The sequence below is a fragment of the Nuphar pumila genome, chromosome 3 (genome assembly GCF_984573655.1).
Source record: "Nuphar pumila chromosome 3, dmNupPumi1.hap1.1, whole genome shotgun sequence".
Classification (NCBI taxonomy): domain Eukaryota; kingdom Viridiplantae; phylum Streptophyta; class Magnoliopsida; order Nymphaeales; family Nymphaeaceae; genus Nuphar; species Nuphar pumila.
The window spans coordinates 115,142,795-115,214,883 of record NC_143251.1 but is presented as its reverse complement, the minus strand read 5'-3'; the positions used below and the strand labels follow the sequence as shown (position 1 = coordinate 115,214,883).

General features: G+C 38.8%; 1 protein-coding gene across 1 annotated transcript; it reads left to right on the top strand.

Moving 5' to 3' along the window:
* The first annotated feature begins 17,660 nt into the window (after nt 1-17,660).
* LOC149843384 (uncharacterized) lies at nt 17,661-65,689 on the top strand. The gene is made up of 5 exons (XM_090000901.1): nt 17,661-17,847; nt 48,779-48,948; nt 50,683-50,824; nt 51,037-51,122; nt 65,303-65,689. Exons 1-5 carry the CDS (start codon nt 17,661-17,663, stop codon nt 65,687-65,689), a joined length of 972 nt encoding a protein of 323 aa, XP_089857027.1.
* The last annotated feature ends 6,400 nt before the right edge of the window (nt 65,690-72,089 follow it).

The window sequence follows — 72,089 nt, the reverse complement described above, 5'->3', positions numbered from 1 at the left end:
CTTTCTAATTAGTGTAACTAATTATATAAATAATAATAATTAATAAATAGCAAGTTTTCTTGCCACTGATTAAGTAAATAATGATAGTTATCCAAGTTACTATGTAATAGTTAATTTTTAAAAAATTTATATTATTAAAAATTAATAAATAACTCAGGCCCATCAAACCAGCCCGAGCCTGCCCAATGTATATAACGGACTGGGTTTCGGCCCAGTACCTAACGGGTCCGGGCTTAAAATCATGGCCCAAACCCGGCCCATGATGGGCCGGGTCGGCTTGGCCCATCGGGCTGCCGAACCGATTGCCCACCCCTACTTAGGGGGTGATGGTCCCTACATACTGCCTTATTAATTGAAAGATTTGCCAACGTTGGTTTCATACATCCTCCAAGGGCACTCAATTCTTCGTTTAAGCTTCACTGTTTTTATGAGCTCTTTGTTAAGAGATAAAAACCCTCAAAATCTGGATCTAATTGTGAGGAGGTGGGGGCTGTTATGATCTGTGTATATTCTGAAGATTGAGTCCAAGGTTATGCCACCTACCCTTTGAAGCTTAACAATTCTTGGCAGGAGACCATAAAAACTGACTCCATTTCACACATGGGATAGGTAAGGAGACTTGAGAAAAAATATACAAATCATCCTTTCTCTCTTATCTTTTTTCTTTTTTAAATTTATTTTGGTTGTGTTGATTGAGACCTTTGCCATAGTCTAGAAGACTGTTAGGTCATCCTAAGCGCATTCACAGGGAGGGGTGGCCCTTTATCTGGTGAAGGCCATTTTCTTTATTTATTTTTTATGGTCACGAGTAGGTTAGCCCTTGTGCGGTTCCAACCAATGTTGTCGGTATGGTATCGGCCGAAACCGATACTCAAGTGAATCGTTTTGTATCGGCCAAAAAATAAAAAAAAAAACATTACATGTCAATCAAAACGTGGCACGTGTTAAAACCATTAAAAATATTTAAAAAATAATTTTAAATATTTTTTATATTTATTAAAAAATAGCGGATTCAAGGGTAACTGACAACATTGTTTTCAACATGAGACCTCTAGGTTATCATAGTGTGAACCAATCACCTAACCATCCAGCCACCCTTCCACCCCTACAAGAAAAAGGAGCTTGATAAGCGAACTTTTTACTTATTGGCAGCAACTTATTACTTAGGTTCTACAACACGGTACATGTAAAATGGAAGAAACATTGGGGATTGATGGAACTGGTTATAATTTAGGTGGTCAGAACTTTGGTAGGCTATGTCACATATACACGTCGACACAAGGATGCGTGTTGTGGGGTTCGACCTGCAAGTTCATTTTAATTTTAGATTTTTAATCAATACAAAACTAATTTTTGATATTTTAATATTAAAAATAAAACTTCAAAATATTGAAATATTATTCATACATATCAGTGTCTGTCGAAGTGTCTGTGCGTGTCCGATCGTGTCGTCAGAGACATGCCCTGTGACATCGTTGGTAGGCATTGGCATGTGCAAAAAAATGTACAATTTAAGTAATCAATGGAAACATTGTATTCATAAACTTTTTCTTGTGGGTAAGGCAAGTTGGGTTAGGCAGACTCCTACGGGATACAAACAAGTAAAATGCGTTTCCAAATTATTACAATCGCTGACATATGGGAACCATTTTAGTGGTTTGTCCTTCAAGATGCTCACTTGGTCGTGTTTGCACCACAATGACCACATCATAGGGACAAAGGTGACCTACATCATACTTTCATGAATTTAGTGCCAAAGGTGACATAAGTTACTAAAAATAAATTTAGTATCACATGACATCATCGATATTTTGAAAATATCATGATTTTATTGCGATATTTGTATAATTCCAGACACTGTCAAAAAAGCATGTCATTTTTACTCAAGAAAGACCATACTTTTTCGATATACCATGAAATTCTCCCTTGCTGATATTTTCCTGAGTAGGGATGGCAGTGGACTGGAGGAAAACCCGCCCCGGCCCAGCCTCACCCCGTTTGAACCGGGGATGGAGGACATGAAACAGGGATGAAGGCGAGGATGAAGGTTAAAATCAAAACCCGTGCAGAGATGGAGGAGGGGATGGACTTACACTTTTCCCTACCTTGCCCTGTACCCGTCTCCAATCCCCGCCTTGCCCTGCTTCACCCGTCTCTGATCCTTTTTTAGGGATGGCAGTGGACCGAGAGAAAATGGGGCCCCGACCTGCTCGCCCCATTTGGACTGGGGATGGAGGACATGAAATGTGGATGGAGGCGAGAATGGAGGTTAAAATCAAGACCCGTGTGGGGATGAAGGACAGGATGGCAGGGGTGGAGACCTTGTCCCCCGCCCCTGCCCCGGTCCACTACCATCCCTATTACTGAGACCAAGATTTCGAGTGGGCATGGAAAAAGCAATGAGCCAACGTTTGAATGGTTAACCACAAATGCTCTAGATGTGATAAAAAGTGTCATTGTTTTATGAGGGGGCTAAGATATACATTGATGTGGGCTACTGTCAACTTTTGCTGTTTGTGTGTAAAACTTGACTCTCAACTTGATTCACCAAGGCAGGGAGGGGCCTTTATGCAAAACCCATCTTGTCTAGATAGGTCCTAGAACACAATTTGGTTCCACTCATGCCCTATGTCATCTCTGTCGTCAATGCCCAATCTTGGGATTTCGTTGGTGCAAGTTGTTTTGATTAACCAACAGGGGCTCTGTCTGTTTGGTAGGATCAGTTTGTGCAGTCACCATGTGTTGTATAGCTACTTGGTTGTATATCCAACATTAGGCCTTGTCTACTGGAAAGGAGGGAGGCCCTTAATCCCCCCAGCTTGATCATAAAAAAAAGTTGTTTTGATCAAATCCAATCCTACAGATGTGACCCACAAGTAAGTTTTTTTGCAGGGTTAGACAGACCCCTATCAATTATACAACTATACCATTGGGTTTTGAACCTGCAACGTCCCAACACAAGGTGATGTGCACTAGCTTCTCTTACCAGACAAGCTGAGCTCTCATTGGTTACAAGTTTTTTTTTATGTTTTTGTGATAATCAAGTTTGGGTGGCCCTTGTGTGATTCGAACTCAAGATCCCCTCAGTTATGATAGTGCGACCTAACCATCCAGCCATCTCTTCCAACCCCTCTCTTCCAACCCTTGAAGAAAGGAGCCTTGCTGAGAAACTTTTTTTATTTACTGGCAGTTATTTGTTACTTAGGTTCTATAACATGCAAGATGGAAGAAGCTTTGGGTTAAATGATGGAAGTAGTCATAATTGGGGTAGTGAGAACTTTGTTAGACATTGCAATTCACAAAAAAAAAGATAAAATTTAAGCAATTAGAGGAAACGTTGCATTCATGAACTTCTTTTCTTGAGTAGACTGGGGTTAGGCAGAATCCTACCATGATTTTATTTTGAAAATATCATGATTTTATTGTGATATTTGTAGAATTCCAGATATTGGCAATGACCTGTTATTTTTTACTAAAAAAAGGACATATCTTTCAATATACCTTGAGATTTTTCTTCTTTTTTTTCGACAGAGAAAGTTGGGGTTAGGCAGACCCCTACCAGTTATACAACTATACCATTGGGATTCGAACTTGCAATGTCCCAACTCAAGGTGACGTGCTCTAACTGCTCCTGCCAGACAAGCTGAGGCCCATTGGTCCATGAGATTTACCCTTGATCATACTTTCTTGAGGCCAAGATTACTAATGGGTATGAGAAAAGCAATAATCTAATCTTTGACTGGTTATCACCAGGGGCGGCTCTCCAAATGAGGCCCTATTTTTTTTTCATTGTACATAAAAAAAATCTATTATTTATTAAAGAGGTTGCACTTTTTTTCTTAAATTCTTAATATCTTTCATATTTATTAATTGGGTTTATATATATATTCATCATACTACACCAAAACACATAAAATAATTTTAAAAATATTATCTAAAATCCACCTTTCTTGCTTTAGAGATTTTAAAATCTTCTTTGAAATTTGAGGCCCCAGGCAGTGGCCTCAAATCTCAAGGAGGCCCGCCGGCCCTGGTTATCACATGTTATGAAAAGTCTTACTGTTCTATGGAGGGGCTGAGACACCATTGCCCCCATGGGCTACTTTGTCAAAATTTGCTGTTTGCATTGAAAACTTGAAACCACGTTTGGTTCACCATGGCAGGGGCCTTTATGCAAACCCCATCTTGACCCAATAGGTCCCCTATGTCATCCCTATCATCATGCCCTATATCTGGATTTCATTGATGCAAGTTGTTTTGATCAAATTTGGAACCATAGATGTGATCTGAAAGATCTATTTAGTGAATACTGACATTTGAATAGCCTGAACGCACCTGTATGTAGGATTTTGTGGCAATTAAAAAATCAATGGCGGTGAAAATGCCAAAATTTGACCCACTGCGGGGTCGCCTGCATGGCCAGCAGAGTGGTTGTGAGGGTGCAGAGATGAAGGCATAGGATCAAACCCCACTGGTGCACTGGTGTATCTGTAGCTTTCTGAGGTGGGCTACGTAAGGCAGGGTGGTTGTGGGGCTCCACCCGCAGTTTTCCTTGCTTCGGTGAGGTTCCTTGTCATAAAAAAAAAAAATGCCAAAATTTGATGATTTAAAAATCATATTCTTTGTAAAAAAATAATAAAAGCAATCTAAGGGTTGATTCCTATCAAATTGACCATGCTTAATCCATTTAGGGTATCTGATTTGATCAAAACAACTTGAATCGATGAGATCTCAACTGGGGTATGACAATGGGGATGACATAGGGGATGACATAGGGGATGAGTGGAACCGAAACACCTGGAACAATAGGATGTAATTAATTATCCTTTGTGAGAGGTTCTATCCAAGCTTAGGGCAACTTCTTCTGCAGGTTTCCTATGTTGGGCAGTACCATAGCACATTGAATCCAACCTTATTGGGTCTAGCCTAATCAGAAATAGATTCGGATGGAGAAAAGGTAATCTCGAATAGGAATCCGGATAAATTTTATATGTAATAAGGCTGGATAATCTTCAGGATTCAGATTCCGATGCAAATCAGCAAACCAAATCCAAATCCAATTATTAATTGAAGCTGATTTTCTTTACCAAATCCAACAGATCGATTCAGTTGATCATGGATCTAAATCCGATCCCTTGACATCCCAAATTGCACATTGACAATGATCAGAAGAAAACAAGTTGCTATAAAAATGGTGTATAGAAAACCTTGGAGTTTCTTTGGCAACAAGAAATGTTTGAGAATCATTAGTTTGTGGGAATAAAAAAATCGACTTTAATAAGTTTTGGTTGTGTGGTGGGCGTTTCTTGTGCATATATATATATATATATATATATATATATATATATATATATATATATATATATATATATATATATATATATATATATATATATATATATATATATATTCCTTTCAAATAAAGCCTTAGGATTACAATCAAAAGGCAAAAGGGCAAAAAAATATTCATAAAGGCATGCTAATAGTAGGTGCTTTGAATGTAGCACAATCAATGGCCATGAGAGAGTTCCAAGGGGGAATATCCGGCATGCTTAGTTACCTAAGTTTTATCTAGGGGGATGTGGTTATATGACCACCATGCTTATGTGCATAGAATAAAGCCTATTATGTGAACTGTTCATCTTGGGAATCTAGTGGCCCAAATCAATGATGTCTCTTGAATACAAACTTAACGAAATTCTTGTGGCTTCACAGATCAAAGCTGTTGATTCTCAAGGCAAATTATCATGATGGATGTCCTGATTATGCACATTAGGATATCCCCAAACCTTGAGGGTAACCGTGCAGAGATGACAAATTGAAAATTTTCATATTTCTTGCATTTTTATAAGTAAAATATAAATAAATTAAAAACTAAAAGGTTATTTTTGTAAGAATATAAATAAAAATAGATTTACGCCTTTTCATAAAAATAGCCGATAAAAACATTAAGTATTGTGATAAAAGCATGATAATTACATTTAAATGAAAATATCATAGTATTTTGAAAATATCACTATAATTGTCTATGCTTGCCTGGTAGTTATGAATAAACAAATATATGATTTTTCATTAATGAAATCTAGCTGTTGATCCCATTGAATATTCCATTTTTGAGAGGCATTATAGAGCTTCAATGGCACAATTGTTGGTCATGTGAGAATATGCATCCAGCATTGCGACATAAATGATAAATGAAAAATAACTGTACTATACGGTAAAATGGATGTGTTTTTCGAAAAACCTTACAAATTTTGAATATCTGCCCGATTTTCAAAACCTCAAATGGCCGGCATTAAAATGACATTTTTAACCTTCACATAGTGAATTTCTTTCATATATACGAATTTCCTCTCAAATATATGCCCAAGTATTGCATCCAAGATTTATGGCAAATTTTCACTGATTTTTGACCCATAAAAATAAGAATTTTGAAAAAACACAAAAAAGAACAAAAAAACTAAATAGAAAAACCTTTTTCAAGACAATTGATTCATTGAAAAATGATAAATGGGCGCTGAGATACAATCCTTCTGACTGCGTTCTTAAAATTGGAGATGAACTGACACAACTACACCAATCTTGATTATTCTATGTTATTTTTTGGATACTTGTGCAAAAAGTTCAAAAAAACAATAAAAAGGGTAGAGACAAATCAACACGTTAGCTTCTGAACGTCACTAAGATCACTATTATCTAATGAGCAGTTGGATTGAAATACCCTCTAGAAAATAGTTTGTTTTATTGTTATAGTCTGTTGAATATGTTTTTATTTAGGTTTAGGAACTAAAAAACAAAAACGCTAGAGGGGTTTTAGATTCCGACTCAAAATAAAAAAATTATAAGCTTATATCTCAACTTTTCAACGACTATAAAAATATAGGTTTTTAATATCAAATCAGAAAGATACATATATGAGAATAGATATTATTTTGCATTAAACATGTGAATATGTGAATTTTCTCCAATATATATATATGATTTTTCTCTTAAACTTGCAATTTTCTCCTATATATGTGATTTTTCTCTCAAATATGAAAAATTTCTCCTAAATATGTGATTTTCTCATAAATATGCAATCGTTTTCTAAATATTTGAGAAAAACTGCATATTTAGGAGAAAATTCACATATTTGAGAGGAAAATCACATATTTAGAAGAAAATTGACATGTTTAGGAGGAAATCCGTATATATTTAAGAGAATTTTTGTATTTTAGAAAGAAAATCACATATTCAGGAGAAAACTTTCATATTTGAAAGAAAAATCACATATATAAGAGAAAATCCATATGTTTAGAAGGAAATTCATAAATATTTAAGAGAAAATTTGCATATTCGCATATTTTCTGTAGAACAATCTCTGTTATCAAATCTGTCTCTTAGATCCAACATAAAAAAATTTATATTTTTATAGTCGTTGGGAAGTTGAAACATAATCTTATAACTTTCCTATTTCGAGTCAGAACCGAAAACCCCTATATGATTCTCATTTTTTAGTTCTAAAATTAGAATAAAAATATACTCTAAAAATTGAAACAAACTAACAATCTATCTTCCAGAAGATATTTATCCCCAATCGTTTATCAAATCAAGGTGATGGCATTTAAAAGCTAATGTTATGATCTATCTCTTTCTTTTTTATTGTTTTTTTAGATTTTTGAGATTGGTGCAACTGTGTTTGTTCATCTTCTGTTTTAGAAACAATGTCAAAGTTGTATCTTAGTATTCATTTTATTTTTCACCCAATCAGTCTTATTGAAAATATATTTATGTAGGTTATTTTTGTTATTGTTTTATGTTTTTTCAAATCTTTCTTTTTTCTAGGTCAAAAATCAGTGACAATCTACACAGATCTTAAATGCAATACTTGGGCACAAACATATTTGAGAAAAAAATGGCATATTTGAAAAAAAAATCATTATATTTAAAGTGGCCATTTTAATATGAGACATTTGTGATTTTGATCATCAAGTGAATTTTCGAAAATTGTAGGTTTTTCAAGAACTACGTCATTCTTGTCGCACACTACAGTCATTTTCCGAAAAAAAACACCAAGACAATTCTCACAACTATAAATAAAATTCCTGACATCACATGCAATTGAATTATAAATAACCTGCAATTGGTTCAGAAATAAATATTTAATAATCTGCCATTTGTTTCTTTCTTGTTTTGTATAAAGACAAAACAACGCCATTATTCATTAATTATTACAATCCTTTGCATCTCTCTCTCTCTCTCCTTGGGTTCGTAGGTTTCTGAACGCTCTGCCTAAGACTCAATGGCTGGACAATTAGGTTTGCATATTGTAACATCTTTCCTTCGTGCACTTGTAATTTATGCCAAGAATGATTGTTATTTTTCACGGTTAGCTGGATCAGCTTAAAGAGTTCAAGTTGAAGAATGTTGCAAGTTCGATCGTTAGGATGTGCTTTTTTTGTTGAAAGGTTGAAGCTAATGGGAAACTATCTCTAATGAGCAGGAGGGGAAACAGGGTCATGGTCGATGTGATACTTCCCGTCCTGTGATAAAACAAACTTTTCCTTATTACCAGTGATTACTGTTTTCATGTTGGTTTTATTGCTATATCACAAATCAGACTCACTGTCAATTTTCATTAAAAAATAAAAAAAGAAAACCAATGTAAACCAGCCCAAAGGGGTTTGACGTAATAGCATGGGGGGGGGGGGGGGGGGGGTAAGCAGATATACGGGAAGCCTAGGTTCAAATCCCACAGGGTCACCCCTTGCATAATAAGAAGCAGGTGGCTCTCTGGGGTTGAAGGATGCGCCACGGTTTTACACCATCGGAGAACCGACTGTTACCACCGAGGGCGGTTTCTTAGACCTCCATGAAAAATAAAGAAAGCAATGTAAACAATGCAAAGTTGTAAGGACATAATCATGATCCCCAACTTTTGTGCCAAGACACCACCATAGAATACAAAAAGAAAGAAAGAAAAGGGATTGCTGACAAATATTGCAAACTCAATATGATTTATGGTAAGAATAAAGAGATCTCACATCAAAACAATTACCCAGAGAGAGAGAGAGAGAGTTGTGGGTGCCCTTCCCCCTAAAAAAAGAAAAAAAAAACATTAACTATTGAAGATTTCAATCAGACAACGGTATGAAGAATGATCTCGGACACCGGAAAATCCCAAGAGGCGGCAGCGTTGGTACGGCAGCTATCGGGCGGATTGGCGTCGGAGGGACGATGGTCCAGGGCGTTGTTGTGGTCGGTGATCGGTGGCTTGTAGTACATTCGAGCCGTCTGCGGGCAGTGAGAATGGAACCTTGCAGCGATCCTTACCCCCAAGTCCAATATCTCAACGTACTTCGCCATCTCTTCCTCTGTTCCTGTGTCTCTCCTTCTCCTTTCCTTTCCTTTCTTCTACCTTTTTTTCTTTCCTGAGTTTTGTTGTTCTATCCCTTCTTTTCTCCCCCTCCTCCCTCGTCCAAATATGAGAGAGAAAGAGGGAGAGATGTCAGAGACAAAGGCAGGCCTTATTATTTATAGGGAGAGTCTCCTCCCTCTCCCCCTCTCCCTTTGTCACCACCCACAATCTCTCTCTTACTTTCTCTCTCTACACACGCCTTCCTTCTCTCATCTTTCTTCCTATTTTTTAGATGGTTTCCGTTTAAAATGAGCAGCCTGTGCACGCGCTTCTCATTTGTTGGTTCATTACTATATTTATGGTCATTCTTATCCCCTTTCATTTGGCTATATTGACAGATTGATATTTAGCTGCATAGAGTCATTTGACTAAACTACCCCTGAACAGGGGCCTATTGACCTAACCTACCCCCTCCTGATACACGTATGGAACGATGATTATCATGCAAAGAAGAGATGCCAACGGGTCGGATGTAACCTGATATCTGACCTGAATTTGAATGCGATTAGATAGATTGGGTAGCCAAATCTGGATCTGATTAAAAATAGAATTCAGATTCGGCATTAATTTTTCATTGAAATTCAACTATGAATCAGACTAAAACCCGAATTCAACTAAGATTCGAATCCGATTAAGTTTAAATATCGGGGTTTTGGCTAGTCAGATCTGGATTTGGTTATTTATTTTTTCATATAACTAAATTTAAATCCAAATTTGAATCCCCATTAGGTTAGATTCTATTAAGTCAAATTTCAATAATGCCTAAATCCAACCCGAATCTGAGATAATAGTGCAAAACAGTGAATTAAAGATGACCTGCATATAACCAATCACCGCGGTGGTTACCCATATGGTCAGCGGGGTCTTGTGTCAAACCGAACGCCAAGAATCAAATCTCTCTAGCGCATGAGAGACGCTGTTTCTTTGTCATGGTTGAGGGCACATAAGACTGAAAGATTGTGTCCTCGATCACCAGTTTTACCTTGCAGAGAGGCGGACTCATTAAGTGACCCAGTTCTTAGTAAGTTTTTTTTTTCTTCATCTTAAAAAATAAAATAAAAAAAAGGCATGCATGCATGTGTATGCAGTGTCAAAACAGGCATGCAACCAATGCTATATTGCTAGTAAGAGCACATAAGAGTGAGTGAAATATCCCATAAGGACTTTGCTCATTTGGTAGGAATAATTTGCGAAGGTCACGAGTTCGAAATTCAGGTGGAAGCATTCTTCCTTGATGTAACTAGAGAAAACAACAACAACAACAATGAAATCATTTATTAGGTGGCAGTGCCACAGGCCAACGGGCTAATGGCCACGACTAAAAAGGCATATTTGGGGATCGTAACCCACTATGGGACCAATCCACTCTTTCAGGAGTCACCATCACAGTATGGTCCAATTAAAGCTCGATCTTGTTGGGTTATTCCTCTTTAATTAAAAAAGAAAAAAGAAAAAAGTAATGTCCTTCGCTAGGGTCGATAAGATACTGAAGAATGGCTACACTTAGCCAAATAAGTTGGGGAGCTTTAACTACAATAGCGTGGTTGGGCTAGGCCAACTTGACTTTTGAATACCTTGTCACCTTTGTTGCAGGCTATTTGCCAACTTAAAAGTATTAATGCTATCTTGCCCTCAATTCAGTTTTTTTCTTTTCTTTTTAAAATATATAAGAAGACTCTTTAAGGTGAGTTTGTGTTCACTCTTAAAGAACTTGAAAGTGATTTAGGGTTTTAAGTATTGAGAAACACTTGAGATTTTGTTTTTTGTTATGTAAAATATGGATCTTATGACTTGTTAGCTTAGTGTTGTTTATTATTTTACAAATTACATTTTTCTGATAAGATATGCATGTCATTCATATCATGGAGACATAAATGCTTCATATGTGATTTTATGGTTGTATTTTGTGCAATTCTATCATTGTTTCATGTAATATGATTTTTTTTCAAAATTTTTTTAGAAAACTTTTTATTTAAAATGTATGATATTTTATGCTATGATACTGTATTACTTTAGGCCCGACCATATGGATAACAATACGATACTTACAAGCTTGCTCTAGAATATTACATCTCTAACTAAAACTCATAGATGCAAATTTTATTTGACCAATTTGACAGCACAGATGCACTGAACATGATACATTTATTAGAGAAATTGATAGAATGATTTTATGTTTTTAATTAAACATATAAAAGTCATATAATATGCACACAAATGATCACAAGGAAAAAGTCAACCGAGTTGGGTTCATAGGCTGAATTTGGGGAAGGATTTCTCAGCACCAAGTTAAAACACGAGAGATATTTTGAGAAGGATTTGTCAGCACCAGCGTCCATCTCTTTCAACTTTATCTGGTAATTAAGATTCCCATCAGAATTTGCCGTCCGGATACATCGTGCACACCATTTGGTCTATCTTGATTCTAGAGGCTTCTATGAGACTTTGGATCTGGATCTCTCTAACAAAACAAACCATATAAATCATATCCATAGAGCTTGAGCCACAAAAAAATTAAGAAAAAATGTAACTGAAGGAGGTGTTTGTACTAGAGGTTAGGGTACAGTTGAAGGTTACCAATACTTTCCCTAGACTAACTTGCAGTAACTATGGCCTGTCCCATGCTTATTCACTCAAGGAGATCTTTCATCTTTTCTTTTTCTTGTTTTTAAAACTTTTGATTTAAACTCTTTTCCTATTAGACTTAACAATTAAATCCCAATGGTTCAAGAGTTCACAGATTGATGAGCCAACGTATATGTATCAACCATTGAAAACTACCACAGATATCCAGTGCATGCACAAACATGGCTACAAATCCAGGATCCATTTGGGTTCGTCATTTTGGTCAACCGGCCGTAGAAGCTTTTACTTGAGTGGTTGTTCTTAGTCGAGTGCGGTCCCTCTCAGTGGTCCTATACAATCGGCTTGGCTTGCGAGGAGGAGCTGTTTCTTGGTCTTTTTCTTTTCATTTTGTGCACCATCTGGAACATGTAAGGAATCCTCTGATCACTTGGAGTCATATTCAAACTATGAATCATAGGTGATGACTAGGTGCAGCCCTAGTCAAGTTGGTTCAACATTATAACTGGTCCAAGGGTCCCCCAACAAGTTAATTTGGATCACAAGTAGAAATGCCAATGGTTCAGATCTGAATCAGATATCTCACTGAATCCAAATCCATTGAATCAGATTCATCAAGGTAGTTTACATCACATCATTTCTTTTCTTTATATAAGAGAGTCACCTACTTGGAGTTTACGAATGCTTCCTAAACTTGGGGAACAATTTTTGCCATTTTCAGTTTTATCCCATTTTAATAATATGATAATATGGATAATTAATTATTAAGAATAGCAATTACCAGATAACTTAAACAAATCGATTATAATAAGAAAAATTCACAAGAACCCGCTTAACTTTTGACCTATTTACAAGGACACGCCTCACGTTTGAAAAATTAAGAATACCCGCTGGTTAAAAAACTAATTCTCAAATTACACACATCATAAAATTACCTCATTGCCCTTTCCATCTCTCTCTCTTAACCATCTCCCACTATTTCCAGGTTTGAACCAAGTCTCTCACTCCATCTCTCCATCCTTGCCTTCTTGCATATATATATATATATATATATATATATATATATATATATATATATATATATATATATATATATATATATATATATATATATATATATATATATATATATATATATATATATATATATCTATAGAGAGAGAGAGAGAGAGAGAGATGCATCAGTTGGGATTTTGGTGACCCAATCTGGTGGGGACGTTGAGCGCTTCGGTGATGGCAATCTAGTGACAGGAAGAGCTCCGGCGGCAGGGATTGTCGTTCGGTGGAGCGAAAAAAAGCCCTAGTTTTTATTTGGTAGAATGGTTAAAAGGGAGAGAATGGGGGGCAATATCGTAAGTTTCACATGACTAACCATGCTAACCCTCCTTGAGTTTAGGAAGAGGGTTTTTTAAAATGAATTTGCTAACTAGGCGGGTTTTCGTAATTTATGAAAAGGTAAGCGTGTTTTTGTAAACTTTTCTTATACTAATGTTGGTGGTGAATTAGTTGGTGGGCGGTTGCTTGAAAATGTGGATATGGAGAAGGGTGCTGGTCCAAGCAACAACTGGATCTGCATTGACCTGAAATTAGGCCAGGAGTTTGTCCAAGAGACCCACTTGACCCGATTTTGAGTTGGTTAATTTGCTTAAACATATTAGTTAAGCAACAGGATGTTAAGTTTAATGCATTAGTTAAGTGAGCTGAGCCCAATCACATATGGGTCACTAGTAGGGGTGTCAATGGATCAGGTTTGACCCAGACTCTACCTGTACCAAACCCTATAAGGTCAGGATTTGGTAATAACGGAAGAAGTTGGATTAGAAACTGGGTTGGACCCAAAGGGTCCAATTAGTATATGAAGCTAGGTATGATTTGTGAATTTCATATCAGACCTTGGTCCAGAATGAGTTCCGCTTAAAACCCGTGTTTTTTAATTAAAAAAATATTATTTTTACTGGGTATGAACCGAGTCTGGTTCATATAATCCTTATAGGACTCGGGTATGATTTTTCTTATGGTGGACCCGATCAGACCTGGGTCTGGACCCAGCACTGAACCTCAAAGTTGGATCCAGGCTGAGACTCGCCTAGGTCAGCCACTTGTGACCTATTCATAACCAAGTCACAGAGGGCAGGACAGGAGCAAGGACCCATTCAGACAGGGAGTCAAGACCCACTTAATAAGTCTTTTAGACTTTTCAACAAAGAGAAATAGCTTTAATGGGCCACTACAATTTGCTGCTTCATACACATATTTGTGGGCGAACCATATATGACATCAAGGAGATAACCACTATCAGTGTTTTTAAACTAAAGATTTGATTGAAATAAATTTTGTAGAATTGTTATTTTGACAAAGTAGGTTAACTTAATTAATCATAAATGGATCGGGTCAAATTTGATGGCCAGGTGTATGGAACGGCGCATGTAGAAATAACACCTAAGACTAATTCCGGATAGGCCAATATCCGTAACTCAGCCCGGGTCCAAGTAGTTTCAAATGATGCCAAATTAGGCACCACAGACTAAGCTGACCCACTAGGTCACTCTGTTTGGTAAATTATTTAGGTGGGCCAAGGTTGGCTAGGTGACCAAGCTTTTCTATTGTTTTTTTTTTATTTATTTATAACCCTAAAAAACCGGACACGGCACGAAGACCTGATCGTGATGGCTCAACCTGCCATACCTACGGTTGTCATTAGGGGTGGCAATCGGGTCGGGTTGGCAGGTCAGCATACCTCAACCCGACCCGTTTATTAAAGCTGTGGCAAACACTAACCCGACCCATTTAATAAACGGGTAACCCGACATGACCCGTCAACCTGTTTAATAATGGGTTGGGTCGGGAAAAGGGGTTGGCGGGTAGCGGGTTGGCAGACGGGTTGGTGGGTCGACGGGTCGGGTTGGCGGGTTGACCCACCCGCCTAACTCGTTTATTAAACGGATCAGTCAGGTTGGTGGGTTGTCATACCCCAACCCAAACCCGTCCCGTTTAATAAATGGGTTAGGTGAGTCAACCCGTTTATTAAACGGGTTGGCTTAAGCCCAACCCTAACCCGCCTAAGAGGCGGGTTGGCGGGTCGAGTTGGTGGGTCGGGTCAGGTTTTGCCACCCCTAGTTGTCATGCCAGGTGCATAAAACTCTGAGACTAGGACTCCATCCCCTGGGCCTATGCTATGCATTGGCTTGTGCAGACTGGTGACGCCCATGAAAATCGAATCTTGACTCAGGCAAGGCTCCGCCCCCACTACGCCTACCCCCCTTGAAGTTTTTCTGTCGTTGCTTTTACTTTTTTTGGTTGCCTGAAACATTCTTGGAAATTAACAATCAATGGTCGTACTGCTCATACTTTGTCAAAACTATACTGCCTTTTGATTATTTTTGACCGCCGACTAAGATTATAGCTTAAACAAAGTCATCCCAATCTCAAATTTCTTGGAAAATGATGGACATGTAGCATCACCCAGCATAGCAACCACACATATTTTTAAGAGGGACAACTAACGTGGGTTTTGGAGTTTTTTCCCTCTTTCCCGGTAACCTACCACCATCGTACAAGCGGCGGTTTCCGCAGTCGACAGAAACCGCTTTGGAGGTTTTATTTTCGTCGGCAACAGTCGATTACTCCGACACACCCGGTTTTCCGGTAACACCTATATATTCTGGCAATGCCCCAAAAAAACAAACAAATAAAAAACTGAATTTCCAGGTTATACGGGCAGCCTAGGTTCAAATCTCACAGGGTCACCCCTTGCTTAATCTGAAGCAGGTGGCTCTCTGGGGTTGAAGGATGCGCCACGGTTTTACACCATCGGAGAACCGACTGTTACCACCGATGACGGTTTCTTCGACCTCCATGAAAAATAAAGAAAGCAATGTAAACAATGCAAAGTTGTAAGGACATAATCATGATCCCCAACTTTTGTCCCAAATCACCACCATAGAATACAAAAAGAAAGAAAGAAAAGGGACAGCTGACAAATATTGCAAACAGATCTTGTTCAGAAAGAGAAGAATGTATGATTTATGGTAAGAATAAAGGGATCTCACATCATAACAATTACCCAGACGGAGAGAGAGAGGGAGAGTTGTGGGTGCCCTTCCCCCTCAAAAAAAAAAGAAAAGAAAAACATTAACTATTGAAGATTTCAATTAGACAACGGTATGAAGAATGATCTCGGACACCGGAAAATCCCAAGAGGCGACAGCGTTGGTCCGGCAGCTACCGGGCGGATTGGCGTCGGAGGGGCGACGGTCCAGGGCGTCGATGTGGTCGGTGGTCGGTGGCTTGTAGTACATTCGAGCCGTCTGCGGGCAGTGAGAATGGAACCTTGCAGCAATCCTTACCCCCAAGTCCAATATCTCAACGCACTTCGCCATCTCTTCCTCTCTCTCCTCCTTTCCTGAGTTTTGTTGTTCTGTCCTTTCTTTTCTCCCTCCTCCCTCGCCCAAATATGAGAGAGAAAGAGGGAGAGATGTCAGAGACAAAGGCAGGCCTTATTATTTATAGGGAGAGTCTCCTCCCTCTCCCCCCCCCCCTTTCCTTTGTCACCACCCACAATCTCTCTCTTACTTTCTCTCTCTACACACGCCTTCCTTCTCTCATATTTCCTATTTTTTAGATGGTTTCCGTTTAAAATGACCAGCCTGTGCACGCGCTTCCATGCTTTTCATTATTATATTTATGGTCATTCTTATCCCCCTTTCATTTGACTATATTGACAGATTGATATTTACATGCTTTGACTAAACTACCCCTAAACAAGGGTCTATGGACCTAACCTAACCCAGCACCAACACCCCACCTCACACCCCCGAACCAGGTTATATCTTCTCCCCCCAACAAGGCCGGTACTGAGATCTCATGTTCGGAGGTTCCAAACAGCGCCACGTATAAGATGCAGACCGGCATGTATCCCGATGTGTGTCTGCATCATACTGCATCGTAATTTGGTGCCGCAGCAAAGACTTAAGTACCATTTACAGTCATTCGCTTCATCTTTCTCGAACGGACATAAATGCCCTTTTTCTAGAAAACTGAATCATCGGTTCGTGAAAAGGATAAAACTGCTCTTCATCGTTATCGCGCCAAAACGTTCCGCAGAGTTTGCGTATGTAGCAAACGTTATGTTGTAGGATTCAAATAGTTCAAAACAATTCATTCTCGCTCTAAGCACTCTATCAAAGATTCTTTGCTTTCATCTGGAGTCGTCGGAGCATCCCTTCCTTTGTTTCAGAGCATCAGTTTCCGTCTTACGCGCAGTCGCAGCATAATAACCACCTTCTGTTGCGTATTAGTTGTTATTGTTGCTTACTCTACAGTTGAAATATCCAAATTTCCATCATTTCGTTGAGTTTCATGTAAGGTTTTTTTCTTCAATCTGAAGATTGCTTCTTATACAACGATTTGTACTTATGAACCCAAATATTCCGACGATTTCTAATAATGATGATCGTGTAATGTGTTGTGCAGGTTAGCAATGTCTGTGCCTCATCAGATTAGAGATACCCCGTCGTTCTATGGGTTGTCTATTAGAGAAGTGATCCGCCAGTCCCATCTATCTGAGGTTTTTGAAAGATACCAAAATATACTTAAGATTGAGAACTATGAAGACCGGGAAAAAGCCTTGGAATCGTATTGTGCGAAGGATTATCCATCAGATATCGAGGCTGCGGACTAAATGAAGAACTCTGAAGAACGGAAGATGCAGAACAAAGATGACGAATTGAAGGCAAAGGCAAGAAATATTGATGAGAATATAGATAGAAGACGGAGGATTAAGGCACAGGTGATGGAAAAGAGGAAGAATAATGTGGAGGAGTTTGAAAGGTATGTTAGCTATTTAGTGGAGGACACTGCGGCGCAATGTAAGAGGAGAGACTTGGAGCGTAGTGCAATGCGAAACAAGGCAAGGCTACTGAAGGAGGCGGAGGAGAGGCGAAGACAAATGAATAAGGAGGAGGAAGAGAATGAACAGAATATTCCTCAGTATGAGGAAGAAAAAGAAAGGCGAATGAGGGAGAAGGAGTTTGAAGAAGCTAAGGAAATGCAAAGGCAGGAGAAGGAGAATGAGGAAAAGAAGGAAAGGCAACAGAAGGAGAAGGAGGAGGAGAAAGAAAAAGAAAGAGAAAGGAAGAAGCAGGAGGAAGAATTGCAGGAAAGAAGGAAACAAGAACTGGAAGAGAAAGAAAGGCAGCGGAAGGAGGAGCAGGAAGAAAAGGAAAGGGAAAGGAAGAAGCAGGAGGAGGACGTGCAGGAAAGGGAAAGGAAGAAGCAGGAGGAAGAGGCGAAAATGGAGAGAGAAAGGAAGCAGAAGGATGAGGAGAAAAAGGAGAGAGAAAGGAAGGAGAAGGAGGAGGAGGCAAAAAAGGAGAGAGAAAGGATGCAGGAGGAGAAAAGGGAGAGAGAAAGGAAGCATAAGGAGGAGGAGAAAAGGGAGAGAGAAAGGAAGCAAAAGAAGGAGGAGGATAATAGGGAGAGAGAAAGAAAGCAGAAGAAGGAGGAGGAGAAAAGGGAGAGAGAAAGGAAGGAGAAGGAGGAGGAGAATAGGGAGAGAGAAAGGAAGCAGAAGAAGGAGGAGGAGAAAAGGGAGAGAGAAAGGAAGGAGAAGGAGGAGGAGAAATGGGAGAGAGAAAGGAAGCAGGAGCAGGCGAAAAAGGAGAGAGAAAGGAAGCAGAAAGAGGAGGAGAAACGGGAGAGAGAAAGGAAGAAGAAGGAGCATGAGAAAAGGAAGGATAGAGAAAGGATGGAGAAGGAGGGCAAGAAAAGGAAGGCGAGAGAAATGCATGCGATGGTAGAGCCGGTAGAGATGGAGATTGAAAGGCAATTGGAGGCAGTGGACCCACCAGAAAGTCCCAGGTTAGAGGGAGAACAGGAGAAAATAGCGACCAAGGTAAATATATCTGTTCTGTCTGTGAAGATTTAATAATATGTTTAGCGATTTTGGTATAGCAATTATTGTGTTAGGTATTAATATGTATATCGATTACTGTGATAGTCTGTCTGCAACCAATATTATTTATAGCGGTTAGTAGAATAATATTTATAAATACAAATAGAACAAATTTATAATTGGTAGGAATAATATGTTATTTTGTGTTAGAGAGAGTTCACAGGAGAAGTAGAGCACCAGGTGAAAAACTCGAAGGTCGGTGTCAATGGCTTGTAGTTCTGTCGTGGTATGGTCAGCTGAGTGCATATCAGAAGGACCGATTACGAAATATGCACTTCGGTGGCCTTTTGGACCACCAATATTTTGAAACTTGCTGGAATACCATGACCCACCTGGTAAATAAGTGGAATGATAAGACGAACACATTCCAGTTTGATTCTTTTGAGATCACTATGACTCTAGAAGATGTGGCGAGGATCACTGGCCTTAAGTGTGATGGCAGTGCTGTCCTATTACGGCATTCAAACTATAATGCAAGGGAAAAATGCACGGCTCTGTTAGGAATGTCGATGGACGAATGGAGTCAATGTATTTATGGTGGAATCAATTCCATATCAATGAAAGTCTCATTTTTTCGTAATAAATGAGAAGGCCACTCCGCTACTTATACATCTGAAATAGCTGACCAAGAGTTGCGCGGCTTCCTTCTATATTTTTTTGGTCTTACATTATTTTCCGATTGTTCTGGTTCAAGAATAAGTTCCATGTGGCTGCAGTACCTGGCAAACTTAGACGAAGTCGACAACTATGCCTAGGGTGCCGCTATGCTCGCACACTTGTACAATCAACTCCACCGTGCGAGTAATGGTACGAAAACAGTTGGGGGATTTTGGCCATTTGTTCAGGTATTTGTTGATTACATACTTAGTAATTGTAGATAAATCTCATTGCAGGTTGTGGTGTTACTAATAATATTGTTTTTGTTAGGCGTGGGCGTTGGAACATATTATCTCATTGCGTCTACGTTGTGGACCTCCGATTTGTGGTTTTTCAAAGATCGGTCGCTGGGCTAGAATAAACGTCACAGTTTATAATGCTAAGTCCATTTTAGATGGGCTGCAACTAAACGAGGTAAACGTTCTAAAATTGTTTACAATCGCATCAGCATTTACCATTGAGTATTATAAATCATTGTAATGTTCAGCATTCTTAAGTATCCATCGCTGCAGGATTGTCTTCCGTAGTACATATCGTTGTTGCCATATCATGCGTAAATAAATTTTAATATATTTGTCATTCGTTATTAAAAAGAATTACCAATGTACAAGTTTTGTGGAGACCTTATGGAGATGGGGAGGACGATGATGAAGGCGTTGTTGCGGAGGCTGCTAGATTGTCTGATCGCGATTTGTGACTATTCTACAATTTTGAAGCCAAGTTGCAGCAAGGTAGTCGAGTTCTCCTACAATCTGGCTTGGGGCAGTCTATCCCAAATAAGCCTTTGGAAGTGAGAAGGAAGATGAATAGTGGTGGGGGCAGGAACATGAATTGGCACGATCGCTACAGGGACGAATTATTAAATTGGAACTTAGGTAGTTTCTCTGCCGTATCGTATGATCATGAAGGACGACAATTTGATCCATTCTATTTCGAAAGGTATTGGAAACCAATGCGGCAAAATCGGAAGATTGAAAAAATTGTGAACCCATGCCTCCTAACTACCCCTTCTCATGTTGCAGCCCAACCTCTACAACCAAAATGTCGTCTCTTTCTGGTTACCACGACTAGTCCCTCAGTAACAAAGCGCGAGGAAGAGCGAACACTTGCTCCAAAAGAGAACATTGTCTCTACCGCAAGGTTCGAAGTTATGGAGAGGGAGAATAAGAAATTAAGGGCAGAAGTAAGCACTATGGGGATTCAATTGAACTCAGTGGTAGAGATGATGACCAGTTTTCTTAATAAAGGTCTCGCAACGAAGAGGCCACGCAAAATAGACAATCCACAAATAAAAAGTGAGAGACAAGTCTATAATATTTCATCTGATTTGTCAAGTGCCTCGTAATAAATCTTAGATTTTCATTTTTATCACGCTAGGTTTTTGTTGTAATTGTATAATGAGTTGTAGTAACATAACATTCTTTTATTGTTTAATTCTTTATTATTACATCTTTTCGTCTGTGGATCTCGGTAATAAATAAACTTTAATCGAAAATAGATGTTTGTTCAGAAATCGTGGCATTGCCTAACCTCTTTGGCATCGCTAAGATATAACATTTCTGTTTAGCAATCGCTGTATTTGTCTCCGCCTCGAAAGAATATCGCAAAAAGGATTGACGATGTAAGCCGTGAACAATAATTTAACGAGTTCTGACGGCGTAAATGATAACAGTCAATAGCGATAAGAAAAGGTTGATGCTTCAAAATCTGTACGATACGGTTCCCGATCAGCAATTGTTCATCTGGCAGGGACACCTTCAATTCAAACCGCGATAATGAACGTTTGCTGTTAAAAAACCGCTGAGGAAAGTATGTTGCATGAATATATCGATGTATCCATATATGATAATCAATAGAATAATCGTGAAAGATTATTCATACCTGGAAAATGGGTTTGTTCGGGTCGTGTCAATCTCCCACTGAAAGATTGTTATAATGCGACCGACAAACGACGAGTTTTTAATTATTTAAAAGTCAATCATTTAATTTGCGGGGTGTTTCCGAAAAAGTCCGGCATGTGAAACGACGTATTTTTAAATATTTAAAACGCAAAGGGCGACTTGTGGAAAGATGTATTTTTAAATACTTTGAACACAATTATTTAATTTGACGGTGGTTATCGAAAAAGGGCGGCATGCGAAAAGACGCATTTTTATTTATTTAAAACGCAATCATTTAATTAGCGGGTTGTTTTCGAAAAAGGGTGGCACGTTAAAGAACTTTACCTTTGTATTTGACTGAGGACGACATTGTCGTATCTGCGTTGCAAAGGTGCCATTGATATCTCCGTCCAGGCATGGCGCCGAAGAAGGGGACAATCGGAGTAGTACGACCAGCCATGGCGGCCAAGAAGAGGACGATGGGAGCAATACGACCCGACACGACGCCAAAGACGATGGGAGCACTACGACCGGGCACGACGGCAACGGAGAGGACGATGGGAGCAAAACGACCAGGCACGACGCCAAAGGAGTGGACGATGAGAGAAAAATGACAAGGCACGGAGCAAACAGAGAGGACGATAGGAGCTCAACGACCAGGCACGACACCAACGGAGAGGACGATGGGAGCAAAACGGCCAGGCACGACGCCAAAGAAGAAGACAACCACATCCACAGTACCAGAACTAGTGCTTAAGACGTATATTTTTTGAAACGCCTGAGCGGTTTAGTCAACATTTGCCTTTTCATGTCGTATTTAGACTAGTGTTGTTTACTGTAGACAATAATTTCAATGTTGAATCCTGAATACCACGCTCGTGGTGCACGCAGTTCAACATCCACAGGCAAGGGTGGGCGGCAACGCCCTGACGAGTTCGTAGATGACATCGAGCAGATGCAAGATGAATTTGCAGTTGGGAACACTATCAGTAATTTTGCAAGTATTTAACCACTATCAATTTCTAGGTCGTTCCGGTTTGTATGTTTTGAAGTTCGTAAATTTGTGCAACCAGACAATGTGTGATTTTGTCAATTACATCCAGAGCAACCCAACGAGCAATACAGTACACATCATCAGCCCTTATTTCATGGAATGTCTGGTCCGTTGTTGTTTTGTTTGCTTTTATGACATACTCATGTTTCTTGGTGGTTAAACCTTCTATTTTATGCAACAGATGTACGTCCGGCGAAAGCCATACGACATTGGATTCACAAATGCACTACCTTGTTGGAACAACGATGATGAGTGCCTAGACATTTCGAAATTTAGAAAGGTAAGTGAACAAACCTCTTTTCCAAGGTTTAGTCGTAACATCCCTATCACGATATGTCTCTGGAATGAAAAATTATTTTATCGATTCGCAGATTTTACTTCCTACACTCTGGCAAAATCCCGACCATTGGGTCATATACGAGATGATTTTTTTGGAAAAACAACTATGGTGCTACAACTCATTGGACTGCTACAGTGGTGTAGAATGCGACGCTATACATTTGGTAAGCTTGTGCCCATAGGTGAATCGTAGCTATTCGAGGTGGATCAGACTGTAATATATTATCCCTTTATCACAAGCGGGATTCCTTAACGGTCTTATGGGTGTCGACATTGCCGAGTAGATGTTGCTCTGTGCTGACGATGCTCCTTTACAAAGTAATGGGGTCGATTGTGGCATATTCGTAATGAAGCATATTAAAGCAATATACAATGGAGAAGAACCTTGTTTTCACGTTGTATGAGCTTTGTATCCGATGTTATTATTTATTCTTGTTATATATTGGTTTCACATTACATGTTTTGTTGCAGGAACATATGCCGGAAATACGCTACGAAATATGCAGACAATTGACTGAGTTTAAAAAGAACGACAGACAAAATATGTAAAGTGAAACCTATCGATTGCTCTGTCTGTACAACCTAATGAGCTCCGCCATCACCGTTCTCTCCCTCCTCCTCGACAGCAACCCAGTCGGTGCAGTCACGCTGAGGATGGTCAGCAGAAGCTCCACCACGTCCTCTTCCTCTCCCTAGCGAGGAGGTCTCAGCGGAGCTGTCGTTCCGGTGACGGGTGTTCATCTTGTTCCGGTGACGGGTGTTCTACGAAAAGTAAATCGTATACGCATAACCAATGTTGGTAAAAGTTGTTCTTCAGTAATGAAAAATACTGTACGGCGAAAGATATTTCTAAAAATCGCATTCCGTGAACTTATCAATAAGAAAGGTTTGTTCTCAGAAATCGTTGTATTGCTGAACCTACGATAATGTAGACCTAAGGCGATTTCTTGGGACGTGTGTGAACATACTTGTGGATTTATTTGAGATCAAAAAATTCGGTCCAATCGCATTGATTACTATTGAGAATAGCCCTCTGGCATCACATTGTTGTATACGCATAACCAATGCTGGTAAAAGTTGTTCTTCAGTAATGAAAAATACTGTACGGCGAAAGATATTTCTAAAAATCGCATTCCGTGAACTTATCAATAAGAAAGGTTTGTTCTCAGAAATCGCTGTATTGCTGAACCTACGATAATGTAGACCTAAGGCGATTTCTTGAGACGTGCGTGAACGTACTTGTGAATTTATTTGAGATCAAAAAATTCGGTCCAATCACATTGATTACTATTGAGAATAGCCCTCTGACATGACATTGTTCAATTTCATTAATGCGGAGTGCATTTTTATTGAAGATTTGCTTTTGGTTTAATGAAACCGATGTATATACTTGAAAACTGACGGAGGGTGATAAGACATTTTATTAATATTTGAATGACACAACACACAGTTCCACTTTGCTTCGCGAATAAGGAACCGACAAATCGACAATTCCTGCATAAACGACTTGTTCTTGAATCGAGTATATAGGCGGCTTTGACGCAGTTGTCGTATCCGTCTATACTTTTTTCATATGTCTGCAAGATCATAATTGAAGGAAACGTCATTTAAAATTCAAGAAATTTTCAAATTCTTACACAAGTTTTCATGGTGGTAGCAGTGTAGTTGACGTTAGACCACCAAGCGTATCACTTTGTACTGTTCGTAAAATACGAAAGCGACATTAATGACTCTTATTCACCACTTTTTTCATATGCCAGCAATAAAGCGATGTTTAAGCATACGACATTTCATAGCGATGTTGAATATTATCATTTCGAACATTAGAAATCTTTGTTCATTGCATACATCGCAGTCTCACTCTGCGACTGTCAATTACAAGCCTTTTAGATCCTCGCGACGCCTCCTTCAGTTTCTCCAATCACGCGGGTTGGGCGCACATCTTTTATCAATTACAAGCCTTTTAGATCCTCGCGAGGCCTCCGTCAGTTTCTCCTCCGCAATTAGAAAGGACGTCAACTTTTTGCAGAGTTCTTCGCGGAATCCGGGTATATCAACCTGCAAAAACAGATTGTAAAGTAGAAGCAATAGACATGCACTTAATCCCCAATAACAGAGGCGAAGAAATGGCATACAGCGGCGAAACAGGGTTCTGCACCATTGTATATCGCTTCAATGTACTTCATTATAAATACGCCGCAATCAACGCCATTATCTTGTAAAGGAGCATGGTATGTCGTGCAATAGATCCACTCGCTAACATCGACTCCCAAAATGGCTTTGAGGAAACCGATCTGAGAATAATGCGACCGACAGTAAATTCATGACCCCAGTACACGACTTGTTCCTCACATAGATATTGAAACTTACGAGATGAGAAATGTCTAGCCGTAAACCACTGTCAACTTCCAACGAATTGTAACACCATAGTTGTTTTTCGTGTAAATTCATCACGTATAAGACCCAATGCTTTTCAGATTGCCAGAGTGTAGGAATCAATATCTGCAAATAGATCGAAAAAATGTTGTTAGCACTGTTATGCTGTAATATTGCACTCTAGGTTTGTTTGCTTACCTTTTTACTTGACAAAAGGTCTCTGCAGTGATTACCGTTAACCCAATAAGGTATGCTGTCTTGAAATTCATTGGAGTATGGCAAACAGCGTAAAATAGTCTGCAAACCGAAACATTGCTAACACCAACGTTAACATACAAATCAATTGGACTAAATTAATAAAGAAAAGCAACATAAAATACAACCGATATACCATGAAATACGAGCTGACGACGCTTACAGTCTGGCTTGGTGTGTTGCTTTTAATATAATTAACGAAATCAGATATAGTCTGTTTGCAGCAAATATGTTGTTGTTAACGCACGTACACATGGCTTACGTATATAAACAACTGTTACTAGTTTCATAATAACAAAATTATTGATCATGTTGTATTGTGCGAATTCACTGCGCATTCGGTTGATGTCCTCCAGGAGTGATTGACTAAGTTTTCACCCAACTTCGTCGGTGGATGTTCGACTGAAATGAATGCGGACATTGCAACGAACGATATTGAAATTACATTATATAGTACACAAAAACATATCTTAAAAAACGACATGAAAGAGACGGATTTTGCTGAACATGTAGACGATGTGTAGACAATATACCCATGATTCACCATTGTTGGTCGTGTAGTTGTCTTCGTTTGCGTCACCGACCATAATTTTCTATGTTTGAGGGCGGATCTCCAAGTTTATGAAGGAACCGTCGGTTTGATTGTTGCTGGTTCACGAAGTAGAAGACAAACACAGCTTCCAGTACTTGTGCGACTATTTATGACCTAAAAGATGTACTGCTCAACCAACATGATCAATGAATATTGTACGACAAATCAAACATTTATGATTATCCGTTGGAACTACATAATTCGACTTCATATTCGCTGCATAGCGAGTTGTGGTTATCGCGAGAAAGCGATTTGTGCAGCAATACTCGGCCTTTGTAAAGGGTGTTAGTCAACACCGATTTGCGGTGTTAAACGATACTAGTATAATGCGATAATGAACGTTTGTTGATAAAAACCCCACGGATCGGAAAGATCCCACGGGTTGAACTACATAGCGATTGTGAGAAATTGTGGAGTACCACTCACACTTGCACTTCCACTGTTAAAGCGAACAAAGTTCCCCCTGCACCAGATGAAGAGGTTTACTTACCTCTTAAGAAATGAAGTGAGGAAGAGAAAAGACACATTGAGTAGCCTTTTATTTATAATATATGGATACAACTTTTCACAAGATAACAATAATGATTTCAAAAGGCAATTGGAGGTGTTGGGAACACGAAAGATTTGCTGTAGAAGAAGTTGAATCGACGCTAGGTCATAGCTTTGCCAACTAAAGTTGGTAAATTGACCGGAATTCCTTCTTTGTTCCATGGTTGATCTCTCTTCGTCCAGGCATGGCGCCGAAGAAGTGTAAGCTTCGATTAGTGATTATCGCTAGGAGCTGCGTAAGTAGAGTTCGTATTCCCTGCGTAGACAGTTGTGGTTAATGCGGGAAAGCGAATGTGCTGTCATCTGGATAAGGATTTGTTGCCATCGCTGGATACTTTTTGCTGTGAGTTGGAGAGTGATTTATGAGTAGCGGCTGTTAGCGATTTTTTGCTTCTACAGGAAGTCGATTGATGACATCATTGTATGGCGATTTGTGGTTATCGTTGAATAGCGATCTGTGGCATCGCAGCATAGTGATTTGAGGGTATTGTTCGACTATCGATCTAAGCGGGATGACAAAGGTTGTTCAAGTAAGCTTTTTTGGGGCATTGAGCAAGGTTGCGCTTCATTTTATGATCTAAGTAGGCTTTCAACCGCGCAGGTGATAGCATACTTAGATCATAAAATGAAGAGCAACCTTGCTCATTGCCTGAAAAAAGCTTACTTGAGCAACCTTTGTCATCCCGCTTTGTTTGACATTCGAACAATACACTCAAATCACTACGCTGCGATGCCACATATCGCTAATCAACGATAACCACAAATCGCCATACAGTGATGTCATCAATCGACTTCCTGCAGAAGCAAAATATCACTATCTATCGATTTAAGCAAATCAAACCACGAACCGCAAGTCGTCAGTGACAAATGACTATAAACTCTCAACAAATCCGGCATTGTGGAGATCGGGGCATGCAAAGAGGCATGCTAACTAAATTAATAACCCACACGAGATTCCTGTGTCCCATACCTATCTGTCGAATGCATCAGAGTCTGTCATGAAAGAGAAAATATTAGACACTGAATTAAGTTTCACAAGAAATGCATACCTCCTCGCAACATTGATTACATACCAAAAGACTTGTAAAACTGTAGCGATCGTTGCCGGAAATCTGGTCGGGAGAAATGTAGGTTTGAACGTTTGGTGGTACTTCTGCAGGGTATTGCTGCATGATGGACATTACACGAGTTAGCTATTTGATAAGCTTCACGCAATGGGAAGCAATATAATGTTTTGCATACCTGTTCATTCGAAGGGCTTTGTTGTTTTTTATTACAGGTTGGTTGTTTCTTAGTCCTTTTCTTGCCAACCAATTCTATTGCACCCTTTGCCCTCAGACGACTGCGATCAGAGGCAGGTTTTCTTTTAATACCCTTCGCTTCATGAATATGTCCATCATAATCAACAACGTTCACTACTGACTTGTTGAAGATAATGTTTACGCTTCGGCGCAACTTTTCGGGAGTGTCAAGCGAAATATGATTTTGACCTATGTTGTTCGATCCAATTATCTTCGGTTGGTATTCATTCGTTGCAATGGACTTAATGTGAATTAACTCCATGTTTTTAAGTAACTCCGTTGCAGCTTTTCTCACACATGCATAGCCTTCTTCACTTCTCAATGCCAAATCCGCAACATGCATGAATGACCTACACAGTTGTTGGTAACGGGAGGCTATGTGACACTTCTCGTCAACACCAGATTTACTCGCATTGTCTATAACGAGCATTTCAATCTTCGCGCGTCTCGTCCATCTTCGCATTACGTAAGACTCAGGTATTTCTTGTATCTTCTCTTGATTGAGTGCCTTTAATGCATGACAACATAGAATACCTTTGAATTCATACATTTTGCACGAACATTCTACCCTTCTGTTGTCAACATTGTACGTGACATGTGCTTCTTGCCTTTCCTAATGCTTTTCGCCCTGACAAAAAATATGGTATTTGTGCATATTCTCGGTTTGCACGAGTCCTTCTATTTTGCAATTCATGACATGTAACACCTCTTTCTTGATCCATTCAAATACAGCTAGTGTATACAGAGCTACAGGTCTCATCAATATGTTCATGCCAAAAGTTAGAGGTCGTGTATTGAAGCATTTCACGTATTGTTCAAGCTCATTCTGTCTTAGACCGTCTACAAATAATTCATATTGTTCCATGAAATGAAACATTGTTAAACATGAATACAGGGTTTTCTTCAGGGTGGCATGCATAGATTCGGCTCTTTGTGTGCTTATCATACCTGCACAAAAGTATTGTCTTCCATAGGCCAATGCCCACTTCTCTTTTTCTGCATATAAATTTTGTAACCATAGACAGTCAGTAAGGTCGTATGTCTTAATCATTTTGTCCCAATCTGACTTAAAGGTGATCTCGTCTACGCTATGAAGTACACACCTTGTAAACTTTTTGTCAAACCCTGTATTCTGATTAAATATGTGTCCTATGTTCTTTGCTGCATTTTGAAAGATATGCCACAAACATAGGCGATGATGTGCATCTGGCCACACATGAAGCACTGCAGCCGCAATTGCGTGATCACCATCTGTAAGTACTATTTCAGGATGATTCTCGTTCATTGCCTGTGTAAATACTCTGAACAACCACTCAAAGCTTTCCTTGGTCTGGTCATACACAAAAGCACCGCCTAATATACAACTCTGTGCATGATGGTTCACTCCCACAAACTGCGCAAATGGCCATTGTTCAGTATTAATCTTTACTGTAGTATCAAACACAAGCACATCATTGAAGCATTCATAATCTACTCTAGACTTTGAATCTGCCCAAAACATATTCACAACATATCCATCTTCGTCCACTTGCATTGCACTAAAGAAACCATGTTCATTGCTCGATTTATTCTGTAAGTAACGAACCAAACAACATATTTCTCTGTTCTTCATGTTATCTGTCCTCTTCATTCTCAAGTGGTTTGTTAGATCCAAAGGTGTGAATGACACATTTTCGCGACCACCATCTATGCGGGTAAACAAATTATATGTCTTCCTTGGTGCAATGCCGGCGCTATCGGCTATTTCAGTCATTGCAGCATGCGCTACAGTTACTTTACGATGTGACCTTAGCATAGGAGTCATAAATGATGCAGATAAATCATGATTATGATCACTGATTAAAGTACGCGCGATAAATTTCTCATTCGATGTCTTCTCAAAACCAATCTCGCCTGACATCCACATCTTGATTCTGGCATGCTCCTTGTTGGATTTCCCATTGATTTCTTCCAACCTTGCTTGGAACAGACATATGTCTTTCTAACCAAGATATCCTGTGTATTTTTTGACGAAGAAAACCTTCTCATACTGAAGCCAACTTTTAAGGCATAATCATTGTAAAATTTATATGCATCTTCCTCGTTATTAAACTGCATTCCTTCTACAGGAACATAGTCAAGTGTAATTCCATGTACATTCTCAGTTTCTACGGTTTTATTAAGTGTACTGACATCAAAATCTACCTCATTACTGAATTGCATTTCTTCTTCTGGAATATTCAAGTCAAGTGTACTTCCGTGTACATTCCCGGTGCCTACACTTTTATTATGTGCACTGTCACGGTAGTCTACCTCATCATTGAATTGCATTTCTTCCACTGGAACATTCAAGTCAAGAGTGGGTCTAATGCCTGCACCCTTCTTTTCATGTGCATCGTTAGTGCAGATGTTCAATTCTTCAGTTGCGTCATAAGTATAAATATTCAATTCTCCAGATCTTTTGATTGGTTGAGCTACATCATCTTTATTACAACCTGATGATAAGCTCAACAATGTTTTAAGCAATATATCAATTTGTGTTTGCAGCAAAATAGCAAACAACTCGATATTAACTAACAAAACGGGAGTCTGTTACTAATACAGCAGTTTGAGATACAATGCATATGATGAGTGAACGTAGGATACCTGATGGGGTAGAGGCCCTTCCTAGCATCTGCAAACAAGCATTCTTGTCAATAGGTCCCAGCGTTTTACAAATATCGATAAGTTTCCAACCTTCGTAAGAACAAGATCTACCTACAATAACCAAACAATGCCTTAATGGCAGACAAGACGACATGCCTTCTTCATCGATAGCATGATGAGATGAAAAGCTACTCACGCTGCCTTAATGACACTGGTTGGAATGTTTGTGTATCATTGCTTTCTTCCATAATGCCTAACAACAACGACAAATAAAAGAAGACAGTAGAATGTTTTGTAAGCAATATATCAATTTGCGTTAGCAAGCGGCATAGGTTTACTACGATTTAATCAGGATGCATATAACAACGGATACCACTAGGGTTAAGCAAGTCAAAGCAACGATTTAATGAATGAAAGTATCAAAGCAAGTGCGGTTTGATGTTTGCTTATACTGAGCATCGACTTGTCGCTTACCATGCCAATAAAATACACATGTCCTACATGTGTGTTGACGATAACGCGAGGCTCTAAAGCGAGTTCAATAGAAGTCACTGAGATAGCAGCGATATGCATGCAAAAATCGCCCCGCCATGCGTGTAACGATGTGTTTCTGCATCCACACGTTTTCAAAGTCTGTGTACAAATATCTTACAAATACATATTACAAAACATATAATATCTTACAAAATGATATGTATAGCGATTTGTAAGATATTGAAAATCGATATGGAAGTTCAGCATAATAACTTACAACTCGACGATACAAAACCATACTATCTAAAAGGTCGATAAATATATCGCACAATAAATTACAAATCGATAAGGAAGAACTTGAGCATAATAGCAAACAAATCGATATTAACTAACAAAAATGTATCTCATAAAAACAGGAGTCTGTTACTAATACAGCGGTTTGAAATACAATGCATATGATGAGTGAATGTAGGATACCTGATGGGGTAGAGGCCCTTCCTAGCATCTGCAAACAAGCATTCTTGTCAATAGGTCTTAGCGTCTTATAAATATCGATAAGTTTCCAACCTTCGTAAGAACAAGATCTACCTGCAATAACCAAACAATGTCTTAATGGCACACAAGACGACATGCCTTCTTCATCGATAGCATGATGAGATGAAAAACTACTCACGCTGCCTTAATGGCACTGGTTGGAATGTTTGTGCATCATTGCTTTTTTCTATAATGGCTAACAACAACGACAAATAAAAGAAGACAGTGGAATGTTTTGTAACACAAGGCAGGAACGAGAAGGCGACAGTGTCTTGTACAACAGGATAAAAAACAAGGCGGAAAGCTCGACTGGAGACGAAGGCAAAGTTTGGGTTGATAATGGGAGCAACTGTTACAGCAGATGGCGCAGGAGTTTAATGAATAGGGAACGTCTCCACTTTAAATGGTTAACATCAAACTTTCTGGATGGAGGACTTTTTTGTCCTTTTATCGACCTGTCGTTTCACAACTTTTGAATGGAGGATATTTTTGTCATTTCCTCGAACCGTCATTTCAGGGCAAGAAAAGCAAGTAAGGGTGATTAAGTCTTTGCAACAGCACCAGAGTCCGATGCAAAGTTATGTCAACATACACAGGAATACGAGCCCCATGTGCATGAATACGTAGCGCTCATTCGATCCCCCGAACATAGACGTGGGATTCAGTGAATCATCGGGGGCGAACATACACCACCCTCTCCCCCCCGGCTCCTGATACACGCATGGAACGATGATTATCATGCAAAGAAGAGATGCCAACGGGTCGGATGTAACCTGATAACTGACCTGAATTTGAATGTGATTAGATAGATTGGGTAGCAAAATCTGGATCTGATTAAAAATAACGTGGGTTTTGGGTGTAAACTGAATGATTTTTTTCCCTCTTCTCCGGTAACCTACCACCATCGTACCAGCGGCGGTTTCCGCAGTCTACAGAAATCGCTTTGGAGGTTTTATTTTCGTCGGCAACAGTCGATGACTCCGACGACACCCGGTTTTCCAGCAACAATCTATATATTCTGGCAATGCCCCAAAAAAACAAACAAATAAAAAACTGATTTTTGTTTTTTGTTCACGCTCTCTCTATGTCCTTGCAGTGAGTGGATGAATCTCTTCAGGGGCACTCATACAACAGATACTCCGGTACCAGAATCTTTGGCACCGAAGAACTCCAAACGGGTAAGTCACTTAGGAACTACCATGTTCGACTTATAAACAGGATTCTTATTATCACTGTTTGTTTTGAGGGAGAAACAAATAATTTACTAATCTTTTTCGCAAAAAAAAAAATCTTTCAATTTCTGTTATTCAGGAGTGTCTGATTTTGTTCTCGAGCCAATGTAGCACGCCGATTGCATCCACGAGCACCAACAGGGAGAGATCGAGTGACTTTGATCCCATTGCTAGCAAAATAAGTGCACTTTGGGAAGCAGTGACAACAAGGTTGAAGGGCATGCATTGTAAATCACCAAGGGCATGCATGAGCTTTGAATCACATCTAGTATTTGCATGTTAGATTTCTTTCTTGATTCTAACAGTGTTTTTGTGGATGTATTGTATTGTAAAATCGGCCTCTGGAGCCATATATGTATACATCAAAGTGGGGTTGAATTGGGGTGTACCCAAAAGAGAAATGGCCATTCAACCTCAAGGGTCACAACCCTTTGAAACATGCTATGTAACCATGTTTTCTATAGTGTTTTATTATTTCTTAATTTATGTTCTTTTGATGATTAATACTATTAACTATTACATAACACGTGGCTAGGGTGGCCCTCTCAATGGCTGCCTTTGTTGGTTTTCTGGGATCCAGTTGTGCACAGTAAGGAAGGAACACCAGAGAGACGAAGGAGAAGTGAATGGGAGATGGTGGTTAACGAGTTGTTGTTGGAGAGATCATCTCGATACATATATCAATCTCTCCTGCAGAATGCAGGGACTCATATCTAGCCTCCCTTAAGTAGCCGATTTCCAGTCTAATCTTTATAACACTTCTCTCAGACGTGTGAGAATTCTATGAATTATGGGCCCACCACTATTTTAGTGGCTCAAATATCCCAACCGTATTGGAAATCCAATGAGTTTTGGATCCACCACTCTTTAAATGACTCACATATCAATGACCCACTAGTCTTGGATTATTGGATTCTCTTGTGAGATCCAATGACTAACTCTACTTCCAATACTTAGATCCAATATACATAAGAGTTATGAGTTTTATTTGTGAGACCCTATGGCCACACGGGATCCAATATCAGAATCCAACAGCCTTATGACCACATAATCCTACAGGCATGGTTTCTCTTATAGTGGGTCCAATTGGACCGAAATCCCAAACCAATACCAGGCTACTAGCACCTTAAATCAGATCCTGGTCTGGTTCCACCTGGATCCGAACCAGATCCAGCCCGTTGACACCCCTAAGAACAACTGACTTGGTCACCAAGTTTATTGGCATAAATGAGCTTTTTGAAGGCCATCACCGACCAAACATTGGAGGGCCTCTGGCTGATAAATGAGTTCAAATCCTATTACAACTTTGAAACAGTATTATTTTGTAAATGAGTTCTTTAAATTTGGTTCGGTAGGTTTAGAGTCCTAATTTTATTATTTTCATTTTTGAGAAATGTGTTCTTTAATGAGCCAGCTCGAGCTGGACTCGTTTAATTGCAAGCCAAGCTTGAAGACCCTATGTTTGGTTCATTTGGCCCATTTGTACACCTAGGATAGGGAAACAAGCATCGCCTGTGGGTCGGCTCATGTTCGGCTCGTAAACACTACAACAAAGCCGCTAATTAGCGACGACCACATTCCATCGCTAATCCGTCGCTAACAGGCGTAGCGACGGATTAGCGACAACGAGGCGACAGTATGCTTACGTCGCGAATATTTCGACGCTAACTGGCGACGGATTTATTCCGTCGCCAGGTCCGTCGCTAATTGCGACGGACTAACGAGCACTGTATTCCGTCGCCAATCCGCCGGTACTAAACGGCGACCACGGCTTGGCGACGGATTTACTTCCGTCGCTATGCCGTCGCTAGATTTATATGAATAGCGACGGATGGTTCCGTCGCAAACACGAAAAAAAATTAAAAAAAAAATATTTGAAAATTAAATACCGAGAACGGTACAATTTATATTTCCTGTACAATTTATATTTCCTGTAAATAAAAAACAAACCACAAAAAAAATTCCATATAACAAGAATCTACAACAATTAATCGTTCCACCTTAAAATTAACAACTTTAATTATTTACAATTCAACAATTACAATTAGGAAACATAAAAAATAGAACTTCTTCAACACAGTTTTCTAATCATCGCCAAGAGTTTGTGCGTCTTCTTGTTCATTGTCTTTATCTGTCCCTTCAGCTCCACTACGCTGATTATCGCTAGCAGCCTACACAAGAAAAGAACAGTCAGTATTAATAAACAAAATATAATGAAATAAATTACACACTATATGTGATTCTATCATGTGCTCATGTGTGATCTAAGGCAATAAAAAACTCTATATGTGATTCTATCATGCTCATATGTGCTCTAAGGCAGGCAAAAGTTATATATGTGATTCTATCATGCTCATATGTGTGCTAAGGCAGTAAAAAAATTGAATATGTGATTATAGCATGTTCATATGTGTTCTAAGGCAGCTAGAAAAACTCTATATGTGATTCTACCATAATCAGATGTGCTTTAAGGCAGGCAAAAAACTATATATTTGATTTGATCATGCTCGTATATGTGCTAAGGCAGTCAAAAAATTGAATATGTGATTATAGCATGCTCATATGTGTTCTAAGGCAGGCAAAGCAAAAAAATTTATATGTGATTCTATTATAAATTATATATGTTCTAAGGCAGTAAAAAAACTGTATATGTGATTTGTGCATGCTCATATGTGTTTTAAGGTAGTCAAAAAACTGAATATGTGATTATAACATGCTCATATGTGTTCTTAGGCAGTCAAAAAACTGAATATGTGATTATAGCATGCTCATATGTGCTCTAAGGCAGGCAAAAAAACTTTATATGTGATTATAGCATGCTCATATGTGCTCTAAGGCAATAAAAAAACTCTATATGTGATTCTATCATGCTCATATGTGTGCTAAGGCAGTCAAAAAACTGAATATGTGATTATAACATGCTCATATGTGTTCTTAGGCAGTCAAAAAACTGAATATGTGATTATAGCATGCTCATATGTGCTCTAAGGCAGTCAAAAAAACTTTATATGTGATTCTATCATGCTCATATGTGTTCTAAGGCAGTCAAAAAAACTTTATATGTGATTCTATCATGCTCATATGTATTCTTAGGCAGTCAAAAAACTGAATATGTGATTATAGCATGCTCATATGTGCTCTAAGGCAGGCAAAATTTTTTATATGTGATTATAGCATGCTCATATGTGCTCTAAGGCAATAAAAAAACTCTATATGTTATTATAGCATGCTCATATGTGCTCTAAGGCAGGCAAAAAACTCTATATCTGATTCTATCATGCTCATATGTGCTCTAATGCAGGCAAAAAGTTATATATGTGATTTGATTATGCTCATATGTGTTCTAAGGCAGACAAAAAACTGAATATGTGATTATACCTAAGAGGGACCTGGAATCGAAGATCCCCTGTTCAGAACAAGATTGTTGATCTCATTTCAGAGAAAGGGGGCGACGGTGTCATGAAAGTAGTTATTCAGTGATTCCGTAACGATCTGGCGTACATCATCACCGGAAAAAATAGTCTGCTGCTTGGAGCTTATGTCGGCGCAAGAAGTCGATGAGCCGTAACTGAAAGAAGCAATAACTGGTGAAGTGTTCATATTACTCCCAAACCCGAACACGCGACCTTTTTTGGGTTCACCTGCTGCAGTCACCCATGCTGTAGGATCAAATAATGGATGCTGAGTAGCGTCATCGCCATATCGCTCTACCATCTGTTGCTCATATGCCTCCTACAAAATAATGTTTAAAGTATTCATTAATAATTAATGATAACATTATGATAACTTGCATATATATTGCAATGATTATTAATAGAATAAATACATACCGTTGTCGTTCTCGCCTTCTCTGATACGAAGACTCCCGTGGTCTTCCGTTTATGTGTTTCAACAAACACATCCTTATATGGTACACTGCCTCCTTTTTCTGCTTCCTGCGAAGTTAAATGACAAAAGATTTAATACACAAGTTTGCAACAATACTTATAAAATTAATATTATATATTGATGAGTTACAATTTTCTTCAGGTGGCTCCCAAATGCCTTAGATCCACCTGTGTGTAGATGGGCTTCGGGCATCTTTGATCGATTTTGTGCAGCCTTCGCAGAGCGATTTCTAAATGCATCTCCCGCCCACTTATCACACATTTCATCCTAGTAATCTCTCCTGATAGTAATAGGGTCATGGCGCTTCCACAGTAATGGATCATCTACTACGCCAGATGCTTTTTTTGCTGCAGTCTTCATAGTGTGCAGCATGTCTGCAAATCGATTGGCAACCACCTTCTGCCACACCTTCCTTGCATCATTTTCTTCCACCGTAGTTGCGAAGCGATTCAAAGCCTACAAATATTTTTCAGAAAGTTAGTAGACATTACTTAAATAAATTAAATATGAAACACATTAACTATGAGGAACAACTGTATACCATGAATGAGGACCACAATCTGTCTAACACCTCCTTTGGGTACTCTTTCCATTGAGCAACCGGTCCTAGTAGATGTTGAAGAAGTGAATTCCTAATCTCCCGTACTACTTCTTGTGGCTCAAACCTCGTGCTGCACATGAATTGTTACACAGTAAATATTAATATAAAATATTTATAAGATATGCAATAATTGAAAACAAAATACTTACGGTCGATTATCGATATACACTATTCGAATGAGTCTTCTTGTGCCAGCCTGAGAAGACCCTGTTTCCTGTGTTGACTCTTGACTTGTGTGATCAACTGGTGTAGGTGGGTCGTGTACAGGCGCAACATCATCTGTAAAAAAATACGTTAGAAATTCTCAGAATGCGCATTTGAACTAATCAAGCATCCAATTAGTTATATGATATACCTATCACAGGAGCCCGTGAAGATGAAGGCTGAGCCTGGCTACTACTGGATGAGCGACCACTATAACCTCCACGAACCATATTCTAACAAATAACATATGTCATACAATACATTCAAATAATTCACATCAAGTATTACAATGCATTTAAGTCATTCACATCAAGCATTGCAATGCATTCAAATCATTCGCATCAAGTATTACAATGCATTCAAATAATTCAAATCATTCACATCAAGTATTGCAATAATTCAAATCATTCATTACATAAATTATAATACATTCAAATAATTGAAATCATTCACACCAAGTATTGCAATGCATTCGAATCATTCGTATCAAGTATTACAATACATTCAAATAATTCAAATCATTCACATCAAGTATTATAATGCATTCAAATCATTCGTATCAAGTATCACAATACATTCAAATAAAATTTTTAATCATTCACATCAAGTGTTGCAATACAACTCATGCATTTGCATCAAGTATTACAATACATTCAAATAATTCAAATCATTCACATCAAGTATTGCAATGCATTCGAATCATTCGTATCAAGTATTACAATACATTCAATTAAAATTTTTAATCATTCACACCAAGTATTGCAATGCATTCGAATCATTCGTATCAAGTATTACAATACATTCAAATAAAATTTTTAATCATTCACACCAAGTATTGCAATACAACTCACATCAAGTACTGCAATGCATTTAAATAGAGGTTTGTAGTATAAGATTTTGCTCACTAGCTTGAGAATTCTTCCTCGTCACTAATTTGACTTTCTTCTTCTTCTTCTTCTTCTTCTTCTTCTTCTTCATTGTTTGCCCATCCACTTGGTACATCATTTGGATCACATTCCTCTATGAATGTTTCATCGGCCAATGGAGATATGACATGCATATCATGCGCAACATCGTGACCATAAGCGAAGTCATAGACATCATCTGATTGATAGTAATCGCTGCCTTCAGCTAACTCATCTTCCTGTAACTGATCATACTCGGGGTATAGTTTGAACTTCACCTTGAAAATTGCCCACCATTCATTTCTATCTGACTTTTTTATACTCGGATATGAAGTATAATAAACTTGTTGAGCTTGCGAGGCTAATATAAATGGTTCATATGTTCCAAACCTGGATTTATGATTCACCTCCACAATGCCTGAAGCTTTGTCGAGTCTTATTGCAGTTGGATCAAACCAATAACACTTGAATATCGTAACCCTGTTATTCATGCCTAAGTAAGTCAACTCCATTATTTCCTCTATAACACCGTAGTAATCATGTTCATTTTCACCATAGCTGCTACCCTTGACACACACGCCACTATTTATCGTTGATTTTTTTATACCGTAGTTTTTTGTATGGAATCGATAACCATTTACGATATACCCGTTGTAGCATTGCACAACTTTGGTCGGACCATTTTCTAAATCACATATTCCTTGATCTTTAACATCACCATGGCGAACCTACGCACATACATAAACAATGTTTGTGATCACGATCAATTAAGTAACTTAGTGTTGTTTATAAGTACAAAATTTATGTTAGCTTCTTTACCAACTGTTTCAACCACTCCACAAACTTAGTTTCATGTTCTTTTTGTACTTCTACATCAGTGAGATGTGAAACTTGGCTTTGCAACTCCAGATCAAATCGTCTGCAAACCACAATTACTTATATTACCGAGCCATGTATCCACATATAGAACATAAAAGGATTTATAATTGAGTTGCATATACATATACTTACTCGATGTATGGGTCGATCGCTGAGCAATTAAAAATAATATAGATGTGTGTTGCATCTTGCTCTCGATCTGTCAATAGCCTTGATCGGCAACTACCAAATGCATGCCCAAGTGGTTGAAATATCGACAGCTTGTCAGCTACAGTTACTTATTTTCCATCATCGTTACGGGGCGGGCATGTGTAACGTGTTGGAATATGAAGTTCGAAGTACATAGATGAGAAATTTGAAATCTCTTCTAAAGTGTACGCCTCACAAATAAAGCCTTTTACTCTTGCTTTATTATGAACCTTTTTTTTTAGGTTGAACATGCATCTGACAAGAATATACATTTCAAATTTTAAATATCTGTCATTAAAGAGACAAATATAGAAAAACATATACCTTTCAAATGGGTACATCCATCGATATTGCACAAGGCCACCAACCCTTAGTTTATATGGCAGATGTATGATCAAATGTTCCATAACATCGAAAAATGCTGGCAGAAATATCTTTTCTAGCAGACAAACAATGGTGATGACAGAGTCCTCGAGATTCTTTACATCTGATACAACGACCTCCGATGCGCACAATGTTCTGAAAAATCTGCTCAACTCAGACAATACCCCCCATATAGGTTTGTCTAACATATCATGGAATGCTAGGGGTATCAATCGTTGCATAAAGATATGACAATCATGGCTCTTCAACCCATATAACTGTCCATCGTCAATCTTCACAGCCCGAGCAATGTTAGAGACATATCCATCTGGAAATCTTAGTTGTCTCAACCATTGACATACATGTTTTATTTGATCAGGTCCGAGCACGTACTTTGCCTTTGGTTTCAGTACTTTGCCATTATACTCTTTGAGTTCCAATTCTGGTCTTTTACATATTAATTTTAAATCCATACGGGCCTTCGGATTATCCTTCGTTTTTCCTTTAATATTCATTATTGTATTGAACACATTATCAAACACATTTTTCAAACACATGTATTTTTTGCAATCCTATTTCTTCCAGCTCCAAACCAATGTATTTTTTCTTTAGACAAGCGACTCGAACTCGGCTCATTTAACCTGGGATCATTATGAGCTCGAACTCGGCTTGGCTGGCCACTAGAATGACTCATTCGGCTTGTTAATAACTATATTGTTTATTAGGTAGCCTAGCTATCTTTGCTTGAATATCTTTTTGCTCCATTTTTATGGCAATTCCATCACCATCATAATAATAATAATAATAATAATAATAATAATAATAATAATAATAATAATTTATACAAGGATATGGCATCCTGACCTAGACTAATCTAAATTGGGATAATATGGGATCTTGTGGTACAGAACAATGGGATAACTTATCCCAACTTGAGAGAGTTAGTTCAAAATTCTGGAACTCGTTTATTAGTTTGCTGGCCTATTTGAAGTAATCCTTAACTAAAACATGAGAGATTTTTTTTTAAAGACAAGCTGGGGTTAGGCAGACTCCTACCAGTTATACAACAATATTGTTGGATCTGAACTATGGTCCGGGTTTGGCATAGTGGGATGGGGCCTAGGCCGCTGGTCAGGTGGTTTAGGTTCAAATCTCATGGGTGTCACCCCTTGGACAAGCTTGAGCATGGCGACTCCCTAGGGGCGAGGAGTAAACATATGAGATGTTACACTGCCAACTGCAAGGACAATGACATAGCAGGCAGAACCAGGGTGGGTAGATCTCTGATCCTAGTGGAGAGGTTTCTCCATATAAATATTAAAATAAAGTGTGGAGCCTAATCAGGTTAATGTCTTTTAGGTACAAAACACTTGAAATAACTAAAATGTATAAAATCAAAATATTTCATAAATTACTAGAAACAACCAGATTTTCCAAGTTTTGGTGGATGGAAATGCTATGAGCCACTGATTGTTTGAATGTGATCTAGCCAAGGAGGAAATAGGAATGCAAGTTGAATTCCCAATTTCATCATGGAGCCAAACTTGGGTACCAATATTGTCAGTATCGGTATGCGCCCTGAATCGTCGTTGGGCCACCGATTCAGCTGCATAGGCCGATACGATGCTGTATCAGCCCAAAAAATAATAAAAAATATTATGTGTCAATCATAACGTGACATGTGTTAAAAAGATTTAAATAATATTAAAAAATATGTTTTGATATTTTTTTTACATTTATTAAAAATAGCCTATTCAGGCCTGCAGCGTATCCAAATTCTGCCGATAAGATGCATATTGATGCACACCGATACTGATAACATTGCCGGGGACTCACCACATAAAGAAAAACATATCAAATCAAAGGCTTTTAGTCCAACATTGCACACTGTTAGTGGCCAATTGGATAGTATTAATCAAAATGCTTCATAAACTGTCATTTTTTTTTGCTAGGACAAGGGAAACTTCTCCCATCACCGACCGTACATTGGATGGCATTTGGTTGTTTAAACTTTTGAGATACTCCTTACCCAAAGGCAAGCTGGGGTTAGGCAGACCCCTACCAGATATCTCTTAAGTACCATGTGACAGAGGGATTTGAACCTGGGCCTTCAGCCTGGCACAAGACCCCGTTTACGTAATGGGATACCACCTTGGTGGTACACACAGCTTCAATCTTGCGACAAAGGATGCTCCCCGTGGGTTTCAAACTCATGATATCCTGTTAACTTGGTGACTACATAAATCACCCAACTACAACAAAAACGGGAAACAACGACACAAACAACGAACAATTTGGGAAAAATGTCGTGGTTGAGTGTGGGCACCTACGGTCGCAGTTTAAACTGCCGTTGTAGGTATGGACGTCCCCACCCTCCCTTCCCGCTCTTTATTTTTTTGCCTCCTGCTTCCCATTTTTGTGACCTACGGCGGCAGTTCCGACTTCCGTTGAAGTTAAGGAATCCCCTTCCCCCCAAATTTTTGGCCTCCCGCTCCATCCTGTTGGATATACAAAGAGGAGATGAGGGAATTCAAATAAAGAAAACATTTTGGACCACTCCTTTATGGAGTGTGTTTGGACTTTGATGATGTGGAATAGTCTCATATTGAATGATTTCAAAATAGTTGTGGGCTTTATAACCTACAAGGAGATTCTTACACTTGTTCTAAAGAACGAGGGAGTGAGATGGCTACCACACACACGCTCACCTGCGTGCCGTGCGAGCCTGTAAGGGTAAGGGTAAGGGTAAGGGTAAGGGTAAGGGTAAGGGTAAGGGTAAGGGTAAGGAGCCCTTTAGGGCCATATCCATTCAAAGTCCAATGATCTTTTTGTCCCGGATTACTGTTTTTTATTTGGATTAAATAATGGGTTAAGAGAAATTGATAACAGATCGATCCGTTATTCGTGGGTTATAAAACATGGTTAGAGCTAAGGTTACAGACACACGAAGTCGCCTGACTCTTGTGACCTTGCTATCTCTCTCTCTCGCTCTCCTGCGTTTCCCAGAAAGGGGTTTTCTGCAACAACGGTTCTGAGAGGTTGTCTTCAAAAGATGATCTACCGTCGGAGTGCACCGATCCGGATCGTTGAGGCTATTGTATCCTGGGGGAAGGACACCGGACCCTATTTGCACTGTATGTAGGGGTGAATCCTCTCTAAGGGAAGTACTTTCATACGCCTTAGCCTGTTATATAATACTAACATGTTACTGTTGTTTTTATTATGTTCTATGCATCTGTTTGGTCATTTGCATTTGTCTGGATTTTGGTATAATGTGAAAATTGACATGTTTGCTCCTTGTTTATGTTTCGATTAACTGTTAATCATGATTATCGTGTTGATACCTTTTCTGAATTCTATCATGATGTTGATTGTGAAACGATATAATCAGAAAATTAATATAACAGTCTTAGAGAAGATTCTAAGCATGTCGACTTCATCTAGTTTTGTACCAAAAGTGGACATGTCTGGTATGCCTGAAAATTTTGTCTGTCAGAATTTCAAGCACTGGCAACAACGCATGAAAATCTAGTTCACAACTATAGGTTTGTTTTCTGTTCTGAAACTCGAATGCCCTTTGATTTCTGAGACTGACCCTGATCCTGCTATGGTTAATGCGACTGTAGAGTGGAAAGAGAATGATAGTATATGTCATGGTTGCATTCTGTTGGCTCTGTCCAACACCTTTTTCGATGTATACTATTCCTCGTCTACCACTGCTAAAGCCTTATGTGATCAACTTGACAAAAAGTACAATATCGAAGACCAAGGTCTTGATAAGTACTCGGTTGCCAAGTTTGTAAAATATTAGATGGTAGAGGGCAAGTCGGTCACTGAACAGACACACGAGTTTCTGTTGTTGCTTCACAGTTTGACTGAGGCTGAGATGAAACTTCCGGAGAAGTTTCAAGTTATGACCATCATAGAAAAATTTCTTAAGTCATAGGTAGACTTTGGTATGTCTCTCAAGCACCGTAGAGAAAAGATCTCCCTGGGTGATTTTATGTTAGCCATAACCATTGAAGAAGAGCATAAGAGTTAGAAACAAGTTGTGATGCCAATTGAACAACCTAAAGTCAATATAATGATTGGATTTTTTAAAGGCAAGGGACAAAACCTGAAACCTGCAATGAAAAACCAATTCAAACCTAAGCCCAAAATCCAGAAAAAGACAAAGAGCAAACTGTGCTGGAACTGTGGAGAGGTTGGGTACTGGGCTAAGGAATGTTCTTCCAAGAAAGTCAAAGCTCATAGGACCACAGATGGTACTCCTCAAGTCAACATGGTGATTGAAGTCGTTGGTACCAGCACTGAGTATGTCTCTGTTAACCCTCAAATCTATCTTACTTATGAGACAACTGAGTGGTAGGTTGACACTGGGGCTAATGTGCACGTTTGTGCTGATAAGTTTGTCTTTGTCTCATACCAAGCTACTGAAGGTAGATTCGTGACTATGGGCAACTCTACTGCTGTAAAGGTGTTGGAGATTGGACGCGTGGATCTAAAGTTTCCTTCCAGACGAGTTATATCTCTAGACAGAGTGCACCATGTGCCTGCAGTTAGAAGAAATATTTTAAGTGGTTCATGTCTAATTAGAGAGGGTTATGAATTTAATTTTAAATGTAATAAAGTTGTTATTTTACATTCTGAAACATTTATTGGCAAGGGGTATTTAGATGATGGTTTATTTAAACTTCGTGTTGAATATGTTTGCAGTAATAAATTAGAGAATAGTGTTTTTTTATTCATTGTCTAATGTTTCTTATAATATAGAATCATCTGACTTGTGGCATAATAGATTGGGTCATGTGAATTTTAATTTTGTGAAACACATGATGAACTTGAAGATGATTCCTGAGCATTTCATAGATAAAACTAAAAAATGTGAAATTTGTGTGCAACCAAAACAATATAGGAAACCATTCCATATGGTTGTTAGAGATTCTGAAATATTGGATCTGGTGCACGCAGATATCTGTGAGTTTAATGATGTTAACCAGAAATTATAAAAAGTACTTTATCACTTTTATAGATGATGACACTAAATACTGCTATGTGTATCTGCTAAAATCAAAAGATGAAGCTTTTGATAAGTTTTAAGAATGAAGCAGAAACACAAACTGGTAGAAAACTTAAAAGATTGAGGTCTGATAGGAGGGGAGAATATACCTTTAACAAACTTGATGAATATTGCAAATCTTTTGGCATAGTTCATGAGTTTACCGCTCCATATTCTCCTCAATCTAATGGGATTGCAGAAAGAAAGAATAGAACCCTAACTGACATGATGAATGTTCTACTTAGGAGTTCTAGATTACCTACCTATATGTGGGGGGGAGGGGGCTCTGAATACGGTTTGCCATATTCTGAATAGAGTTTCTCAGAAGCATAAGGACAATAACCCTTTTGAACTCTGGAGAAATATGAAAACTAGCTTGAAATACCTCAAAGTGTGGGGGTGCCTTGCAAAGGTACTTGTCTCAGAGCACAACAAGAAGAAGTTGGGTCTTAAAACCGTAGATGTTGTCTTTGGGGGTTATGTAGAGAACAACTATGCCTATAAGTTTTTAGTAATTAAGTCTAAGATATTTGACATAGATGTAAACTTTATTGTTGAGCTTTGAGAAGCTACATTCTTTGAGGATGTATTTCCCATTAAAATTGGTGTACCTCAGAATCTTTCTTCTTTAGATATACCTTCAACTTCTGATTTCATTCCCGAACATGTGAAAATGATGACAAATGTGGGGGTTGAGCCATCTTGTTCCCACTATAGACCAATTGAGACTGAGGAAGTGGTTGAACCAAGAAAGGGCAAGAGACCACAGGTTACCAAGGATTTGAGAAGTGATTATATCACTTACCTTATCGATGATGATCCTCCTACTTTTTGTAATGTAATGACTTCTCCAAAAGCAAGGCATTAGAAAGACGCCATAAAGAGTGAAATGGACTCCATTGTTTCTCATAACACTTGAGAACTGGTTGACCTCCCTCGTGGTAGTTCCACTATTGGGTGAAAATGGATCTTTAAGAAGAAGTTAAAACCAGATGAATCCATTGATAAATACAAGGCGAGACTGGTTGCCAAGGGGTTCAAACAAAAGGAGGGAATAGATTATTTTGACACCTATTCTCCGATTACTCGGATGACCACAATTAGGGTGCTTATTGCACTGGCTTCCATTTATGATCTTTTGGTCCATCAAATAGACGTGAAGATTGCCTTTTTGCATAGTGATCTTGAAAAAGAGATCTATATGGATCAACCTGAGGGTTATGTGGCTCCTGATAATGAAAATAAAGTTTGTAGACTTGTTAAGTCATTATATGGACTAAAACAAGCCCCTAAACAATGGCATGAGAAGTTTGATAATGTTATTTTATCATTTAACTTTGTTGTCAATGAATATGATAAATATGTTTATTGCAAAGTTAAAAGTGATGCATGTATTATTTTATGCCTGTATGTAGATGATATTTTATTGTTTGGTTCCAATATGAGAATTGTGAATAAGACAAAGTCATTTCTTAGTAGTAAATTTGATATGAAGGATATGAGAATTGCAAATGTGATCTTAGGTTTAAAGCTGACTCATTCAGCTGATGGTGTAGTTATTTCCCAATCTCATTATGTTGAGAAAGTACCTGAGAAATTTGGCTATAACCAAGGAAGATCTGTAGCAACTCTATATGACCCTTCTACTTCTCTTTATAAGAATACGACTGACGTTCCTGTGTCTCAATTAAGGTATTCCCAGATTATTGGAAGTTTGATGTATCTTGCAAATTGAACGAGACTGGATATTTCGTTTTTCGTGACAAAATTAAGTAGATACACAAGTTGTCCAAATCACACTCATTAAAAGGCATTGAACATGGTACTTAGATACTTGAAAGGAACTATTTTCTTGAGTTTGCATTACAAGAGATTCTCTGTCGTACTTGAGGGATATAGTGATGTGAGCTGGATAGCCATGAGCTCTAAGAGTTATGGCGTAACAGGGTATGCATTTACCTTGGGTGGTGGCGCAGTCGCCTGAAGATCAATAAAGCAGACCATCTTGTCACGGTCTACTTTTGAGGTTGAGCTTTGTGCTCTAGATATCATAGGAATGGAAGTTGAATGGTTAAAGGGACTTCTTAAAGAACTTTCTTTAATGAGCAAACCAATTCCTACAATATATGTGCATCGTGACAATATGACCGCAATTGCAAAAATCAAAAACACAAAATATAATTAAAAGTAAAGAAGATACATCCAAGTCAGAATAAAATCTGTAAGGAAATTGGTGTCTCAGTTAGTGGTTGCTGTGGACTATGTTGGATCCAAAGAGAACACAACTGATCCATTAACAAAAAAACTAGATAAGTCATTAGTCTTGAAATCCAGAGAGGAGATGAGACTGAAACCCATCAGTAGTTCAACTACAGTGGCAACCCAACCTATCTGAGTGGAGATCTCATAAAGTAGGTTCAATGTGGTAATAACAAATTGTAGGGTGAACTGCAAAACACCTTATTAATATGATACTATGTATATGTGTTTGTTCCCCTGATTATTCTGGAAAGGTGTTGTAGCTGCAAGTTAAGGAAGAGTTAAAACTCTGAATGAGTTCAAAGTCTTCTAGGCGAGATGTTAGCAGTGCATCTCTAGAAAAGCCCACCTATGTGAGTGTGACTGTGTGACCGCAGTTTAAGGAATTGGGTTATTCCTGAAGTCACTCATGAAACAAGATTCAGGCGCATGACCATTAACGTGCCGCCCCTAAAGATTACAACCAGAACCTTTATCGTGTTGTTGCTAATGGACACTCCTACATCAAAGGTTCAAGTTCAAGACTTTAGTTCACTTCGTTCCTGTAGAGGTAAAGTTAGTCAACTAAGGTAGTGGTTCAAACCAGAAGGTACCATTACTGAAAGCATGATATGTTCTACTGCAGATTACTCCATATTGCTTCTTTGTTTCCTCCTGTTTTCACTCTTTGAATTTGTAGGGAAATGTTGGATGTAAGAAGAGGAGAGGAGAAAATTCAAATAAAGAAAACATTTGGGACCACTCATTTATGGAGTGTGTTTGAAATTTGATGATATGGAATAGTCCTATATTGAAGGATTTCAAAATAGTTGTGGGCTTTATATAACCTACAAGGAGATTCTTACACTTGTTCCAAAGAATAAGGGAGTGAGATGGCTACCACACACACGTCCGTCGTGTCATGCCGAGTTGGGCTCGGGCTCGGGTAATTGGCTCTTTAGGGCTATATCCATTTTAAGTCCAATGATTTTTTTGTCCTGGATTATTGTTTTTTATTTGGATTAAATAATGAGTTAAGAGAAATGGATAACGGATCGATCCGTTATCGGGTCATGACCCCTTGTATTCTGTAACAGGTTTCTTTCATGTTTTGTAACCGTTCGTGGGTTAGGATTAGGGTTACAGAGACATGAAGTCGCCTGACTCTTGTGATCTTGTTATCTCTCTCTTTCACTCTTCTGCATTTTTTAGAAAGGAGTTTTCTGCAACAACAATTTTGAGAGGTTGTTTTCGAATGATGATCAAACGTCGGAGTGCACCGATCTAAATCGTCGAGGCTATTGTATCCTGGGAGAAAGATGTCAAACCCTGTTTGCATCTTATGTAGAGGCGAATTTCTTTAAAGAAAGTACTTTTATTTTCATATGCCTTAGCCTCTTAGATAATACTAACCTCCTCACTGCTACTGTTGTTTTTATTATGATAATCCTAACCTCCTGCTACTGTTGTTTTTATTATGTTTTATATGGTCATTTGCATTTGTCTGGATTTTGGTATAACTTGAATGTTCAACTCTTAATCGTTATCGTGTTTGATACCTTTTCTGAATTCTATAGTGATCTTGATTGTGAAACGATGGAATAGGGAAATTAATAAACACATCCTCTCCATTTTTTTGACTCTGATTTAAGGCAAGCTCTCGAAGAAACTCTGTCGCTCTTCACCGAGGCCGTCCATCTCGTCCTCTTCCGGTGGACATGTCTGCGGTTTGCGGTCGAGAAGGAGTGGGGCGGCCAGAGCTCCTGCCAAAATTTCGAGCAGTTCGCCGCCGATCTCGTCACGTGGTTCGCCTCTTCCAAAGGTGTGGATCGTTCCCCTTTCTTCTTCCGATGGAGTCTTGGCGTTATGTATTTGCGCTCTTCTGCTATACTTGAATTTGTTGGGGCTTATGTTCCTTCGTTTGGTTCTGATGATGATGGGATTGTTTTTTATTTTAGCTTGCCTGTTTTTTCATGAGATTTCCTGCAGTCTTTGTTCGATGTCTGATTTTGCCGTTTTCACCTTCCCGCAAAGATTCCATGTTGCATCGATGGCTACAACGTTCGATGTCTGATTTTTGTAAACTTGAAAACGTGATTACCTTGAAAGGTTGTTCCTAAATAATGAAACAAAAAATTCAATGCGTTCTTCATTTGGTTATCTAGTTAAATCTTGATGCCTGAGCATGTACTGATTTTCGTGAGTGTGATGGTGTGAAAATTGTTTTATGAAGCTTCACGTATATAAAAGAATTCCTTTGGCATACTGTTGCCAATTTGGTTCATAAATTTTTTTCATTGCCAGAATTCGTGATTGATTTTGATATACATATATCTCCTTAAAAAAGAAAATATAACTGGGTGGAGTTTCAATTTTGAGTTCAATCTAACAGAAAGATGGATTTTGGTAAGAAGGGATCAATTCTCTTCACACATGAGAAGATTGGTTGTCCTATATGCTATGATTGAAACATGTGTTGGAGAAACTTCAGCCTTCAGCTGAACCCAAACTGGCATCTTAAATAGAATTCTAGTGGTCAGCAGCAGCAGCATTAATACTTGATAGGTGGCTGCCTCTATTGGAGCATCTGGTTGGTAACTCCGTAGTATATTTCCTACAGCTGTGAAGAATATGTTAGCTTGCCTAGATGTCAATGAATGTTATTATATTATAAGACTTTATTGTGGGCCTCCCTTATTGTCTCTTGGAAATACCGGTAGAGATCTTCACAGTTTATTTTTCACAGTTCAAATATCATAGTTCTTTTTTCATTTTGTAATTTGCAGAGTTTCATTTATGTCACTAGGTTATCTTGATGAAGATTTCAAGGTGCTCTTCGGTGAATATTGTGGTCATTCTGATGGTCTTATTACTCAAGTGCTAGAAATATCTAGATGCTTTGGAAAAGGAATGGTAGCCAGAAGTAAACTGACAAGTTTGTGGATGTTGGATAGTCAAGTCAGATAGCATTTCCTTTTACACAGAAAAGAGGAAAGAACGCCACAAACTTTCATAAAGAGTCTATCAGTGGCATAAGCTCAGATGTGGATGATATTTGAAGTTTATCGAATTGGAAGTGTTTGCAGATGGGCTTATCATTGGTACCTTCAAGGCTCCCATACTCTCGAGTGGAAAGTCATGGTTGCAGGCATCAGTTAGTCGATCAGACCTTGTAGATGTGTTTGCCATGGTTTGTTTAGTAATAAATGAGTTTTGAACTAATTGTTTTAATGTAAAACTTGATTGTTGTTGTGATGTTTTGGTTCATTGTGGGCTATTGTTGACAGACTGAGGTAGTGCAATGCTAATAATTTGGATAAACTGCTTTAATTGAGTCATTTGTCCCTTTACCTCTCATTCACATCTTGCAAAATCAAGGCGATATTCAGTGTTTATTCCCTTCCTAGCATGTCTTGGTACAAAATCTCCTGCTGTTATTGAAAGTCCTTGTCATTATGGGAGTCTTATGTTTGTTGAAAAGTATTATTCTTGAAATTGTTTCTTTGTTATATGTCATTGGTTATGTAATATTAGGTTGCATGTTTTCATGTTGCAGCATGTTGAGATTCCAATTCCTACTCCAAAGAAGGATGACATTCTATTAAAGTTGGAAACATCAAGCTTGAACCCAGCTGATTGGAAAATTCAGATTGGCATGCTGAGGCCATTTCTCCCACCCAAATTTTCATTTGTGCCAGGTAATAGTGCTAAGGAGTATGACTCTTTGATTTGGTCAGGGTCTTATACCAGGGAGTATGACTATTTGATTTGGTCAGTGTGTTGTACCAAGGAGTATGCCCACTTCCTATAATGCATCTTATTTCATTATTTTTTGTTCCACCTAATTCCAAGTTATTGATGGTTAACTTTGGTGGTATCTTGTTGTGGGAGGGGGAAAAAACATTTTCAGATGTTGCTGGAGAGGTGATTGAGGTTGGTCATGGAGTTCAAGACTTCAAAGTAGGTGACAAAGTGGTTAGCATGCTCAATACCTTTGTAAGTTTACAGCACTATCCTGTTGACTTTGCTTCTCATTCTCATCTAAACAAGATATGAAACTGCTTATTATTCTTTAGACACAATTTATAAGTATTGGAATCATTCTTACTAATGGTTAAAACTACTAGAATAAAAAAAAAAGATCTGCTTAAACTGCCAGAAAAGATTATTTGTTTCATAATTTCTTTTGACATGTGCCTGATGGTGTTCACTGTTGTGTTTATATGCTATTGAAACCGAAACACAGCGAGGAGGTGGGCTGGCCGAATATGCTTTGGCGATTCGTAAATTGATGCAGTGGGGAGGGTGAGGCTGACCTTCTCGTAATGGGTGCTGATGGAGATTTGTTGGGCCATCCCCACATCTGTCCGTTAATGGACTGATGTGGGGATGGCCCTCCCTAATGCAGGGTTGTGCAATATATGATACCCAATGGTCACACTTGAAGAAAGGAATGCTCTGATCAACTTCCTTGAGCCACAATATATTAAACATAACGTTTCACAAGTTGAGAATGATAACATTGAAATAAAAACAAAGACTAACAGGGATTACACAAATGGCTGATAATACCAAAGAAATAAAGCAACAGGAAGAATGTGCTGCTGAAACAAAATAACAGAGGAACTTTTTAGAATTCAATCTCTTTGCACGCAACCTTAGGATGGGTATTTAAAGACTTCAGTTGGATCCGGGTCTCGGGTTTGGGACCCAAAGCATTCTTCATGCTGTTACGTCTGGGACATTTCGGACCTGCTCTGCATCATTCTCCTTTGGTTGTGAAGAAGTGGGTTCTGACGACTTATTGTCACCACAATATGCATATCAAACACACCTTCAATAGCGGTTCAAGTAGTTTCAAATGATGCCAAATTAGGCACCACAGACGAAGCTGACCTACTAGGTCACTCTGTTTCGTAAATTATTTAGGTGGGCCAAGGTTGGCTAGGTGACCAAGCTTTTCTATTGTTTTTTTTATTTATTTATAACCCGAAAAAACCGCACACGGCACGAAAACCTGATGGTGATGGCTCAACCTGCCGTACCTACGGTTGTCATGCCAGGTGCCCGGGGCCTATGCTATATGCTACGCATTGGCTTGTGCAGACTGGTGACGCCCGTGGAAATCGAATCTTTACTCAGGCAAGGCTCCGCCCCCACTACGCCTACCCCCCTTAAGCTTTTCTGTTGTTGCTTTTACTTTTTTTGGTTGCCTGAAACATTCTTGGAAATTAACAATCAATGGTCGTACTGCTCATACTTTGTCAAAACTATACTGCCTTTTGATTATTTTGACCGCCGAATAAGATTGTAGCTTAAACAAAGTAGCATCACCCAGCACAGCAACCACACATATTTTTAAGAGGGACAACTAACGTGGGTTTTGGAGTTTTTTCCCTCTTTCCCGGTAACCTACCGCCATCTTACCAGCGGCGGTTTCCGCAGTTGACAGAAACCGCTTTGGAGGTTTTATTTTCGTCGGCAACAGTCGATGACTCCGACGATACCCGGTTTTCCGGCAACACCTATATATTCTGGCAATGCCCCCAAAAAAAACGAATAAAAAACTGATTTTCCAGGTTATACGGGCAGCCTAGGTTCAAATCCCACAGGGACACCCCTTGCTTAATCTGAAGCAGGTGGCTCTCTGGGGTTGAAGGATGCGCCACGGTTTTACACCATCGGAGAACCGACTGTTACCACCGATGACGGTTTCTTCCAACTCCATGAAAAATAAAGAAAGCAATGTAAACAATGCAAAGTTGTAAGGACATAATCATGATCCCCAACTTTTGTCCCAAGTCACCACCATAGAATACAAAAAGAAAGAAAGAAAAGGGACTGCTGACAAATATTGCAAACAGATCTTGTTCAGAAAGAGAAGAATGTATGATTTATGGTAAGAATAAAGGGATCTCACATCATAACAATTACCCAGACGGAGAGAGAGAGGGAGAGTTGTGGGTGCCCTTCCCCCTAAAAAAAAAAAGAAGAAAAAGAAAAACATTAACTATTGAAGATTTCAATCAGACAACGGTATGAAGAATGATCTCGGACACCGGAAAATTCCAAGAGGCGGCAGCGTTGGTCCGGCAGCTATCGGGCGGATTGGCGTCGGAGGGGCGACGGTCCAGGGCGTCGTTGTGGTCGGTGATCGGTGGCTTGTAGTACATTCGAGCCGTCTGCGGGCAGTGAGAATGGAACCTTGCAGCTATCCTAACCCCCAAGTCCAATATCTCCACGTACTTCGCCATCTCTTCCTCTGTTCCTGTGTCTCTCCTCCTTTCCTGAGTTTTGTTGTTCTGTCCTTTCTTTTCTCCCTCCTCCCTCGTCCAAATATGAGAGAGAAAGAGGAAGAGATGTCAGAGACAAAGGCAGGCCTTATTATTTATAGGAAGAGTCTCCTCCCTCTCCCCCTTTCCTTTGTCACCACCCACAATCTCTCTCTTACTTTCTCTCTCTACACACGCCTTCCTTCTCTCATCTTTCTTCCTATTTTTTAATGGTTTCCGTTTAAAATGAGCAGCCTGTGCACGCGCTTCCACGCTTTTCTCATTTGTTGGTTCATTATTATATTTATTGTCATTCTTATCCCCTTTCATTTGACTATATTGACAGATTGATATTTAGATAACGTGGGTTTTGGGTGTAAACTGAATGATTTTTTCTCCTCTTCTCCGGTAACCTACCACCATCGTACCAGCGGCGGTTTCAGAAATCGCTTTGGAGGTTTTATTTTCGTCGGCAACAGTCAACGACTCCGACGACACCCGGTTTTCCAGCAACAATCTATATATTCTGGCAATGCCCCCAAAAAACAAACAAATAAAAAATTGATTTTTGTTTTTTGTTCACACTCTCTCTATGTCCTTGCAGTGAGAATGGATGAATCTCTTCTGGGGCACTCATACAACAGATACTCGGGTACCAGAATCTTTGGCACCGAAGAACTCCAAACGGGTCCCATGATGATTCACTCAATCCCACGTTTGTGTTGGGTGGGGGAGGTGAATGAGCGCCACGTATTTACTCACATGGGGCTCGTATTCCCATGTATGTTGACATAACTTTGCATCGGACTCTGGTGCTATTGCAAAGACTTAATCACCCTTACTTGCTTTTCTTGCTCTGAAATGACGGTTCGAGGAAATGACAAAAATATCTTTCATTCAAAAGTTGAAAAACTACGGTTTGAGAAAAGGACAAAAAAGTCCTCCATCCAGAAAGTTTGATGTTAACTATTTAAGGTATAGACGTTCGTTATTCATTAAATTCTTGCACCATCTGTTGTAACAGTAGCTCCCATTGTCAACGCAAACTTTGCCTTCGTCTTCAGTCGAGGTTTTCGCCTTGTTTTGTATCTTGTTTTATAACACATTGTCGCCTTCTCGTGCCTGCCTTGTGTTACAAAACATTCCCATGTCTTCTCTTCACTTTCGTTGTTGTTAGGCATTATGGAAGAAATCAATGATGCACAAACATTCCAACCAGTGACATTAAGGTGTCGTGAGTAGCTTTTCATCTCATCATGCTATCGATGAAGAACGCATGTCGTCTTGTATGCCATTAAGGCATTGTTTTGTTATTGCAGGTAGATCTTGTTCTTACGATTGTTGGAAACTTATCGATATTTGTAAGACGCTGGGACCTGTTGACAAGAATGCTTGTTTACAAACGCTAAGAAGGGCCTCCACCCCATCAGGTATCCTACATTCACTCATTATATGCATTGTATCTCAAACCGTTGTATTAGTAACATACTACCGATTTGTGAGATATTATTTTGTTAGTTAATATCGATTTGTTTGCTATTATGCTCAATTTCTTCCGTATTGATTTGTAATTTATTGTGTGATATATTTATCGACCTTTTAGATATTATGGTTTTGTATTGTCGATTTGTAAGTTATTATGCTGAACTGCCGTATCGATTTTCAATATATTATTCGTTATGTATATCGATTTGTAAGATATTATATGTTTTGTAATATGTATTCATAAGATATTTGTACACAGACTTTGAAAATGTGTGTGTGCAGAAACACATCATTACACGCATTCAAATCGTTGCTCTGTCAGCGATTTGTATTGAACTCGTTTCATAGCCTCTTGGATCTACTGACATCGTTATCGTCAACACACATGTACGACATTTCGTGTCTTTTATTGGCATGGTAAGTGACAACTCGATGCTTAGTATAAGCAAATATGAAAGCGCACTTGCTTTTATACTGTCATTCATTAAATCGATTCTTTGACTTGCTAACCCTTATCAGTATCCGTTGTTATATGCATCCTGATTAAATCGTAGTAAACGTATGCGCTTGCTAACGCAACATGATATATTGCTTACAAAAAATTCTCGTGTCTTCTCTTCTTTTGCATTGTCGTTAGACATTATGGAAGAAAGCAATGACGCACAAACATTCCGACCAGAGCCATTAAAGCGTCGTGAGTAGCTTTCCATCTCATCATGTTGTCGATGAAGAACACATGCCGTCTTGTGTGCCATTTAGGCATTGTTTTGTTACTGCAGGTAGATCTTGTTCTTACGATGGTTGGAAACTTATCGATATTTGTAAGACGTTGGGACCTGTTAACAAGAATGCTTGTTTACAAATGCTAGGAAGGGCCTCTACCCCATCAGGTATCCTACATTCACTCATTATATGCATTGTATTTCTACTACCGATTTGTGAGATATTGTTTTGTTAGTTAATATCGATTTGTTTGTTATTTTGCTGGCAACACAAACTGATATATTGCTTATAACATTGTTGAGCTTATCATCAGGTTGTAATGAAGATGATCTAGCTCAATCAATTGAAAGTTATGGAGAATTGAACATCTATACTAATAACGCAACTGAAGAATTGAACATCTGCACTAATGATGCACATGATAAGAAGGGTGCAAGCATTAGACTCACTCTTGACTTGAATGTTCCAGTAGAAGAAATGCAATTCAATAATGAGGTAGATTATCATGACAGTACACATAATAAAAGTGTCGGCACTGCGAATGAACATGGAAGTACACTTGACTATGTTTCGGTAGAAGGAATGCAGTTTAATAATGAGGAAACTGCATATAAATTTTACAATGATTATGCCTTAAAAGTTGGCTTCAGTGTGAGAAGGTTTTCTTGGTCAAAAAATGCACAGAGTGTCGTGGTGAGAAAGACATATGTTTGTTCCAAGCAAGGTTGGAAGAAATCAATGGGAAATCCAACAAGGAGCATGCCAAAATCAAGATGTGGATGTCAAGCCAGAATGGTTTTGAGAAGACATCCGAATAGAAAATTTCTAGTTCATACTTTAATCAGCGATCATAATAATGATTTATCTGCATCATTATGACTCCTATGTTAAGGTCACATCGTAAAGTAACTGTAGCGCATGCTACAATGACTGAAATAGCCGATAGCGCCGGCATTGCACCAAGGAAAACATACAATTTGTTTGCCCACACAGACGATGGTCGTGATAATGTGTCATTCACACATTTGGATCTAAGAAACCACTTGAGAAGGAAGAGGACAGATAACATGAAGAATGGAGAAATCTGTTCTTTGGTTGATTACTTACAGAAGAAATCAAGCAATGACCCTAGTTTCTTTAGTGCAATGCAACTGGATGAAGATGAATATGCTGTGAATATGTTTTGGGCCGATTCAAAGTCAAGAGTAGATTATGAATGCTTCAATGATGTGCTTGTATTTGATACTACAGTAAAGATTAATACTGAACAGTGGTCATTTGCGCAGTTTGTCGGAGTGAACCATCACTCACAGAGTTGTATATTAGGCGACGCGCTTTTGTATGACCAGACAAAGGAAAGCTTTGAGTGGTTGTTCAAAGTATTTACACAGGTAATGAACGAGAAGCAACCTAAAGTTGTACTTACAGATGGTGATCACGCAATTTCGGCTGCAGTGTTTCATGTGTGGCCAGATGCACATCATCGGCTATGTTTGTGGCATATCTTTCAAAATGCAGCAAAGAACATAGGACACATATTTAATCAAAAGACAGGGTTTGATAAAAAGTTTACTAGGTGTGTACTTGAGAGCGTAGACGAGATCACCTTTATGTCTGATTGGGAGGAAATGATTCAGACACACGACCTTGAAGATTGTCTGTGGTTACAAAATTTATTTGCAGAAAAAGAGAAGTGGGCATTGGCATATGGAAGACAATACTTTTGTGCAGGTATGATAAGCACACAAAGAGCTGAATCTATGCATGCCACGCTGAAGAAAACATTGTATTCATGTTTAACAATGTTTCGCTTCATGGAACAATATGAATTATTTATAGACGGTCTAAGACAGAATGAGCTTGAACATGACGTGAAATGCTTCAATACACGACCTCCAACTTTTGGCATGAAAATATTGATGCGACCTGCAGATCTGTATACACTAACTGTATTTAAATGGATCAAGAAAGATGTGTTTCATGTCATGAATTGCAATATAGAAGGACCCGTGCAAACCGAGAATATGTGCAAATACCGTATTTTATGGGAGGGCGAAAAGCATCACAAAAGACAAGAAGCAAATGTCACGTACAATGTGGACAATGGAAGAGTTGAATGTTCGTGCAAAATGTATGAATTCAAAGGTATTTTATGTTGTCATGAATTAAGGACACTTAATCAAGAGAAGATACAAGAAATACCAGAGTCTTATGTAATGCGAAGATGGAGAAGACAAGCAAAGATTGAAATGCTTGATATGGACAATGTGAGTAAATCTGGTGTCGACGAGAAGTGCCACATAGCCTCCCGTTACCAACAACTGTGTAGGTCATGTATGCATGTTGCTGATTTGGCATCGAGATGTGAAGAATGCTATGTATGCATGAGAAAAGCGTCAAGGGAGTTACTTGAAAACATGCAGTTAATTAACCTTCAGTCCGCTGCAACGAATGAATACCAGTCGAAGATAATGGGATCAAACAACGTAGGTGAAAATCATGCTTCGCTTGACACTCCTGAGAAGTTGCATCGTAGCCTAAACATCATCTTCAACAAGTCAGTAGTGAACGTTGTTGATTATGATGGACATATTCATGAAGCGAAGGGTATCAAAAGAAAACCTGCCTCTGATCGCAGTCGTCGGAGGACAAAGGGTGCACTAGAATTGGTTGGCAAGAAAAGGTCTAAGAAACAACCAACCTCTAATCAAAAGCAACAAAGCCCTTTTCATGAACAGGTATGTAAGACATTATATTGCTTCTCATTATGTGAAGCTTGTCAATATCTAACTCGTATAATGTCCAACATGCAGCAATACCCTAAAGATGTAATACCCAACGTGCTAACCTTCATTCCTCCCGACCAGATTTCCGGCAACGATAACTTCAGTTTTACAAGTCTTTTGGTATGTAATCAATGTTGGGATGATGTTTGCATTTCTTGTGAAACTTAAGGCAGTGTTTTATATTTTGTGTTTCATGACAGGCTCTGATGAATTCGCAAGAGAAAACTGGTACACAGGAATCTCGTTTGGGCTATTAATTAAGTTGTCATGCCTCTTTGCATGACCCGATTTCCACATTGTCGAATTTGTTAAGAGTTTAGGGTTTACAGCAGAGCTCGTTTACTGAGAAATTGTTGGGTTTCCCTTTTTATTTGGACCGCAGCAGAACTCCTAGGACGTCCACTGATCTTGCCGAGGAAGTCTTTCGTATTCGCTGGATTTTGATTTGTCGGTGACGATTTGTGGTCCGTGCTTGGTGGTACGTGAATCGATTTCGTATTCGCTGTATAGCGATTTGTGCAGTCATCCGACTGCGATTTGTATGAGAAATCTATAACAGTCATTCGTATACGCTTAATACATATTTACAATGATTCGTAGTTCAAATACTGTGCATCAATTTTATGAGAAATTTATAACAAAGTAACGATTTCAATACAGAAATCGATGTACGTATAGCATAATACAGTACAAATCGAGACAAAAACTCAACATGAAGCCTCAACACGATTGCCTATAACATAAACCCTATACCCTAAACTGAATGAACATCAGAGAACACATTTGCGATTTATTCGGTCAACACAGGCATGTAATCGACGTTCAGAAATGATAAAAGTAAAGATCAATAAGAAATGATTGATGTTCACAAATCGTTGTAATTCTCTACCTCCTGTACTGAAAATCGCAAAATAAATTTGTGTTGTATGCTGTCAAAAAAACATGGTAATGTTCCCCGTTGAATGATAATAGTCAACAACGATAAGGTATGTTTGTCGTTCAGAAATCACAATTTTTCTCGTCGTCATTGAATGTAAATCGCAGGACACATATGCGATTCATACGGACAGCAAAGGATATATTGACAATTTTTTCATTGATCGTACATTATTCATTGATCACGGTGGTTGAGCAGTAGATCTTCTACCTCATAAATAGTCGCACAAGTACTGGACGGTGTGATTATCTTCTACTTCGTGAACCAGCAACAGTCAAACCGACGATTCCTTTATAAACCTGGAGTTCGTCACTCGAACATGTAACTAGCTACATAGCAAATTGTGGTCGATGAGGCAGACGAAGACAGCTACACGACCAACGATGGCGAATCAGGCGTATATTGTCTACACATCGTCTCTATTTTCATCAAAATCCGTCTCTTTCATGCCATTTTTGTGATTTGTGTTATGTACTGTATAATATAATTTCAATATCGTTCATTGCAAATTCCTTATTCATTTCAGTAGAACATCCACCGACGAAGTTGGGCGAAAACTCAGTCAATCACTCCTGGAGGACATCAAGCGAATGCACGATGAATTCACACAATACAACATGATCAATAATTTTGTTCGTATGAAACTATTGATCTAAGAAACCGAAAGTACTGGAGGTGTTGTTCATGTATCATTCCTGAGGCAGGGTTTAGATATAACATGTGATCAGAGGTTTCCTTAAATAGGCCATATTGCACATCAAGAGCAACTCTGGTTATGTTTTCCATAAAATCCTTACAAACCCCTCATCCAACTATGCCAGCCCCATTGACTCCCAATTCATTGACAAATGTCACCCGGATCATTCCCTTAAGATCCTTTTCAGACAACAGGCTCAACTGACTAAATGCATCTTCAACAATTCAATCACGTCTTATTCTAAATCGATGTCTAGGTAAAACAGCATGAGCCCCATTTGATTGTCGTATAGCTCCCAACTGTGAAGTGTAAATTCTGACTCTGCTCATAAATGACACCATAAAAGGAGATTGCTTTAATATGTTGTTGGCTCTCGTGTTTTCACTTACAACCTGAGAAAAGAAATTTTCGCTGATTGCTTCGTGAGCATGAAAGTCATCAGGTGATATAAATTGCCGCCTGCTATTCCAATCTTGCAACTGTGCCAAAAGCTTAGATGTCACAATACTAAGTCTTTGGTCAATAAATTCAATCGAAAGTCGCTTGTGACTAGAAAGATTCACAATAGATTTCTGTCTTATAGAGTTCTTTATAGGAACCACCCACAGGAGATGCCATAAAGCCTCCTTCAAAATGATTATTAAGGTCTCGACATCCTGCAGAGTCACTGGTTTCTGCTGTTTAAAAACTCTTTGTTTTCTATTATCATCAGCATGTGCCTCGTGACCTGTTGAGGGCGTCGATCTCTATCACCCTGTGGCTGGCCCTCTGGGCGCGCCGGCTCACGTTGTACCAATACTGTTGCTGCTGGAGGCGGTCTCAGTGAGTTCCGAGCAGGAGGAGGAACTTGTTGAAATCGCTGCTGAGGATCTGGTGGGGGAGGTGGTCCCAACAAAGGGGGATAGACTGGGTATGTAATAGAGTTAGGGTTTGGATTTGGATGATAGGTTTGGTTTAGGTTAGTGTTTGGGTTCGGATAATAGTTTGTGGTTGGATGTGGATAGGGGTTGGATTTTGGATTGGAATAGGGGTCTGGATTTGGGTAGAATAATGGGTTCGAATTTGAGTTGGATTTGGGTTTGGGTAGGGGTTTTGGATTTGGTGTTGATTTGAACCCGATTGGTTTTGGATCGGGTGTGATCCTAAAGTAATCGTCGGACCCAGATTTGGATAGGTTGGATCTGGGATCGAGTTGAGGGGGTAAAATGCTTGGTTTGAACTTGATCCATGATCCATATGATTATGGGTCTGGTTTTGACTCGGCTCAAAGTAAAACAGGAGCTCCGTCCGGGTCCGATGCAGGCCTGGGTTGGTCTCGGATCTCATGATAGGGTCAAACGGTTGGGTTGGGCCAGATCCGGGACAAACCCCGAACCGGGCCCAACTGGGTAGGTTGGACGAAGGGGTTCGAGGCTAGGACCCGATTCCGAGGACCCAAAGGGCGGTCCCCGGGTCTGGGCCCCGCTACACCTAGTTCTGGGCCGGACCCTCTCGGGTTTAGACTCATCCACAAGGGTCTGTGACCCCCTGCGCACTGGTGGGCTGTAGCAGCGCCCCCACGCTTAGTCTAAGGAAATTGGGCCTGATCAGTCCGGGCCTGATCAACCCCCAGCTTGGCTGACGCTGTGGTGCCAACACCCTGACCCTGGGCTACGCTCGAACCCGGCAGACCCGGTCTGGCCTGCGGACCTGGGGTCGTGGCTCGAGGTCGGGCCTGTGCATTCACTCCATAGCTGGAGGGTTCGTCAGCGAACACTGGGTTCGGCTGGATGACCCTCACTCCAGAATCGATAGCTTTGAGCATGCCTGGGTGAAAAAAGGGTACCGGTTGTGAGAGGTTGTCGTGACCCGCATCCCTGTGCAAGGCCTCCTCAGCGCCCTCACGTCACGCAACACGCTGGACATTCAATTGGGTTGGATCGACGACTGTTGTATTCGCTGGGTGGACTGCACCCTCACATAACTGGTTTATTGGCTTTGTGGGCGCTCCTACCGGCGATTCAAGAACGCCCAACCGCACCTCGAACCCATCCATGCACTTCGACATACTAGCTACCTCCTTGTCTAGGCATAGTAGATTTTTCTGGATCGTTGTCAACATGTCCATCATCCGGATCATTGGATCTTCGTTGCCAGTCTCCTCTTGCGCCTTCCTGCTCGTAGGATCGTCCCTCGCTTCTTGCGACATGCCGTTGACCAAGGAAGAGGGGTTGGGCTCTGATACCACTTTGATGCAGTGGGGAGGGTGAGGCTGACCTTCTCGTAATGGGTGCTGATGGAGATCTGTTGGTGCAGTGCGGAAGTCGGTTGTCCGTTAATGGACTGATGTGGGGATGGCCCTCCCCAATGCAAGGTTGTGCAATATATGATACCCAATGGTCACGCTTGAAGAAAGGAATGCTCGGATCAACTTCCTCGAGCCACAATATATTAAACGCCTGATAACGTTTCACAAGTTGAGAATGATAACATTGAAATAAAAACAAAGACAAACCGGGATTACACAAATGGCTGATAATGCTAAAGAAATAAAGCAACAGGAAGAACGTGCGGCTGAAACAAAATAACAGAGGAACTTTTCAGAATTCAATCCCCCTGCATGCAACCCTAGGATGGGTATTTAAAGACTTCAGTTGGATCCGGGTCTCGGGACCGGTCTGGGACCCGGAGCATTCTTCATGCTGCTGTTGGGTCTGTGACGTCTGGGATGTTCCGGACCTGCTCTGCATCATAAATTGACTGTTAAGAGACCCCCAGAGGTTTCAGCAGCTGAAGGTGCATCTCTATGAGTAGCTGGCCTTACAGCTTTGCAAGCACTTACCCAGGCTGCTGGAATCAAGCTCGATCAGAGCAGGCCATCTGCTAACCTTCTGATCACTGCAGCCTCTGGTGGTGTCTGCCATTACGCAGTCCAATTCTCAAAGCTCGGCAACACGCATGTCACTGCAACCTGTGGAGTTCGCAACATCAATCTGGTGCAATCATGTGGAAGCTACACAAGTGAGACATGATTAATTTTAATGAGTATTCACAGTTTTCTTGATTATAACACATTTGATCAATGGTTTATGTTTTGCTTTTTAGCATTAGTGTTGGAGCTCTGTGGTATAGTTTTTATGAAGTATAATTTTATCCAAGTAGACATCTCATTGAGATGTTTCTATAATATAATGTTTTAATGCTTTTAGGTTCTATCACCAAAAGCGTATTTGTCTATTGGATGCACTACTGTTATTAGCCCCTTCCATCTTTCAAGGGCTTCCTTCACAAAGTATTTAGTGACTCCAACTGCAAAATCCTTTTGTTCAAGTCAGCAGGGAGATACTGGATTGTTTTCAAAGAAGAGGGTTTGTGGACCTGTCATGACTGAAACTAAATCCTCAACAGGTGTATTAAATTTTTTCCAGAAATGCTAGGTCTTTCTATGTGTTTGCCGAGTGCTATGCAAATTTGTGTGTATTTTTGTACCTTACAGGTGTATCCTTTAGTGGGTTATTCTAGTTTGAAGTTTAAAAGAGTCTGTTGATATTGTATCTGTTACTGTTGGCAAGACCTTACCGACATCTGATGTATTTTGGTATTGTATATGTTGACTTGGTCCTTTGAATTTAAGGAATCCTTTACATTCTCTTTGTTGGGGCTTTTGCTGTGTATTTGGAACCATGGCATGCTGATATTTTTGAATTTCATCTCAGAAAGAAGCTACCTGTCTCAAGTCGGCATGTGCAACAACCAACCAAAAGGCATAATTTTGATGTTTCTTTCAGTCTATATTATCAGTCAACTCATGAAGTGTTATCATTGTTTTGTCACTTCAGGAAGAGAACAGAGCACGTGATCTTTTCTATGCAGTTTGGGCACCTGATCTCTTCATGAAGAGGGTTCAGGATAATGAAACATGGTCACTTTTCTGTCCCAATAAATCTCCAGGTCTAGCTGACTGTTGGGGTGATGAATTTGAAATGCTCTATGCTAAGTATGAAAGAGAGGTATTCTATCTGTTTTATGTAGCTTAAGGACTATGCAACCTTTTGCAATTTTTTCTGATTTGATTTTTTAAGCAACTCTGATTTTCAATATGGGGCAAGGTAAAGAAGGTTGTGCCGACGCAAAAGCTCTGGTTTGCTATTCTAGAATCACAAATAGAGACTGGAACACCCTATATGCTTTACAAGGTTGTTAATTGATTGGATTTTTTATATTCATCCTTAATATCTTTCTAGAGTTTTCTTTTTTCTGTTACTGTTCTTATAATATAGCTTGCTGGAATTCAGATGAAGTTATTTTGTGCCTGCTGAAATCATAGTTGGAATTCACAAATAGAGACTGTTACTGTTTTTTTTTTTCTGTTAATTGTTTGGAATTCAGATGACGGTATTCTATCTGGCTTATGTAGCTTAAGGACTATGCAACGTTTTGCAATTTTTTCTGATTGGATTTTTTATATTCATCCTAAATATCTTGCTAGAGTTATTTTTTTCTGTTACTGTTTTTATAATATAGCGTGCTGGAATTCAGATGAAGGAAGGATATCATCTAATCTGTGTGCTGAAATTGTTGAATCTTCTAATCAGCTATCTATGCAAACCCAAGATGTTCCACTTGTGGCAAATGGTAGGATTCTTTGGCTAGGGGCAACCTTTTTGAGTAAAACATTGCATCACCATCATTAGCCTAGCCCCATCTACATGGGATTGCTTTTTAGAATTCTGTTTTTTCTTGTGTAAGGTGTGGAATCCCATGTGTCTACTCTATTCGGTTTAGTTAGCCCGTGGAAACAATTAAAAACGTTGCCTCTTTTACTGCTTGAAGGGTCTTTTTTCTCTGTTCTCACAGAGATGTCCTGTCAACTTCTCTCAGTTCGCTCGAATAAAAAGAAAGGTTCATTGGTGTAAATCCCAGATACTGCCTAGCTAGCTGGTAATTAGGTTTTCATTTTTCTAGGAACCTTGGCTCTGCACTTCCCATCAGAATGAGGATTTCCTATTTCAACCTTTTCACATTACCCAATACACAACCTCAACTCTGCCATGTTTGTGCGCAAGCATGCATGCATGAGATACAAACTTCGACTGCTTCTCAAAAATTTATAGGTGATTTTGGAAGCATGGATTTTTTTATTTTTTATATGTTGTATGCATGTTTTAAATGCTTTGTCCTTTTGAGAGAGCACAAACTTATATTTTGTATGTATAGATGAAATAACCAGCATATTGTTTAAACTAATCTCACTTCATATTTTTCCTTTATCCTTACACTGGCTTGTTCATCAACAGGAAAGGGGTATTAATTTTCCTGAGGACTTTGAGCTTGATGAAGAAACAAGGTTTTCTTCAGTTTATAAGGGAACAGATGATGGAATATGTCAAGAAACTGATGACATATTGTTGGATACTTGTAATGATGAATCTTTTGGTGTTCCATTCAAATGTAATGCTTCCGGTCCATGCTTTGCCAAAACCCAATCCAATAGTCAAACCCAAGTTTCATCTGGCTCTTGCACTGTGGTAAGCCTGCAAGAATTTATTTTTTTGAAGAAAAAATCATTTACTTTGTTTTTGTGTTGCTATGGTAAACATGCTTCTTGTTTGAGTTCTCATGCATCACATGCTCCTGAATTTGGCACACATAAAAATACTGAATCAGACTTCCCGCTTCTCTAATTTCCCTTATTTGTCCAATGAGCCTGCACCTCTCGTTTTATTGTGCTTACAAAGAGATATGCAGAGACATCATGGCTAAAGAATACTAGCAAATCATTCACTTGGTGTCCAATGAACCTGCTCCTCTCGTTATTTTTCCTTTATGTTTTTGTGTTTTTTTTTATGTATTATATTTTTTACAGCCAATTATTTAAAAAAAATGTGTAGGTTGGAAATAGTGGCAGTTTACAAACTGCCACTGTTTGTCTAATGCTGAGTGGTCAACAGCGGCAGTTTGTAAGAGCTGTTATATGGTACCTACAGGCAGTTTAAACTGTCACTGTTGGTACCGTGGCAGTCCAAAACGGGCCTTAAGTAGGACCTATTGTGGCAGTTTTAGATTGCCACTGTAGAGTAAATATGAAACTGCTGCTATAGGACACCTACAGTGGCAGTTGTACTTGCAGCTGTAGATTGTGAAACTGTCACTGTTGCCAACAACAACACCTACAGCAGCTATCGGTAAACTGCTGTTGTTTGCTTCAGTGGCATTTAAACAAGGCTATAGCGGCAGTTCTTGACTGCGCCATAGCTATATTTTGCAGTAGTGCCCCTACCAGACGAGCGGAGCCCCTTGTGCGCCATTTAACCGTCATATTTGATATTACAATTTGTTCCTAGTTGTACTTCAAGAACTCAAAAATAGTTGCATATAATATAAAAACATATTAAACCCATAAATAACAAAAAATATTGAAATTTATAATTTATTAATCGTGGGTTAAAACCATGTTAAAAACATGATATTTTCAATATAAGCATTTTCCCCAAAATGTTGCGTCATAGTTAAGATAATGTTGAACATCAGAAATATTGCTTTAAATCATGCTACCCTACTACCGTGGGGGTTGCCTGCATGGTCAGTGGGGTGGCTGTGAGGGCACTGAGATGAAGGCACCAGATCAAGGGAGGGCCACGTAAGGCAGGGTGGTTGTGGGGCCCCACCCGGGGTTTTCCTGGCTTGGGCAAGGGTTTCACTAATCTCAAAATATCAATAATATTTGTGGCAAGGATCGCTCAAACACTTTACCAGTATAGCAAACCATGGTGTCTCTTGTCTAGATCCAGTGGACCAGGGTGGGAAACAAGGTCTCCACCCCCGCCCCGTCTCAAAATTCTACCCTCCATCCTCGCATTCATCCTAGTTTCATGTCCTCCATACTTGGTCCAAACAGGGCAAGGCGGGTGGGGCCCCATTTTTCCTCGGTCCACAGTCATCCCTAAAGAGTATTTTAGCATTTTACTAAGGGGAATTGAGGACAGGGTGGGGAAAGTGTAAGTCAATCCCCACATGGGTTTTGATTTTAACCTCCATCCCTAGTCCAAACGGGGTGAGGCGGGGCAGGGCCCCGTTTTCCCCCGGTCCACTGCCATCCCTACTCCTGTCTCATACAATTGAACGGGAAATTGTACAAAATAGTGCCGCCGGTGTCCTTTTATCTGTCCATGTGATGTATATTTGTCTATTAAACATCGCTACTTTTGAAAATATAATGAATGTTTAAAGGCTGATATTTTGCCAAAAAAAAACCCATATTTTCAAAATATCACCTATTTTTAAAATATCATGCTTTTATCATGTTGGTTTTATTATTTTCCTGAAATTATTCTAGTTTTTCAAAATATTGCAAGATTGTTCCTTGCCGATATAATTTCCTTGAGAAGGGGATTTGTGAATATGACTATAAAAATACCCTTAAGCATCTTGATGCCCACACTTGCAACCTTATTCTTATAAGCATAGCACATGCATGGGGAATTGTGAGAACAGATCACAGATCCAAGAAAAGTGTCCAATGTACCTTGAATGCTGTCCATCATCAGAATGAAGGGCACTCAAAAACCATGAAAAGCTTCTTGACAAATTTCAGCCATCTATTTTTCAGTTGTTGATGCTGTTTATCTACAAAGTGAACAGCATCCAAATTTTATATATGTTGTGGCCATTTAGTTGGGGACCCTATTTTTGACAACTTTGGGGTGTCGTTTATCTTGATGATGGACGGCATCTAAGGTACCTTGGACAGTTTTTTTTGTTCAAGCTGGTCCCTTGAACCTGATTCGCTCTCGGAATGCGTGCTATTCATGATGAATACATATATCCAGCGAGTCAGAGTACCTCTAACCTGATCGATCTGCTCTCAAATAGGAGCTTTCGAGTGCTTTTCCAATTGATCTAGTTTAGGTGTGTGTGGTGCAGCACGAGTTGATGTTAGATCCCATTCATGAATTAGGTGTGGACATTAAGTTGGTCAGGTGACTTGACTCATGTTTCGGATCGTAAAGAGTTCCTTCAATCAAACATATGATTGAACTATTTTGTTTGCAAATAATATAGGTTTACTTATAGATTTGAAGCAACACATTTGTTTTCTAATACTATTTATTCTAGCTCTAAAACAATGTATTTTTTTCTGGAAACAATCTAGCTTGAGTTCGATTCATTTACCTCCGGCTCATTATGAGCTCGAACTCAGCTTGGTTCGCTACAAGAATGAGCCAAGATCAAGCACTTCAAGGTCACTTTATTCAGCTCGTTCACAAGCCCTAGTGGAGCTTACCCCAGGTTTACTAAAGACCTCACTGGACCCAGCCCAGTCCATTTTTTTAATTATTTAGTTACACGGAGAAACCCATAGCCTGGTAACAGGTAGATCATAGATCGACCCCCAGGCCAAAATTGAAAGCATGAAACCGTGTAGTTCTTTCTAGCTTTGAAAGTACAGTTTTCATGCTAAAAAATTTTTATTTATAATTTTATTTTATTATCTGAATATATAATAAGTGTACATTCTCGATAAAAAGCTTAAAAAATGTATTTAAGTAAAAATACATAAATATATATTTGCCTTTTCTCTCTAAAAAAAAAGTAAAAGTATATATGTTTTTCTATCTTTCTTTCTTTTTTGTCACTTCCTGCACATCTTACATGCGTTCACTTATTCTTTCTAAACACTTCAAGCTTTATGCAACAAGGCAATTCCTAAATACTCACTTGTTGCTTCATCTTACTGCATCACTTCCCACACCCAGTTCTTTATTTTTTTTTCAATTAATTATACAGAGAAATTGCAACCGGTATCAGAGACCTGGCCGCGCTGGTTTTAGCTTGCCATGCTTAAGGTCACTTTTCCAGTGGCGTAACTCCATGAAAACTCATAGCGACAAATATTATGATATTTTGGAAAATATCGCAGAAAAATAGTATTTCCTAAGCATTAAAAAACAATAGAAAAATTTGTTGTGTGTTTTTAGAAATCATGATCTTATCGTTTAAATGAACTTATTGCAGCATCTATATAATTTATAGGCAAAATCTCAGGAAGAAAGTTTTTATTTTATTATTTTGCATATCATTCTAATTTGTAATTTTATACTTTTAAATCCTTACTTTCGATTGCTCAATGCTTTTATTGCAATAGGGAGGCAGAAAATGGGGAGTGCATACTACAAGAATGCAGGGCAATAGCGGCGATATATCGCGCTGCCCTATTTTTCTCTGCTATAGGCCTATAATGACAAGAATTATCACCAATAAGTCACCGAAAAAAATTGGTCTTTGTTAAGTAATAACGGTGCCAGTGAAAAATCTCGCCAGAATTGGGAACACCAATAGCAGTGAAGCAATCTTTAATGGCGAGATAGGATATAACAATGAGATCCCTGACTCACCGTTATAGGTTACCTATAGGTTATAACAGTAAGGTACTAGTCTCACCATTATAGTTTATAACGGCAAAAAACCTATGTGCCATTATAGGCTATAACGGGGAGAATTAACTTGCCGGTATAGGTTATAATGGTGAGACAAAAATCTCTCCTATAACGGCGAGACAGAGATCTTGTTGTTATACGCGGTAAACCTGCAAACCAAAAAATTAAAAATTAGCTTTCAATTTTTTTTTACATTCAAATAAAAAATAGGCAAAATAATCTCAGGTGGCAAGTGAACATGAAATATGCCATCTTCATTTCTGCATAAATATGACAGAAGAAAGTTACAATGAGTTATAAACTTATAAATTAGAAAATAGGCAAAATAATCTCAGGTGGCAAGTGGACATAAAATATACTACCCTGATACAATGGCACTTGGTTAGATAATTATAAAGTAAGATATGCACTACAAACTGGAAGATATTATTTCTAATAAATATGGTTAGGATACAGTCAAACAAAGGGATTGTTTAAGCGATATGATCATCATGGCACATGCTGAAAGTGTAGTAGGCTTTTAGCTTCAATAGTTTTAGAAATTTTAAATATCAAAATAATTATAGTGAAGCAAGGATAATTAATAGAAGGGCTTTTACAGCTGAAAAAAAGAGCTCTACAACGAGATCCCTTCTTCAACCGCTTACTTCACTATTTGCAAAGGAACACATACTCCTTGCTCTTTGGGGAGAAACAATATCCTTTTCACCTATAAAGTTTAGTTTCATTAATCTTTAGACACTTTCCGTTATGCAGTTGATTTGAGAGCAATAAAAGTAACACTTCATTAAAATACAGTAGCCTGAGTAACATGATTCAGTAAAGAAGCACCGGGAGATGTTAATTGATAATTGGTCCAATTTGATCATGAATAAATTGATCTGATACTATTTTGGCCAATTGCAGGACAAAGATGGCGTTAAATAAACCAATAACTTTTAGTTCTCGGAATAAAAAAAAGTAAAAGTTTATTCAAATACAGTAGCCTGAGTGAGGATTTCACCCAAGCACTGGAAAAAATAAAGATGGGAGTGTTATTGATCCAAAAAAAGTAAAAGTTTTATTTCTAAAGAGAATGCATATAGATTATCCAAAAAGGAAAGAGAATATATACCTTTTCCTGAATCTCTGGACATATGACAAACCTTACCAGCACACTATTGATCAAACCAGCAGTTGTCAGACATCCACGAAACATTATCCTCATGATATTTGCATAGGATTCATCCATCAAACCCACATGTTTCATAAACTATTAAGCAACAATTTTTTTCAACAAACCCCCTACACCCCTTATATCCTTTCCAAGTTTGCAACAAACACACTTCAAGTACAAGCCCCCTACACCCTCTACATCTTCTCCAAGCTTGCAACAAACATATACACTTGTAATATTCACATAAATCAAAATTTAATTTGTGTTATACATTTTCAAAGTTATGTAGCAACTTTCTTACTTAGATACTACATAACCTTGAAAATATAATCAAAATATTTATATCATAAACAAGTAAACGAAGAGTTTAGAAATTGTAGCAAGGTAGAAAATTATAATTAAACAAAGAGAGTTTAGAAATTTTAGATCTAGGACAGGGGGTTATGTTTGTGCGCATCCATGAACGCATACATCTCCTCTATGAACTTCCTTGTTTCTCTCTCTCGCCCAATTTTTTGTTCTTCTCGGTCTGTCCTTTGTTTTCTCTTAATTGTTGAAGCTCCGTCATCGCCTCCAGTTGAAAAGATAGGTCTAAAACTCAGACCTAGCTATAGAAGGATGGTTTGGATGAAATACCAAACGCACCCATCCTTCTCACATGTCTGTACCGTTCTATAAGAATCTTGACAAAAATGTCTCGTTGTATCATCGATGGGCCTCCTTGTGAAGAAAATATTGAACTTTTAATCTCCACAGATTGTAGCTTCATCAAAACATCATTAATAATGGGTTATCAGTAGCTAATGATAATATACAAAATAGAATGAATGAATATGGAACTACAAAATGTGAGTTACTTACAAAGGTGTTTTCTGATTCGCTACAAATGAATGTCTTGTGATCTGAATAGGTGTGCGTCTCTTTGTAGAACTCATTCGTCATTGGTTTCTGCCCATCTATTTTAGTTTGTAAATAATAAATTAAGAATTTATTAGATCAAATATATTTAGCACTATACTATATAAAAAAAAACTTAGGAAACAAGAATCTTACCCTCATATGATATCTTTGGAGGTATGAAGATGATCCACTGGTATGTAGGATTGTCCATTTTACTAGTAAACAAAAATCTAAAAATTTGAATATTTATTTACTTATAAATATATATATTTAATATTTACCATCCAATAGTCTTCGGTGAAAAACTTGCAAATCAGTTTTCAAACTCTAGAGTCATATCCCTCGAGATGATGTTGTTTTGTTACACCGTAGTTTTCAAACTTCTAGTAATACTTATGAAAACATTCTCAAACCCTTGAGTATGATAGTGCAAGTCGTCTTTTCATGCACACCTGATATTCAGGTATATTCTTGTCTAAATCAAACTCATCCTGCACTAAATTATCAAAATATATTTAGTAATACTTTTTTTATGGATTAATCTGTTTATCAAAATATAGTTAGACAATATACTTACATAAACTGACTCAC

Coding starts and splice junctions, on each gene's coding strand:
- LOC149843384 (XM_090000901.1), top strand. CDS start 17,661: ATGAAGAACTCTGAAGAACGGAAGATGCAGAACAAAGATGACGAATTG. Junction 48,949..50,682: donor GTGGTTCGCCTCTTCCAAAG/GTGTGGATCGTT, acceptor TTCATGTTGCAG/CATGTTGAGATTCCAATTCC. Junction 51,123..65,302: donor TTAGCATGCTCAATACCTTT/GTAAGTTTACAG, acceptor GTTCATCAACAG/GAAAGGGGTATTAATTTTCC.